This window comes from Centroberyx gerrardi, chromosome 20 (genome assembly GCF_048128805.1).
Source record: "Centroberyx gerrardi isolate f3 chromosome 20, fCenGer3.hap1.cur.20231027, whole genome shotgun sequence".
NCBI classification, from domain to species: domain Eukaryota; kingdom Metazoa; phylum Chordata; class Actinopteri; order Beryciformes; family Berycidae; genus Centroberyx; species Centroberyx gerrardi.
In genome coordinates, this window is record NC_136016.1 from 15,824,468 (window position 1) to 15,896,556 (window position 72,089).

The window sequence follows — 72,089 nt, forward strand, 5'->3', positions numbered from 1 at the left end:
GCAGTCTTTGTTGCTACAACTCAATCTCTCTGTGTTTTGTCAGCATGGAAGCTGATCCTGGTGATCCTCGGCTCCGTACTCGGGGGACTGCTGCTCATCACACTCATCCTTCTGGCTGTAGTGGCATTCAAGTGAGTTCACGCACTCATCCAGTTGCCCAATCATTCCCCATGTTCTCTGCCGCTCTCAGCCTCTTTGTCTTTCTCTCACACTCATGCTACACCTTTAATTTCACCTTTATGTAACCAGGCAGGTTACTCATGAACACATTTAGATTTACAAAGACAGCCTGGCATTTCAATCAAGCCTTTTTTTTTACTCTAGACCGTGACACACAAAAACACGGTTACATATTCTTTGAATCAAAGAAAAGACATTTACATTCTGTTCAACCTCCTGTTACTCGTTCAGCTGTATTCGTTGTGCTTCACTAGAATCGAATGTTACATAAACATATTTCCCTCTCATTAGACCCTCAAAGAGCTCAAAGAAGAGATCCAAGAAGAGCCCAGACGCCAACATTGCAACGCCCTACGTCAGCCACTCTCCTGCCAAGGCACCGTTGGTCAGCAACGGGTCAGCCAATGGCCAAGCAGCCCATGTCAATGCTGGGGTGCCTAGGATCCCACGGGCCAGTGCCGGCAACAGCTGGGACCGCAGCAGCAACCTGGAGATGACCCCAAGCGGCAGCCGGCAAAACCTGGTCCCCATGGGCAAGAACTCGGTAAGCATGTCTCTGTGTGTGTGTCTGTGTCTGTGTGAGACTGATGGGAGGGTAGTACAGTTACGGTGTAATCAAAAAGTTTGAAAAACATTAACAAGAATAATAAAGCAGAGAAGGTCATGAAAATACTGATTAGAAGAAGAGAAAGATCAGGCATATGTTTCTATTCACCATGCTTTGTGTCCCTCTAAGCTTTCTGTAAATCTGTAAGTATTCCTCACACAAAGTGTCAGTGGTGAAGAAACACTTCTTTTTTTTTTTTTTGCATTGTAGCGGATATACGACGATCCAGATGACATGAGGAATGGGGGCCCATATGCTCAGAATCGTGCCCAGAACAACCCGTATGCCCAGAATCGTGCTCAGACCAACCCATACGGTCAGAATCGGGCTGACACCAACCCATACGGTCAGAATCGGGCCGACACCAACCCATACAGTCAGAATCGGGCCCAGACCAACCCATATGCTCAGAATCGGGCCCAGACCAGTCCATACCCTCCGGGCCGAGGCCAGACCAACCCTTACTACACACACGACGATGGAAGAAGGCTCAATTAAGGCACCACAAAAGTTTACCCTAGAATGACATTTACCCCAATCAAAAATCAATTTTCATGAGGTGCACCACTGAATTTTGTTTTTGTTTGATGCACCGCTGAATATTCCTTTTATTTGATATAACTGTGCACTGTTTATATCCCATTATGGTAAGAGTTGTAAAGAAGGAAAGACAATGGACATTAGTCAAATTCTGTGCACTGGCCAAAGTATTTTCATTGTCACGTCTGTCTTGAATATCTCTAATTTCTTTCACATTTATTGTTTGATTGTATTGCTGCACAAAAATCTTGTAATTAATGTTATTTTAGTGTAGTGCAGGTATGTCATTTCACCACACAGAGCCATGTTGTGTCAAATCCTTTCTGAACACATATAAGCTGTCATAAATCATTCATGTCTTTCCGTGACTGATCTTTGCGAAGGTTTAGGATATGAGGTATACTGCTTATTTCAGGTTTTTGTCTCACTCCATCTCACTGTTTTTGATGTCAGTCATTTTAAATATTACTTATTTATGAATGTATATTTGTCTAATGAGATTTAGCCAAAAATGTATATTTTCAGAATGGGCTGGAACCCAAAAAAGAAGAATTCTCTAGCCCAGCTAACATCTTGCTCATCTATGAATTTGCTGGTAATAATTTTACATGTAATGCAAAGGGTTATAGGTTTTTTTATGTGCTAAAATCCTACTATAAAATGAGGAAAACTCTGTCTGTCTGCATCCAATTTGCTCCTCAATGGGTTGGCCAGTCAATCTCAAACTGCACATGGGCATTGAGCATTGGCATAGGCAGGGACCGACGAAGCAGATTTTTCCATTTTCCCAAATTTACGCTGTTTATGCGCATTTTTGACAAGTCTGCGCGGAGTTGTGGCGCGCGCATCCCCGGGTATGGACTAGTGCATATGTAATTCAAGGTTAAGTGCAAATAAGTAAACACTTTTTGTAAATGAGATGAGTTTCTTTTTTTTTTTTTATAAAGTTGTGATGAAAATAAATATATTTTGATTGCCACAAAAGTCTAGTTTATAAATCATTGAATTTTGTTCGAAGTTTGGTATTGTTCTTTTGTAAATTGTTTTTTGTGAGTTACTTTTTTTCTCTCATGGACAAAAATATTAGTTTTTTGAAGAAACTGCATCACAATTACAAAGGCAGCTATACAGGTGAGTCATATTACTTGAATGTCAGCAGTTTGTGGCATCTTTGTACGAGTTCTGACAATAATCGCTTTTATATTGAGTTTTCAAAGCAACATGAGGCAACTAAGGGGAAATAGTTGGTGCCTGATGCCGATGCCTGCAGGTGTATCGGTCACAAAAATGTAACTACAGATGTGTGAGACTGAACAATACCCCAAAAAATATTCCAAAAACAACTCCAAAAAAGTAATGCTTATGACCCCTGGGTGTGGGACTTAACTAACTATAGATACTTTAGGTAGGTCAAGGTCTCTGTCACCTCTTGCCTAGAAATCCTCAACTCTTTCCAGGTGACAAGGAGCAGTGATGATCATCATTCAGCCTCACTGACCCATAGTTATGTACATAACTGTAACCGTAGGTCTCATTTCAACTTTAGGGGGTAGGACACACACAACCCTGGGCAGCAGATCACACTGACATACTATGGGTATAATAGTATCCTAAATGCAGCTCTGTTTTCCCTCACGTCATCAGCAAGATTGAAATAAAAGATACAAATTTACATGAGAAAAGTAAGTGTATATATGAAAAGTAAGTAAGACACTGCTAAACGGAACCTATGATCTGAAGGACAAAAAAATCAAAATATGAAACATGGCAGTCTAATTTGTTGTCAAAATGACTTTGAAGGCTTACAAGCAGCTTCAAACAATTACACACATCTCTATTGTCTCTATTGTTGTATATTATGTTCACTACCTTTATTCTATGTTAGTAGCTATTTCCTTTATTTCTTTATTACCTGAACTTGACATACTTAAATCAATAAAGTGCTATCTTATCTTAGATGGGCTCAATTTTCCAAGGGTGTTTGTGCTTGTGACCAAAGCCAATCACAAAATGTGTTTCAGTCAAAACCAACTATGCTTCTAAAACTGCAGAGTGAGTAAAAATACAGTACAGTACAGGTGCTTGAGGCAGACAACTGGGGGAGGACAATTCATCCTTATATTGAAGAGGACATATTTCCCCATGTCTCCCCCCAAATCTACACCGATGAGTCTGTCAACATCGTCGCAAGAAGGAACACATTGGATTTGTTGCTGTGGATTTGTCTATCTCCTGAGGTTTTGTTGGTTGAAATGTAAATAATAAAACGTTGTGGAATTTCTGTTTTTCTAAGGATTAATAGTGACAAGTACATTAGATAAAAGATATCACATTGTGTGTCCATTCAGTGAATGTACTGGCTATGATCATTGTGTCAGCCCATGTCCTCACTGTATAATATGCCTGTGTGCCATTCTCCTGCGTATTGAAAGCAGTTTTAATTCCCTGTTAAGCACTGGCTATTGTTACATTGCAAACTAATTGATAGGATGAGAAATAGAGAAAAATGGAGACAACTAGCTCTCTCTGTTGTTGTCTGTAGGCAATACAGTCCCTGCGTCACTGACAGTGTATTTCTGTGAGTGATCTTTCCACAGTGGTTGCTGCTGCTGGTAAGTCAGTGTTTTAGACCTTTAAATTCAACAGCCTCCTCCTCTGATTTGCTTGGATAGACAGTAACTTTTGAAATATGGACTTTGCCACACTGGCAGTCTATTAAAAGCGCTATAAGCCTTATAGGACAGAATGTGCTGCAGGAGCCAGATAAAGAATAGCCTTATACAGAGAACCATATACATTTAAAGTGGTACGGTCTACATTTAATTTAATTTTATTCCTACCGTGCAGGATAGTCTAATTATTTGTGAACATGAACAAGTCTCCTTCCTAAGCAAGAAAACAGAACTTGAACATATGAATTGGGCTTCTCCAAAGTGGATTTTTCCTAATTAATTCTCTCTAGATTTGCTCCAGATATTTTATCTTGACAACACATGTTCAAGTCTTAGTTCTGTGGTGAAGGTGTCAGAGCGCTAAAGGGGACTGTCTGGGGATAAGGGGACATTTTCTGGGTCAGAGCTGATAACACTAGTGTACAATAAAGTTTATTTGGATAAAAAAGCCTTAGTTCTCTGGTTTCTGTTGGCCATGAGTTAGCCATGTTCACATGTAAAATTGACTGTTCTAGACAATAAGAAAAATATCAATTCTTACATTCGGTGCTTTCCACTTTAAACAAACTGTAAGTTGATCACCTGGACATACTGTATAGATGGGTTTATCTATGGAGAGAGCCACAGGATGCCTTCAACCAACAATGTCTGTTGCCAGCTGTTAAACATGGTGGTGGATCTGTAATGGTATGGGAGGACATCAAGGTCTGATGATTGCTCTGCATGGTCATGTAACAGCCGAGAATTACAATTGTGTGACAGCCATCCAAAGACTGAAGCTGTTCTGAGTGCAAAGAGTGGCCCTGCTCCACCATAGGGACATTATTCATATACTGTAAGGTATTTCAGTTCATTTGTCCACCCCCTGTACATAATATACAGTACTATGCTGCTGCACTGATATATTTATGCGGGTGTGTTTGTCTAGTCATGGTGGGCAATTACAGTTATCCTCCGTCAGTTTCATCACACCGGTTACAGTATATGCTATATTATGTGGTCCTGTGTAGCTCAATGGATACATGGCACTAACACTGCAAGGGTTAAGGGCTTGATTTTCAAATGGGTGCATTTGATCAGTTGAATTCTGTCTTGAGGTTTTTGACAGTTTACGATTTTTTTTTTACATAGCCTAATTAATTTCTTGTGTTTTACACTGCATGCTGATAACATTAGTTTGTCTGACGCTATCAGCCTGCTGGAATCCAAGGCATAGTTGGTGAAAGGCAGTGTAATATCATTTTACTTAATTAAAAACACTGTATAAAATATGAGGACCACCTGCCTAATATTAAGTTTATATCCTTTTGCATAAGCAGTTCTCTCGATAAGGGATCACAGCTTTCACTTGAATTCACCCAGTCAGTGTATTTCCATGTCCAAACATGGAATTTTAAATTGCCTATATCTACATTTCATATTACCAGCCATTAATTTGACTGAGGCTTCGTAAAGTATCAATCTGGAACATTACCTATAGTTGCAAATTCCTTTAGCAGTAGCAAAGTCATGACAGAATCATATTGGCAGTGTAGGGGCCTCAAAAATTTGGGTATAGCACAGGCTAGCCAATGACATTTCTACATGTTAATACTTTAGGATCAATGATGCAATTGTTCATAATATAAAAACATGCTCTGAACATTAAGTTTATTATCTGGGGAATCACTAAAACACTCCAGTGATGGGGTGAATTTCTCACCAGATGAAGTGAGTCTGCCCTCTTGTGGTTGAATGCAGGATGGTCTTTGGGAAATTATTGGCTTCCATTATTTATTCATCTCTTGTGCATCTTCATTTCCTCGACATCTTGTCCTCAGCGTCCCATTTTATCCACATTATCCACAAAAAGTAGACTACAGGGAAACACCACTGCCTGAACACTTTTCCTCCCCTAAAGTAATAATTTGATTATTTTTTTCAGCAGCCACTTGTCACATTATATAAGATACGACATTGCTCAAAGCCCATATGTACTGCTAGTTAACAAGACGGTGATATACATTCCACTGAGGAAGGCTAACAATGATATAAGACATCCTGTATCTGTTGCTGCTTGGATAAACCATCTTCTGTCTGCCTCCCTCTCACTCACTGCTGATGACAATATGACAATGCCAGACAGGCATTCAAACCTGCAAGGCCAATGTGTATTTCTCTCTCTCTCTCTCTCTCTCTCTCTCTCTCTCTCTCTCTCTCTCTCTCTCTCTCTGTGTGTGTGTGTGTAGCGAGTGTGTGTGTGTGTGTGTGGAGAAGGGGCACTGCTGAAAGCACCCAGGGAAAACTGTGATATTTTCATAATCATCAATTTCATATGACCTTATGCACAAGACATTGGTCCAACTTCAATAGGCCTATTAAGGTTTTTTTTTTTTGGCAACCTGTATTTTCCTGTTTTAAAATGCTCTCACTTTGCAATGCATACATATAAAGCCAATAAATACATATCTAATTCAAATAAACTCCCTGTTGCAAAGAGGATGTCTGCGTGTTTTGTTTTGAAGAGATTTTCTTTCGCTTTACTGAAGAGGATGAACATGTTGGGAGTGATTTTTCCAAAGGTCTTTCACTCCTTCCACCATCTGCCATTATGAGAAACTCTGAAAGTTTTAGCTCTGTTTGTGCTGGAAGAACAGCGGCCCTCTTCCCGTTTTTGCCATAAAGCAAAACAGCAGATGAAATCCTGAGATCCTGTGAAATCAAACCTGATGGCACACAGTGTAAAATGCAGTATAGAGGCTGCCAATCTTCCTTCTGATTGTCTTGTTTGTTTACTGTAATTATACTAATGTCTCAATAATAATAATATAATAATAATAATAATAATAATGTCTCTGTAATGATTTATTGATGTTAAAATGCCTCCCCTAGCACCTTTAAGTTATTGATTAACCTTTTATTGTTTTACTCAACAGAGTAGACTTTACATGCGCATACAAAAGAATCAAATATCCATGGGATCTGTACAAACTATATACATTGATACACTACACTTAGTTTATAATACATATACGTGTGTGTGTGCGTGCGCATGTGTGTGTGTGTGTGTGTGTCCGTACGTGCAAGTGTACATATGTGTGTGTGTGCATGTGTGTGTGTGTGTGTGTGGGTGGGTGGGTGGGTGGGTGTGTTCTCATAGATTTATAATCCTATTTAAGTATCAGATATACACATATGTATACATATATAAATACACATACGCACATGCATGCACATACATACATCATACCATATATACACAAAGTATTATACTGTATATACTGTATATACATGCATACACACCACACATACAACTATAACATTCAGATTGAAGTTGTGTTCCTCTAAATCCTTTGAGAAACCTGGTTCATAACCTTTTGAATTAGACCTGCAAAGAAACTCAATGACAGCCTTTATGGCAGCTTTTCTGAGGTTATCAAGTAAATAATGCAAGTTATTTGTGATGTAGTGTTTTATTTTCATGTGTCAGGATGTTAAAATCAAAAAAATAAAAAAGCAGGTCTTATTCAGCTGTTGAGAATCTATTATAAAGTTTTTTTATTATAAGGATTCAGATAGAGTGTTACCTTCCTGCACCACTGTTACACAGAAATGAGTAGTTACTTTTTCTTGCTGATGTAGACAACATCCTGACAGGTAAAAGTTAATCTTAGATGAAGTTTATGTAAAACAGAGAGCCATAAAAAGCTGTATTACTGCGTTTCACGTTATTGGACCCCTGGTTGTTTAGGGTTTGACTCTCAATCCTAAAGACATATTTTGCCCAGGCTCATTTGGGAGTAAGAGCAGGCAGGGTGCAGATTTACCATGAGAGTAAACACTTTGTCTTACTAACACCTGAACATTGAGACTTTAAGTGTTGAAGAGGAAGACTGAGCGTTCAGTTATGGACCTTAAAGGTCTTCATCTTCTATCTCTTCTACTACTCTCCCAAGGAATTCAACTTGTTCAAGGTATGCAGTCTGTTTCATTTTTTAGTACTGTGGACTGGTCTTTATCAGTAGGGTTTTGGATACACACTCCATGTGTTAAGCATGTACTGTTAGCTGATTTATTTTCCCCTGAATGAAACTGAGTTGGGGATTTATTTGTTCTTCATTAATAAAATGCTTTTCCTTATAAATGAAGAAACTCATTTTAAATTTAAATACTACGACACATACTCTGACAAAATAATTGCATGAATTTTGGCATATTACTGACAGTATTTGCTGTTTTGAGTTCCTTAATCATAAACTATTGACATTTGAAAGGATGCAATCATCTGTGATTTTACAATGTCAACATCAGAATTTACTTCCAAAGTGGGTATACAAATTGAATTAAATCCTTCAAAAGTTAATGCCTAAAGCTGTCACTTAACACTGCTTAGTGTAACCATGCAAGGTTCTTCACAGTAACATTAAAAAGGTATTTTATGGACACCTTACAAATCACAATGACAATATTTAAATTTTGTTCAGTCATTGTTTGCATTGTTCTCCTCAATTTTACAAAATATTGATATAAATGCACAGTAGATGCACAGTAAATAGTGAGTTTTCTCTGACTTTCTCTGACTTCGCTGATTCAGACATCACTTATCTCTTTCAAACGATTGGCACTCATACTGTACTCCAAGGTCATAGGATGAGCTGCTCCTTCATGGTGAAGAATTAACTATAGTTTAAAGGCTCAATCACATGTGATCAGGCTCAAATGTTGCACACAGAAGGAAAAGCAACTGTCATAAACATGGTAACTCATTTGTCACAGAAACAATAAAATGGTGGATGACAGACATTGAACGTGCTAAATTACTATCGCCAAATTAAAATGTACTTAACATAATCCTGAATTTGCAAGTCAGCTTGCCACCCACCCCCACCCCCTAACACACACACACACACACACACAAAAGATAAATGATGATAGATGTTTAAAATGCATTTTCTAAAATGGGCGACATGCTTATTATTATCTGACACAATTTAAAGGTAAGTAGATCTTGAGGTGGTTAATGAGATTGACCTTGTTGCTGGTGCTCATCTATCTATCTATCTATCTATCTATCTATCTATCTATCTATCTATCTCTCTGGCTGTCTGTCTGTCTGTCTGTGTGTTTTCTCTGCAGGAGCTTGTGGTGGTGGGGAGTTTCAGTGCTCCAGCGGACAGTGCATTGACATAGACTGGAGGTGTGATGGGACTAAAGACTGTGCAGACGACTCTGATGAGCTCAACTGTCGTGAGTATCACAACCACCACCTGACTACACAGACAGTACCAAGCAAAATCATTTTACAGTGAGATGAAATAGACAGCCAATTTTTCACCACAAAGTGATATGAACGTCACATGTTAGTGTAATAATCTGCTAGCTGGGGAAAATCAGAAAATGAAATGTCTCCCTTAATTGTGTCAAAATGACCTTAGAGTGATTTATTTAGTAGTAGTGATTTATTTAGTAGAAGCAAAATACAGTAAAAGGCAACACACCAAATTGACCAAAAACTCATAAAGGAGCAGAATGGTAGGCCTACAGAAACCACAAAATAAATAACTGACAAGAAAGGGAAATAAAATAAAAATTGTCGTGATGTAGTTTATGAAATACAGAGATAAAACCTTAACCTTAATCTTGGGAAGTAGTGCATGAAGCTTTGGTATTATTAATGTGAAAAGAAACCCTTCAACTGTTCCTCATGTGTTCTCTGTGGCAGCGCCTCCATCTTGCAGCTCACAGCAATTTAAGTGTGTGACCAGCGGCGAGTGTATCTCCTTGGGATTTGTCTGTGATGGCGAGGAAGACTGCACCGACGGCTCAGATGAGCAGAGAACCTGCGGTATGTAGAGCGCTTCTTTCATTTTTGGTTTTAAAATTAGAAAGAGAAGCTGAAATTAAGATAAAAGTGATTTTCTGCGAGTTTTGGACTTCAAGAAGTCAGTGCACAGTAGCAATTTTTGACTACATACTAAAAATTCCCACTTTACTGGAGATAAATTTAATCTGTCCAAACACGTACACACCCTGAAATGAGAGTGTAATTTTTAAACCATTCACTCAATATGTTTGAAAATTGCCTTAAAGGGGAACACTAGCCATTTCCATTTTATATTTTTTATATTTTTAATGTAATTCAGAAGGTCATAGAACATAACAGAAGAGACAGTGCCGCGTGCTCATGCTTGCACGTTCATCGAGAACATGCAGTAAAACCACCAAGTGGCTGCATCATCACACTATACAGCCATAGACTTCCAATGGGAGAATGAATGGAGTATATAATTGCAATAGAATTTGCAATCTAATTCAATCTGAATCTCTTTTATGTGAACAATAAACACTTATAACACAGGGAAACAATGTAATAGCTTTGAGAGTTATTTCATTTCCCAATATTCATAGTTTATGTGAGTGCTGCCAGGTTTTACTGCAGTTTTACTCCAGTTTTATTGCGCATTATCGATCAATGTGCAAGGATGGGCAGACAGCAGTGTTTCTTCTATTATATTCTATTACCTTCTGAATAATTAAAAGTTTTAAAATGGCTGATGTCCCTTACAGCAATTTTCAGACATATTGGATGAATGGCTGAAAAATTACATCCTTTTTTGTTCACGGTCCACCATTTCAGGGTGGCAAAATTATTTGGACAGATTAAAATTATCTTCAATAAAATTTGATTAAAATTTTTCAAATCTCTGGTGTTCCGCTTTAAAATGAGGCTGGCAATCTGCCCTTTAGTCGTTTCACATGCCACAGTTAAAGTCTGTGAAGCCAAAACAAAAAGAAAGTGTGTTGCTGTCCAAATAGTTCTGGTGCGCAGCATTTTGAATTGAAAGTCCTCATATGCTCCTGGTTCAGGAGGACGGACATGCAGCCCAGACCAGTTCACCTGCCAGGAGGGCCAGTGTGTCCCCAGCAAATACAGATGTGACCGTGTGAAGGACTGCCTGGACAACTCAGACGAGAACAGCTGCAGTAAGAAGTTTACATATACATTTAGATCTGGATTTAACAAACTAGTGATAATACCTTACAATCACGGTTTATGACGCTGTGTAGGTGTATTAACCTACGTTGGTGTTGGTAATAAATTGCATTTACGCTGTGTTGTTACAGAATGTAAGAATATTAGATTTTCATTCATTCACTAAAGTACATACAGTATTTGTATGTATTTGTTTTACTTTAATTATTTTACTTAATATGTTGTACATTCAGTGTATATATGCAGCTCATTATACTGAATGAATAGCTAACATACAAACTGAGATTGTTTTACAACCTCTTTTGCTCATATGAAAAAAATAAATGAGCATTCCTGCTGTCTTTACACAAGAATTGAGGAACTAGTCTTAAAAATGTTGGGTTGTGCTTGGTACTGTAGTGTCAGGTTGTAAATTCAATAAATGTTTGCGTTTTTGTTAACACAGCAGTAGACTTTCCTCCCTAATCCTTCTCCTCTTCATAGTTTACCAGATTGATATAGTGTCAGATAGTTGTGTCCACACTTGTATGGATTTCTATTAATTAAGGGGTTCTGTTTTATAGGCATCATTTTAAACTTTATGAACTGACATCATATTAAAATAAATGCCATGCTCCTTCTACTTGATAGTAAGTTGTGCATGTTTTTCCCCAGACTATCCACCTTGCACTGAGAAGACTTGTGCCAATGGAGCGTGCTACAACAACTCTCAGCACTGCAACGGGCTCCAGGACTGCAGAGACGGCTCCGATGAGTCCAACTGCAGTGAGTGGAAATGACTCAAATCAGACATGTGTCTATGGCTGGGCGATGCAGTGACATGTATTATTTCATTAACTTGTACTTACAAGTATCTAAAATAGTGTTGCCATCCTTTATATCGACTGAAGTCTTTCTATGAGGTTGTTTCATTTGAAGTGGGGCTCAATCAGTTATTGACAGATTACCTGGCTGCAAGTAATTGAAATACTGTGTTTTCTTTCAGCGACTCAGCACTGCCCCCTGCACCAGTACCAGTGTGCAAACGGCTACTGTATCCCACTGTCCTTTGTGTGCGACCACTGGGACGACTGTGGGGACAACAGTGATGAGCAAGGCTGTGGTAAGGATGACACTGACTGAAGACAACAGACGGATTAGACTTTCATGCCACTGGAACAATCATGTAGCTGCATTATTATATTATATCACTTAACTGTCAGCATACAGTTAAGTTTTAACTGTTCATTTGTTTCTGTTCATTACAAACTGTTCATTAGTCTATATAAATTTGCACAAAATGTACATGGTCAGGTGACTTTTACGTTTTATCTAATTGTAGACCTACTGTTACTTCACATACTGTATTTGTTTGAAATTAAGATCTGGAAAAGGTATGGAATTTCAAAATGGAAAAGTTGGAGGAACCCTGAACATAAGAGAGAGGTTATTGTTACCCATCTCTTCCTCAGAGTACCAGAGTTGTAGCGGAAGTGAGTTCACCTGCTCCAGCGGCCGATGTATTCCTCAGTCCTGGGTGTGTGACCAGTTCAACGACTGTGGGGACTACAGTGATGAGAGAGGATGTGGTGAGAGGCTTTTTTCATTTAGCAAAAATGAAGAAGAATGAAGAAGCAAGTTCCTTACGATATGGCCAACCTGTCTTTTAATAGCAAATCAGTAAAATGTCTGTTTTGCTCCAATGTTATAGTTGAAGAGTTTCATTCCAAAATGAGATATCCATTGTAAAATAGTGACTTTGACTAAATGATTATTGACATGGAAGAGAAAACACATTTTGGGAAAAAAAAACATTTGAATTCCTAGCAATGTAAGACTTTAGAAATAACAAACATTTTGGGGATAGCATGAATATTTTTGAACTACTGAATGATGAATTTCAAGTGGCAACTGTTTGTCACAACAGAGACAGAGTTTTTGAATGAAACTCCTCAGAAGTTAAAGTTCAAAGTAGAAAACTGCCTTGGACAACACTTTATCCATTGTATTAGCCTGTGTATCAACTTATGGAAAAAGTATTGAAAGCACACAATAACACCTGATGAAATAATAGTACATAATGAAAATCTTCCTTATACATAATATACTTACAAGGGTATAACAACACTTTTATCTATACGCTGTGATAAAGTGTTTCCCTGGTTTGTGATTGAACCTGTTCAGACAGTAACTCCAGAGACTGTTACCCTGGTGAGTGGGGATGCCCGGGCTCACCAGTCTGTATACCAGTGGGAAAAGTGTGTGACGGCAAACCTGACTGTCCGGGAGGAACGGACGAGACGAACTCCACTGCACAACAAACCTGCAGTAAGTCACGCATAGGTTTGAGAAATCTAGGCACATGAGACCCACACCAAGGCACAGAAAACTTGCAGTAAGTTCCACATACATAAAGTAGATTAATTTATTGTTTGTCGAGATTACTGCCATCTGTTTATATATGCAGGGTGTGTGTTTTTCATGTCTTTATGCCTACCGTGAATACAGCCTGACAGGGAAAAGTGAACTGAATTGAAATTAACTGAATTAAATGTCACATAGGTTTGAGAAATCTGGGGAAACGTAGCAGGCGACACATTTGTAGCATTTTCATAGGGCAGTAAAGTTAAGTGTCAAGGTTGAAAGAATTATATTGCGCTCTTTAAATGTTTCACAAAAATCACCTGTCGTCTGACACACACATGATCACGGCTCTTCCTTATCGCTGCATTCACGCACACCTGGTTTAAGATTAACTTTTGGATAAAGCAATGACTTTCTAAGGAGAACCACTAATGGCTTTCAGACTGGGTGATGATGATGATGATGATTATGATAGTGATGATGATGATTATGGGCAGACAAGGCAGCATCTTTGTGATATTGTGACATTTGAACCTAGATTTGACTGGTATTTTTATTTCTAATGATTCCGTCTCTACTCCCAGGTCTGGACCGGTGCTCTGCCCTGAGCTGTGAGTTCCTCTGCCACTTGTCCCCTCAGGGAGGAGCCTGCTACTGTCCTGATGGTTACATCGTAGCCAATGACAGCCGGTCCTGTGTGGGTGAGTGCCAACTGTGATATTTGTTGTTATGAAGAACAATCCTCAGCTACAGAGTGATATGGCCTCGTTGACAGCCACTATCGCCGTAGACAGTTTAGGGGAAGCTTCTTTTAAAGTGTAGTTTTCCAAGCTACCAGTTACTTCACAGTGGAAGAAGTTGATCTATCCAGAAACGTTGTAAATTATTATTATTATGTAAATTATTCAAAACATTTTATTTTATTTAATAGATTTTTCTTGATCTTCTGATTTTAATTAACATTTTCATTGGAATGTAAATTAAGAATGATTTGCCATGTTGGTCATTCAGTGACTGCTCTTTACTGTTACAGGGATGTCGCTATGCTATTTTTGCACACTACACCATCTGTTATAATTACATTTAATAATACAATCAACAATCAACACTGCCAACAAAAATACCCTATTTATGTTTTCTTCCTGGTGCTTTTTTCTTTACATAGCACTTCTCTATCATATTAGGGACACAGGAATGTGTTACATATATTGTCTAGGTGCTGTGATGTTGACCTTTGCATTCCTTACTATTGGTTGTTTGTAATATTGGGGATCTTGGACTTCAAGCCTACAGTACTCTACTGTTACACTCATTGTGCTGTAAGTCACACTGGATAATAGCATCACATAAATGTAAAAAAAAAAATGTAAATGCATTTCTCTGCTTTATTGCAGACTATAATGACTGTCAGATCTGGGGGATCTGTGACCAGCTGTGTGAAGACCGTCCCGGGACACACCGCTGCAGCTGTGCTGACGGATACTTCTTGGAGCAGGGTCACATGTGCAGAGCCAACGTGTCAGGTACAGGGAGAGGCAGGCAGCTGTCTAGTGGGATATTTCATGAAGCAGTTAAAGACACAAGACTTAAAAATGATCATGATATAACCTGAGTGTGTGTTGATCATAAGGAGAGGTTATCAGTTTGTATGGCTTCAGGACTTCTTTAAGAACCAATACCATTGTTTAATTTGGGAAATTATTCAAAACCTCAATAACATAGAATTATTCTTAACAGGCAAACTGGAGAATCTGCTTCTTGAAATATTTTTGTTTCTTTATATGATACAATATTTACTTTAAGTGTCATACACTTGAATAAAACATGGGTTTACAAGATAGGCTATACTGTTGTGTATAACATGCATATTCCTGAACAAGCTCAGCTATCATAGAAAGTTGATGTTTTTCTCAGGCTTTACAAATAGTCTGCCACATAGACTGTTTATTGAAATGTTGAAGTGTTTCAGAATTATCCAACAAAAGAAATTAACAGAAATCAATAAACTATTGAGGTTTGCAATTTGTGTGTTCCAGCTGGAATGCCACAGCTCATCTTCACCAACGGGGGTGATGTGATGATGTCCGACATACACGGGCGCTATGTCCGCACTCTGGTGCCGTCCCAGGGCAGAGGATACTCTGTGGGCGTGGCGTACCACTGGCACAGCCAGATGGTCTTCTGGACCGACACCAACACTCAAAAGGTCAGTCCAAATAATTGTCTGGTGATATTTTTATGTCCCTGGAACCAGATCCAGCATCCTTTATGTACTTCATAGCTGCTTCATATGGTTACAAACTTATATACACAAGGTATTTGTGTATCCAAATTTGTGAATCTGTCCAAATTTGGTGTAACTAGTGTCACCTTGCAAGTTGACAAGTAACAAACACTACCTTAATTTGTTGCACCACTAAAATTGAGCAGTTTGATTGAATAAGTGGTTTGTGCAGAGAGGGCTTGATAAATATTGTTTCTACTTTTCAGCTTTTATTTATTCAAGGAAAGCGTTTTTCTTTATTTTTTCTGTGGATTTAACCCACAGCTGTTGCCTTGCTCAAGGGCAGCAGGACAGTAGCTGTCGAGGGAGGGAAAGCCCATTCACTTCCCCTACATGCCCAGACTGAAATCCCTCCATTGCTCTGTCAAGCCCTGTCATTCTGTCTCCAGGTTTACTCTGCCAACTACAACGGAGGCGACATTAAGGAGGTCCTGACTGCTGCGGTCCACAGCGCCCAGAACATCGCTGTGGACTGGATCAACTTCAAACTCTATGTGTTGGAGGCCCGGGTGGAGCGCATCGACATGTGCGACTTCGATGGGGGGAATCGGGTCACGCTGGTGGCTGAGAACCTGCAGACTCCTCATGGACTGGCCCTGGACCCTACAGAGGGGTGGGTGCTTGGGTTTCAGTCCTTTTACTCTTTAATGGAGAAAAGCAGCTGAGCATGCCAGAACAGGGCCAACAGTATCAGTCGTCACTGCGTGGGTTGGCTATTATCAGATAGCTGAAATCTGACAGGTCTTTGCAACTTTGTAATGTGATGTTGTTATTGTAGTATTAGAATGAGTATTATTATTAGTAGTAGTATTGTATTAGCATTATTGTCCCCTACATAATGAAATTGGGGGAGAGGCTGAGTTTGAGCATTCATTTAAAGATCTCATAACTCCAAGAGAGTTTTAAAACCCTCACATGAGCTAGCATAAAATAGCTGCTAGTAAGTAATTTTTTTTTTTGCTTTTCTGCAGCTACATGTTCTTCACAGACATGGGCTACGCCAGTGAGCAGATGAAGCTGGAACGCGCATACATGGATGGGAGCAACCGCGTCGAACTGGTGAAGAGCCGGCTTGGCATCCCAACAGGCATTACCCTGGACATCGTCACCCAGAGGGTCTACTGGTCCGACAGCCACTTTGACACGGTGGAGACAGTCACCTACAGTGGTTTAGACAGGTAAGCAGACTGTGCTGAAAATGTTGCTGCTTGTGCTGGTAGTTTGGCAAGAATTAAGGCTGACGTCCTGGAGAGTAACCCGGGACTAAACCTTGTTGGTCATGCTCTGAGGTGTTTTTGTCGTTCCTCAGGAAAACGGTGCTCTACGGTGGGACCCAGGCTCCGCATCCGTTCGGAATAGCCGTGTTTGAGAACCATGTGTTCTTCACCGACTGGACCAAGATGGGCGTGGTGCGATCCAACCGGTTCAACGGCAGCAACCCAACACTCCTCTACCGCACAGCAAAGCGACCGGGCCATGTGGTCATCTCACACCCTGTCCTGCAGCCTGTTGGTAAGGAGGGGGACGTCCAGCCCAAAGCCAGTCAGATAGATCTTTTTATTAAAGTAAAACTCAGTGCTCAGAGATGGTGCAGTGGTTCAAACACCTGATCAGGCTGCAGTTTAGTATGGCTTCCCTCCTCTGTTTCTCTCTCAGTCTGAATATTGGCTCAATAAAGAAAAAAGTACTTGGCACTCTTCAGTTTTAAAAAGTTAGATGTCTTATTGTTTAACACCACAAGCACACTGAGTCTCATCCATAGAGCTTATATAGCAAATACTACACCAACCTGTGCTGTGTTACAGTGATGAACCCATGTGGCAGACACAACGGAGGCTGTCAGCACATCTGTGTCCTGAGTCATCGCTCCGACAACGAAGGTCTGGGCTTCCGCTGCAAGTGTCGCCTTGGTTACGACCTGCAGCCTGACCGCCACACCTGCTTTAGTGAGTTCTCCTGATGAAGTGACAAATGACCTGAATTTTAGAGCTGGTTTACTACTCAGTTCACGATACTTCTCATGGCCTGGTGTTAATTGCTGGCACTCCACTAGAAAAAGAAAATCTAAACCCTAACCCAAAATTGTAATATTGACTACTATAATTTCCAAATTGCAAGAGGCTGCAATTTTTTTTTCATTATCATATGTAAAGCTGTGTCACACAGCCTCCTAATCAATGTGATGTTATGTTGACTTCTGGTGTTGTCTAGAAACTTTGGCCTTCAAATAAAGTTGTCCATCTTGCATTACAATCAAGCAGTCAAGTGGATTATCATATAATTTTTCCCTTTCAAATTGTTTTTTTCCAATTACTGATCAACAAAATTATATAAAAAGAGCTATCTGCACATATAAAGCAATTCATCCCGCAATCCCAATATTGAGCAAAAGAATAAGCTACAGTATTGCTACAGTGTTTTTTTGTCAATATTGTGCAGTCCTCATAGTTAGAAGAAGAACTGGGGATTTGATTGTTTTTGACGAGAGTACGCCTGCTAGTCACCACTCTCACGCACTCTTTGAACAGAGCTGAAGGACTACTTGCTGCTGGCCACCTCCCTGGCGGTGCGGGGAATCCCTCTGAACATTTCCCTGCAGGAGGACGTCACGCTGCCGCTCACGGGGCTCAGCTCCACGCTCTCCTGCTCCGCTGTGGAGTTTGACGCCAACGAGGAAGCCATCTTCTACAACGACAGGGGCAGAGGCCTCGTCTATAAGTCAAACCTCAACGGCACCAGTGAGTCTGTCCGAGAGTTGTGTGATGAACCACTATTACGACTAGAGATGACCTGCAAAAAAACAATACAGAGGTTTTGTTTATATTGTGTCAAATGTAGAACTAAGTAAGTAAGTTGATTTGTTATCTATAGGTTGCAGGTTATAGGTTAAATTCTATTTTCACAGCTCTATTCCAAAACCTGTGGTTCAGTTGTCACTCTATTGATGGATTCCCTTTTTGCTCCCCAGGTCAGCAGATTTTGACAGGGTACAGATTGGGAACGGTGGATGCCATGGCCTACGACTGGACCTCCAAAGTTTTGTTCTGGACCACGAGCTCCTACAAGACGGTGGTGGCCTTCAGAGTAGCAGACAAGTCCAGACGAGACGTTGTGAACGGACTGAGGAACCCAAAGGGAATCGCAGTGCATCCCAGTGCCGGGTGAGTGCGCTACTTCATCACTAGAGATTCCCTTAATCATGTCTGTACAAGATGCCACTGCTTGTTCTGAAGGGAGTTCAGTTTGCAAGGAAATCACAGAAAACAGCTTACACATTACAACACATTCACTAGTTAACATTTGCAGTTAAATATCACATTACTAATGCCAACTCAGCAGTACAGTCACTTTCATCATCATGCTGTATACCCAAGGTTTTAAAATGTACTTTCAAAACATAATGTTGATTGCTTCAAATTTTAATACTTTTACTTCAGTTCAGTTGTCCAATCAGGTTGCACCACTTATGTCTTCAAAATGTATCGAATATGAAGTAAAATGGATAATCCAGACAGAATATAGTTATTATGTCTGCTACAGCCATGACTGAGTATTATTTCAGGCTGCAAAAAATTAGGTTTGTGTCTAAAAGTAACCTGTTTTTTCAGACTATAGTTATATTTTGTAATCAGATTACCTTGATGCATTACATGTAATCCACAACCTGACACCTATCATTTGAAAGACACATTCATCCTCTTGCCTATCCAATCCAACGTTGGCCCACAGCTACTTGTTCTGGTCTGACTGGTACCGTCCAGCGGTCATAATGCGAGGCTTCACTGATGGCAGCAACGCCATTCCTCTCGTCAACACGACTCTGGGATGGCCGTACGGACTCGCTGTTGACTACGCGTAAGCCCATTTATGTGCTGTCAGTGAATTACTCTGAGGATAAAATATTAGAATGTATTTTGGTTGGACTATCCCTTTACACTGACTGGTTGATTCCTTGGCAGGATGGACCGGCTGTACTGGGTGGACGCCCTCCTGGACCAGATAGGTTACATTGGCATCGATGGATATGACAGACAGACGTTCAGCAATATCGGCCAGATCACTCAACCATACTCCCTCACAGTTCACGCAGGTGGGCAGCTTGGTCTCACCTCATCACTCCCACCCATTCAAATACACCTATGTTACCTATGCACAATGTTATTTAGTCTCTATTCAGATGTTATTTAGGGTTTTCTGCAGTGCTTTGCAATCAAGGTAAGTCAAATTGACAAAAGAACGCCCCACCTTGACTTTACAGCCCTAAAAATCCCCAACTCCATTGTTTATAAGTTTATTTTCATTGGGACCAAGGTAATGATGAACAAAGGGTCCGAGCGCGCCCTCTGCTGGACAAAAGCGACATAGCGACGAACGAGAAACAGATTTTGGGAGCACATCATGTGACTAAAGTAAATCGATACAACCAACTTAAGCTAACGTTAAAGCAATAATATTAGTATATCCTGTCTTAAACATTGGGATTTTGCTCTGTTTGTAAGTAATACCTCAAATTATTTCCATGATGCCATTGGGAACGACGTTTGCTCTGCTTTCCTTAGCCTACAAGTAAGCTAATACAATTTGACTTTTCAATCACTATTCCATTTCTACCTGCATTTCTTGTGGGAAACCCTGTTTTTATAATAGGCCTAACATTACATAACATACAGTTACATATTTCAAAGCTACTGACTCAGCGTTTTTACTTTTAAAATGTGTTTACCGTGTTTAATGTACATTGTTGTGTACACATTTGCAAATGACACACTTAACAATTTAATAAGCCACGTGTGTCATGCCTCTTAGCTGCTCTAAAATCACTGTAAAGCACAGCTTGTCGTGGCTCACTGATTAAATTTGTTAAACTTGGATGTGATTTTTTTTTTTTTTTGCACCTTCGTCTTCCTCACTATGTTGTGCCATCCATCTGTTCTCTTGTAGACTACCTTTTTGTGTCTGACACAAGGACCATGGCCATATTCCGGATGAGGAAGAGGGATGGAGGAGAAAACATTATGATCAGACAAGGAATCAATGGCATCATGAATGTGAAGACCTACTCCGCTGACCTCCACAGCAGTAAGTCCACCATGCAGGGAGACACTGGGGTCTTTATTTATTATGAAGATGAAGCTTATTGAACACTCCAGTGCTTCCAAAGTGATATGTTTGATGCTGGCAGTGGAGGATTTCAGAGCCAGGAGATAGAGAGAGCAGCACAAAGATGGAGCAGGTCAGGATAAATGACAAATAGAGAGCGAGAGAGAGGCAGGACATGGCAACCCGGGACACCGCTGACTGCTTTCCTCACCCTTCTCCCCAACAGTGTACAACAGCCGGTGCAACATGGTGCCCAACGGCCGCTGCAGCCACTTCTGCTTCCCGACCCCCTCCTCCAGTCGAGTGTGCGGCTGTCCGTACGGCATGAAGCTTCAGGTCAATCAGAGGGACTGCATCAAGGATGATTCGGTTACTCCGCCCGATACCAGCTGTGGGGACTACAGCTTCGAGTGCGATGAGGGACGCTGTAGGCCCAACGCCTACCGCTGTGACGGGATCGCTGACTGCATAGACAAGACCGATGAGGTCAACTGCACTGATACAGGTGGGGGAGTTTGGTTGTAGGGCGTTACTAAGTATGTCAGTGTATACACTACCAGTCAAAAGTCTTGACATGCATTTTTCTTTATTTTTACTATTTTCCACATTTTAGAATAATAGTAAAGACATGAAAACTATGAAATAACACAAATGGAATTAAGCAGTGACCAAAAAGGTGTTAAACAAATCAAAACGTTCTCATATTTTAGATTCTTTAAAGTAGCCGCCCTTTGCCTTGATGGAAAGGCATACGTAGGCATCAACTTCACTATTTATATTTGTCTAAAAAACAAATTTAAGCATAAGCCTTTAGATCAAAATGGCTTTTAAGATAATAAATAAAGATAAAACATAATACATTCAATCAGGTGTGTCCAAACTTTTGACTGGTAGTGTATCAAACTGTCAAACATCCACCGAGTGTGTACTTTGTGTATAATTATTTTGTTGACAACACAACTGTATAAAGTGTAAATCAGCATATTAATCCAAAAGTCCACCTCACACATCTTCACCACTACCCATCCTCCAGGTATGACCTGCTCTCCACGGGCGTTCACCTGCAACAACAAGCACTGCATCCTGTCCAGCTGGCGCTGTGACGGCCACGACGACTGCGGCGACGGTTCGGACGAAATCAACTGCCCCACCCGCATCCCCACCACCTGCGCCACCGACTACTTCACCTGTGATAACAACAGGTGCATCTCCAAGATCTGGGTGTGCGACGGAGACAATGACTGCGGCGACGGCTCTGATGAACACAACTGCAGTAAGTGATGAGGGGGCTGCAGAAACACACCAAAAGATGTTTTTCTTTTTACATTGGTTTCAGTCCATTTTCACTTCAGGTATTTTACTGAGTTTGACATACAATGAGTGAGCAGATAGGGGTTCAGTGTCTTGCTCACGCTAGGTGAATGTAAAGATCCACCTAGTAGGATACCAAACCAGCAGCACTCTGGTTAGGAAGGACCAGGATTGAAGACCACTAGTCTAAGGTTTTCATATGATCTTCACATGCTATTATCAAGATCAACTCTATATAGAAATTCAGCTTTTTTAAAAACAAATCTTCCATCTGTTTGTTTGCTATTTTGTTTCTTGTCAAGTAGAAATATCGCACATGCAGATACAAAGGGTTCTTACCTTTTTGTAAGCTTTTTGAAACAAATCTGTTTTATATATGAGTTTTATCTGTGACTGGCAGATTCAACCATCTCTACGTGCGCTCCTGGCTACTTTCTGTGTCCGGACCACCGCTGTATCCACGGCAACTACGTGTGTGACGGAGACCAGGACTGCCTGGACGCCTCTGATGAGAAGGACTGTGGTAGGGATCAGTACAAGTTTACGTACTTTGTTGCCTTCTATTTTAGCATGGCAATACATTTCGTATTCATACTTTTCTCCTTTCTCCTTTCCCTCCGCTCCAATTTTAAGAGTTTGCCTGTGAGTCCTATGAGTTCGCCTGTGCCAGTGGGGACCAGTGTGTCAACTCCAGATATCAGTGTGATGGAGTCTTCGACTGCAGGGACCATTCTGACGAGAGAGACTGTCGTAAGTCAACTGCACTGACTGATTTGTATATTGATGCTGTGTAAAACAAAAGAAATTATGTCAGAAATATATCTGAAAGTAGTATTTTTGAAAAGGGTAGTTTTGAAAGTATCTAATGGGGACTGTCAGAGAAATAAATTGTCTTTGACATGACTCAATGAAAACGCAAATAAAAAACAGAGCAACTCTACATGAAATGCTTTATAAATAAACATGAATTCTTGAGTTTCAGACAAAGTTTCAGGTTTCTGGATGGTTTACTGAAAGATCTCAGAAGAAACCCACTCAGATTTTAACCATTTGGAAATGTCTGTGCTCCCCAGCCACTCGAGGTCCAGGTCTCTGCCACAAAGACGAGTTCCAGTGCCAGACCGACGGCTTCTGCATACCAGACGAGTGGGAGTGCGACGGCCACCCGGACTGCGAGGACGGGTCTGACGAACACAACTCCTGCGCGCCGATCACCTGCCGGCCAAACTACTTCCAGTGTGCCAACAAGATATGCATCTCGCAGAGCTGGTTGTGTGACGGCGACAACGACTGCCGGGACATGAGCGACGAGCAGAACTGCCCCACCCCTCCATTTAGGTGTCCCTCCGGACAGTGGCAGTGCCCCACCGACCAGGTGTGCATTGACCTGGACAAGGTCTGCAATGGCCAGAGGGACTGCCCCAACGGAGCAGACGAGTCTCCGATCTGCAGTGAGTTTCAAAAGTATCACATTATATATATGATTAGTGAAGAATACTGTTGAAAGAATATTGTTTCCTTGCAATTAAGTTGTTTTTAATGATTTGAAGAGTGACCAGGGCTTTATATGAATCCAAATCAAAACAAACCATTACAACACAATATCTAATAAAACTAATTAAAATCTCAATGGGGAAACTAATTACAGCCCAGTTAAGGACAAAAAATCTTTAAACTTTTTAGGACATCTGAACAAATGCAGGACGCTTGAACAGATTCTTAGAACTTTATTGTAGAGCACAATTTTGAATATGGCATGCTTACTTACGTTTAGTTTTTGTTTAATTGCACATACAAATGATAAAACACTGAAAAAGCGAGAAGAAGAAAGTGACTTATAAGATCTCACCCAAAAAGAAAAAAAGAAAAGGGAAAACCATAAAGACAAAGACGCCAGTGAAATGGACAATAAACCAAATCAAAACTCGGCACAATGCGCGTAACATTTAACTCCCTCACTTCCATGTCGTTCCCTATAGACCAGGAGGACTGTGCGCTGAACAACGGCGGCTGCAGTGACGGCTGTATCCAAGGGCCATTCGGGGCCCAGTGCACCTGTCCGCCGGGATACCAGCTCCTCAACGACTCCAAGACCTGTGACGACATCAACGAGTGTCTGATCCCGGGTTTCTGTAGCCAGCAGTGCTACAACGAGAGAGGGACCTTCAGATGCTACTGCTCAGACGGCTACCTCCTCGAGCCTGATGGACGCACCTGCAAAGCTGTTGGTGAGCAGCCAACCTAACATTACAAATAAAGCTGCACTGATACTGACTCTGGTGTTGGATTGATTAATACCAGACTAGAATAGGGTAATCAGCAGCAGAGATTTTCTGGCGTTTTAATTCATAGATTGTTATATCTCTCTAATAGAGAAAATTGGAGTACGTCTAAGTCTATATTGTTAAGTCAGTGTGCATGTGTTTGTATCAACAGTGAAAAATCTCTAATTACATCACAAGCTTTACACTTTTTGTTTTGCATGATGAGTGTATCATATGACCTCTTTGATACTGACAGTTAACAGTATGACATAGTAACAAAACATAGTATTTATAATACCATGAAATTCCCGAAGATGTAATGTTGTCCACAAAGATCTGCTTCAAGTGTAAAAGTCGGCAGGAATCATGATATTTCTCTCCCATCAGACCCTGCGGCAGCCGTGCTTCTGGTTACCAAGCGTAGCCAGATCATCGCCAACCGGATCAACATGAAACCTCCCCAGGTGCGTCCGGTGATCAGCGGCTCGGCCATCGTGACGGTGGACTTTGACCGCGAGACCTCCAGGATCTACTGGGCCGACGCCTCGCAGAAGAAGATATGGAGCGCCTACCAGAACGGCACCGACAGACGGGAGGTAGGAGAGTGAAGTGCTAATTTTACATTTTTTGTCTGCTTTAGTCACATGATCTTCATACTTGCAAGCTAATTGCTATATTTCTGTAATATGTAGCATCTCAACATCAGTGCTGTACAAGAAAACAAAAAACAATGTAAACTAAATTGAACCTTTACTCCTGTCTCTGCTGTTCCAGGTGTTCTCCACTGGTCTGATGGTACCAGAGAGTATAGCTGTGGACTGGGTGGGTCGGAACCTCTACTGGACCGACTCTGTCATGGAGAACATCGAGGTGTCCACTCTGGATGGCCGCTTCAGGAAGGTCCTCCTCACCAAGAATGTAACCAGCCCCCGTGGACTGGCTCTGGACCCCCGTGACCAGTAAGAGGAGGCTCTTCCTTTGGGGCAAAGTGATGAAAGCATTTAGTCTTAGATTAACTTTGTGTTATGTTTGGTCCTTATCAAACTGTGTCATTCCTCCCAGTACCAACCTGATGTTCTGGTCAGACTGGGGTCAGAACCCCAGGATCGAGCGGGCTGACATGGATGGAGTCATGAGACGGGTCATCGTCAGCACAAAGCTCTACTGGCCCAACGGCCTGGCCCTCGACTACACCACGCGCAGGGTCTACTTTGCAGACGCCTACCTCAAGTACATCGACTACTGTGACTATGACGGCAACAACCGTCAGCAGGTCATGGCTAGTGACATAGTAAGTTTAGTTTGGTTTAGGGGGGAGTGCATGGTGAGAAAAACAGTGCAAAAAACAGAAAAAAGAGAAAACGATTACACATTTTTGCAGGTGAAATGAGAAAAGAACACAAGCACAGATTATTATAGCTGTCTTGGTGTCAAAGCATCATTTTGTCACTATGATAGGAAAGGGGAGAGGAATATATTTACAGTGTTCCTGGTGTCATTTATGTATTCACTGACTCATGACGGATTATTTTCTCCCTTGAATGGGTGTGGGTCCTTTGTAGCAGTAGCAGTATCATATTTCACTGTCTGAGACAAAAGTATTCTGACCTCTCTTCCATTTTCAAAAAGGTTCAAACTCTGAGAAATGTCATGTAGTGTTTCATACAAAGTTAGAGAAATGGGATAAATCTGGGCAGGGGCAAGCTCAGCGCTCAGCAAAACCTTTCCCTAGATAAATGAATGTTAAAAATGCTTAACCCAGTGACCCACAAGTTTCTTTGCATGCCGTCTTTCCTGCAGGTTCTCCAACACCCACATGGTATGACCATCTTCGAGGACCACATCTACTGGTCGGAGCGCTACACCAGCCAGGTGATGAGGACCAACAAGTTCCACGGTGGCAACATCACCACTCTGCTGAACAACGTCTACCAGCCCATGGGCATCGTCATGGACCATCCCATCAAACAGCCTGCAGGTAGCTTCTGATAAAACAACAATAACTCCTAAATATTATATCAAGGTATACATTTTCTGAAATGTGTTGGACAGTCGTATGTCAGTGCAGCGTAAGTCTAGTGTGGGTGAGTGTATGTCTTACCCGTGCTTAAAGCGTGTATAGGGTTAGGGTTAAAATTATATGTTGAGCCTTCTAGAGAGAGAGACATCCATGCCAGTACAGGTTTCTATGTCGCTGCTTACCCAAGTAAATGAAAATGAAAGTAGGTTGAGAGTTGTACAGCAAGATGGGGAGAGTATCTTCTTGGAAGTTTGAAATTTATATTAAGAGCATTATATGAACGTTAAAAAATAATCTGTGACATTTTAATATTAATACATTTCTGTTTTGGCACTCTATATCTGTGTGATATAGCACAATAGTGATTCAACCTATACCTGGTTCATGAAAGCTTTTACATTTGCTACATTTGCTATTCTAAACACCCGGTGTTGTGTCAAAATTAGTTTCCCCAATGCGTTTCCCCTGGTGGTGTATCTTCGCTTTGATTTCACATAATATCTCACATAATTAATATCACAAACATAACACTCCCATTGATTCTACGAAGAAGTTGTCAGTCTACTTGTCATTTATTAAGCACATTTCCTCCATTATAATTTCTTAGGGGATACAAATTTTGCCACGTTGGGAATAATCCTCTGGCGCACAGGAAGTGATGTGTTTTACCTTACCAGAAGCAGCAACAGGGGTTTGTTTGGAAATAGAAGAAGAACTCAGTAGTTAACATGAGCAGCGATAACTACCATAGACCAATACCCACAGAAACTCAAACTTCATCAACAGGAGATCCAAGGACAAAGACATCATACACTGTTTGATTGCCAAATGATCACCACAGCAATGACCAAAGATGTCACCAGAAAAAAAAAAAAAAAAAATCTCAGGAGTCTCTTTGATCATCACTTTAATGTCTCAAAGTCACATGAAGGCCTTCTGAACGTGACACTGTGGTTGTGTGTGCAGCTGTCAACCCATGCAGGGACCACCTGTGCACGCAGCTGTGCCTGCTGTCCGGCCTGAGGCCCAGGTACTACACCTGCCACTGTCAGTCTGGGTGGAAGCTGGACGCTGACAAACGGACCTGCATCAAAGGTGCTTCTTACAGAATCTTTTACCTTTGACAGGTCACTTGTGTTCAGGTGATGTCACCATGTCAGAATCTTAGTACATGTAAATGTACTAAGATTCTGACTTAGATACTGACTTTATTTAATTTGTGTTTCTACTAATTTATATTCTCTACCATCATTTGCTTTTTCTTTGTGTGGTGTATTCCATTCCGATCCATCATGTTTTCTGTGTTCTATTCTATTCTATTCTGCTCTGTGTTGTTCTATTCTGTTCTGTTCTGTTCTGTTCTATTCTATATTGTTCTGTTCTATTCTATTCTATTATATGTTTTTCTATATTGTTCTGTTCTGTTCTATTCTATATTGTTCTATTATATTCTATTCTATAAGATGAAACTCCATTCCTGATGGTGGTGAGAGAGTCGGCGATCTTTGGGATTCCTCTGGACCCCGCTGACCCCTCCAACAACGCGATGGCCCCCGTGTCCGGCATCACCCAGGGGCGCGACATCGACTTTGACGACCAGGAGCAGTACGTCTATTGGGTGCAGAGCACTGTGAGTGACAGGTTATGTTGAACCTTGAGACAATGTTTTTATTGTATATCATCAATTTACTGTGGTATCTGATTAAAAATATGTTATAATAGACAATTGTGTATATTTTTGTCATGCTTCACTAAATGTCCTATATTCTTGTAGAGGTGTTTTGGGCGTAGTAAATTTGTTTTGTCCTTTTAAAGGGGGATTCTATTCAAGGGTTACATTTAGCTTAAAGCCAATTTTTAGTTTGAGTAATGTCATTAATTTAGTTTAAGTAATGTAATTGAAATGTGCAGTAAAGTATTGCCGTGTATGTTGTTTATTTAAATGTCTCTTGACATTAATTTTCATGCCTTTGTTGAGTATTTGCAGTTTGCAAAATGCTGCATTTTGATGTATTTTTGCCCATCTCTGATTTCGCTCCCCTGATCAGGGATCAATATGGAGAGTGAAAACCAGCGGTACCAACAGGACTCAGTTTGCTCCGGCTGCTTTCAGTGGCTCACCTTCTGGTCTGGCTTTTGATTGGATAAGCCGCATGATGTATTATACCAATCCCACCATGAAATCCATAGAGGTAAAGATCAATGAATTTCTTATCTGAGAAAAAAATGCTGTTGAGTGTACATGATAACTGAGAATACAAAATGAAATAGATTCTGACTAGGCCAAAACTAGGCTTGCATGCTTCCAACAAGTCAGTTAAAAAGACTAGGAAGAGGATCACTCTGAGAGGATAAGTGACACCAGGAACACTAAATATATTCCTCTCCCCTTTCCTATCATAACACATTTTATTCTCATTTAGTTCCACTACTAGCTTGTCATCTTGATCTGATTTCATTTGTTTGTTTTTTATTTCTTTAAATGTGAGATATTTTTCACAAGCACCTTGACTATTTTTCATCTTGCTTTCATCTTGTTTTTTCATTGTGATTTGCCACCATTTTTTGCCACTTCACTTCCTGGTTTTCTCACTGTGCAAGTAAATAAACTGAACTCTCTACACAGGTTATCCGGGTGGATGGAGACCAGCTGTACAGGAAGACCCTCATCACCTCCACGGGCAAACCAGAGGGAACAGGAGAGCCCACTGGAATAGTCCTGGACCCCGCCCGAGGGTGAAGCATCTCCTCATTTCGAAAAAATAAAACATAGGCAGCATTTGCTGTCTTATTTGAATTCAATAATATAGACAAAAGTATGTTTTGTTTTTTTCCAGAGAGCATTTACACATGCAGCTAGATTTTAAAACTTTTGGCATTCTTAAACAAAGATACTGTGTCCATACTGCATGGGGATGCTCATAATCAGAAATCACACATTATTTCTGCCAAATTAGTGATATCTGAAAAGTCTCATATCTCTTTGATTGTTTCTCACGTTGACCCTTGTCCTCCACAGAAAGCTGTTTTGGACAGATAAGGGGTCAGACAGCGGGGTTCCTCCTAAGGTTGCCAGTTCTGACATGGACGGAGGAAACCTCAGGAACCTCTACACAGGCAACCTGGCTAACATTGGATTTATCACCGCCGACATCTCTGCCAGCAAACTGTACTGGGGTGTGGCGAACACTGGGGTGGTAGGTATACATGCTTCTGCCATGTGCACATACTGTATATACTCACAGATACAGTACATGCTTGCATACACACTTGCACTCAGATGCATATTGTAGACACAGCATGGACGAAGAACAAAAACATATTCACTTACATTTCATTGCACACTGCCTTTTGGGGATGGAGTGGAAAGTAAACTCATCTCCACTTAGTTTACCCACCTTTTTATTTGTGAAATAGTTTACCCACCTTTTTATGCAGATATAATTTGTATGATATATATTTATAGCATACATCCTACTAAGTAGTTTCAGATTATTCAAAGTTACATTATACAACAGGTATTTTCCGCTCAAGCAATCTGATGTGATCCAACCATGCTGATAATTGCTAGTCATACTCTATTGGTTGTTATGCCAGCTCCAGTGGTAACCAGGGAGCTAGCTAGCAATCTTTCGCTTGTAGTTTTATTTTCATGTATGTACACACAGTTTGGGGAAAACTTTTCAGACAGTACACATGCGTTGGTAACAGTTGCATAAAAGCTATGATAGCCTTTAGGATGTTCTACCTTGGTGCTGCCACTGGTATCTGGCTGCGCATTGTGCCTATCCGTATCACCGATGTGCCCATAATCACAGTAAAGAACGCTCTCTCGGGTGCTATATGAGGATAGGGTCTTAACAAGAGGAGAAATCATTGCTACCAACCAACCATTTCATTGTTGTCAACCGACCAACTTTTATTGTCCTATTTCATCTACCTTTAACCACCTCTCCCTCTCTGCTCTCCTTCCCCGTGTGCCCAGATCGAGTGCGGCACTATGGACGGTGTGAGCCGGGTGACGGTGGTCAGCGGCCTGTCTCACCCCTGGGGCCTGACGGTCTACCAGAACCACCTCTACTACACCGACCTGGACTACGAGGTCATTGAGAGGGTGGACAAGGACACCGGCGCCAATATGGTGGTGATGAGGAGTGGCATGTCCGGCCTGCGAGCGCTCAAGGTGCACGCCAGAGACAGTAAGTGGACTCACTGGACATGGCTGTTAATGAACTCATTGGTTGTTGCGGGAATCGTAATTATTTTTAAGCATGAGAGTTTAGGTTTGGTGATGAGGCATTTTAGCATTAAGGTCAGTGTTCATATTTCTTTATCAAATATATCAAATTTCTTCTTCTTACCCCTGTGTGTCATTCATTAAATACAAGAAAAAACAAGATAATGATCATATTTTTCCCATTTATTTCAGTGGAATTAATGAATTTGAATCCTCTTTGAATAGCAGCTGCGCACAATAGTAATAAAAGCCCACATACTTTGACTTTTTGCTGAATTCTGATTGCAATATGAATTTTCCTACATGGGGATTCATGTAGATGCGTAGAAGTGCTAAATAAATAAATGAATAGAAAATTCTGGTGTTGGAGCCAAAGGAAGATGCTAATTTGGAAAGAATAGGAAAGAATTGCAGCCTCTTGCAAAACTGGAAAATGTAGTCGTCAACACTGCAATTGTATTTTTTAATGGTGCAGCTGTACTGAAAACACCTCAGCTGATCCGCTAATCTTCCCCTCCACCACCTCTTCTTTCTGTCCATCCCCAGACTCAGCAGGCACCAGCAACGGCTGCAGCTCCAACAACGGGGGCTGTCCCCACCTCTGTCTGCCCAAGCCAGGAAACCAAAAGGCCTGCGCCTGCACCACGGGCTTTAACCCCTCTCAGGACGGCTCCCGCTGCGAACAGTATGAATCCTTCGCCATCATCTCCACCCCGAAGCACATCCGCGGCTTCCACATTAACAGCTCCGACCACTCCGAGGCGATGGTGCCTGTCGGTGGATGTATGTTGGCTCTTGTATATTTTTTGTTTTGGACTTTGTTTGTATGAAAATTTTCCCTTTGCAGAATAGACATTCTTCTTTAGTGTCCTAGTGTTTTATTTTGCTCATACTTTTGACCGCTCCCAGGTTAGTATAAGCCCATGTCTTCACTGCATGCAAAATCTACCCATTCCCAGCTAAAGCGCCTATTTTAAATTATCTTTCAACATTTTTCTATGAAACGTTGCATGCAACTGTTGACTGTAAATACCAAATTAACCACAAGTCAGGATCTGATGAACAAAACTTTACCCTTTGCAGCTTCCTACTCCATTAAGCAAAAGTTGGACCTGCATATCGAATCTGGCTTTATATACTGGACTGACAACAGCACCTCCAGCTCCTACAAGGGAATCTTCAGGACCAAGACAGACGGAGGGCTCTACAGCAGTGTCGTCACCTCAGGCATCGGAAGCAGAGGCGTCCAGGGCATCGCTGTAGATTGGATTGCAGGTATGGAGCCACTTATTCATCACAATCATCATCCATCCAACTATCCATTACGTCTAAAGAAAATGAACTAGACCATAGATAATAAAAGCGTAAAGAAAATAAAGCACTAAAGTATATTGATTTTAATGTGGAATATATCATTTTACCCTTATTAATATTGTGGCAGTGTATCTCTCTACAGACAGCACCAGCATGAAGTCTCCTTGAAAATCTCTATGTGGATTTAGCATAGAAATATACTTAGAAGAATGGTCATGCTATAGCTCTACAATCTTGGCTGTTTTATATTGTGGTCCAGCCAGCAAAGGGTTTAAATAGAGCATTTGATTAATAGTTGGTATACTAATCTTGTCTTCCTCTTTTTTTCCCTCCTCTCTCCTTCCCTTCCTTAGGCAACCTGTACTTCACCAATGCTTTTGCGAGCCAAACCTACCTGGAGGTGCTCGCCATCAACACCACCTACCGAATGGTTCTCCTCAAGTCCTCCCAGGACCAGCCCGCCGGCCTGGCTGTCAGCCCCAAGCTCCGCTACCTCTTCTGGGCTGATGGAGGCCAGATGCCCAAGATTGAGCGGGCGCTGCTGGATGGCACCAACCGCACCGTCCTGGCATCAGAGAGCCTGTCGTCGCCCCGCGGCCTAACCATCGATTACACCAACGACTTCCTCTACTGGACGGATGACGCGCTTGACATGATCTCCCGCATGGCTGCGGACGGCACGCAGAGGCAGATCGTCCGCTATGGGAGCCGGTATCCGTCTCCAACAGGGATGGCTATATTTGGGAACTACATGCTGTGGGTGGATAAGAAGCTTGGGAAGCTCTTCCAGGCCAGTAAGGACCCAGCCAACACTGACCAGCCAGAGGTGAGAGTTAATTCAATACACAGTTCAGGCTTCAAAATTATAATTTTTTTGTGATCTTTCATTGAAATAACAACTGATTTGTATCAGATAGGGCCGTAGCTCCCTGAAAATATTCTCCTGTCCCGAGAATGATCATGTAAGAAAAAATTGCTTGGAAAAGTAATAAAGTAAGAGCTAAGGAGAGAGACAGGATTGGACTGGATTTTTCTATTTTTGATAGCAATTAGATTCAGTAGAGGAGATTCAATGCTGCTGCTAGTCCACTTCACTTTAGTCCACTTCAGTGACTAAATGACTTTCTGTTAATGTTACCAGGTAATCCGTGATTCTATCGACAGCCTGATGGATGTCACCGTCTTTGACTCGCATGTCCAGCCGACGTCTGCCAACCAGGTGGGCTTTAACCCGTGCCAGGAAGACAACGGGCGCTGCCAGCAGTTCTGCTTCGCCATCCCGGGCCAAGAGAGACCCAAATGCGGTTGCGCCCATGGCTCCCTCCTTTCTAATGGGGTAACATGTGGTTACGGCCAGGAGGAGTTTCTGGTTTTCACCACCGACTACACGCTGAATACCATGAGGTTAGACCCCGAGGATCACAGTGTCCCTTATCCAGTGTTAAACCTGGGCTACAACGTGGTGGCACTGGATTATGACTTCAAGGACAAGCTGATTTTCTTCATCCAATATTCGGGGATAGGCCGGAGCAAGATTGGCTATGTCAGCACTACATCCATCACCAGCCCACCTGTCATTATAGCTTCAAGTAAGTTTAGCATAAGGTGTCACTCACTATGTTGTCATTGTGTTCTGTATCTTTATTTATCTTTTTTTTTCCTTTTTCCTCTTTTTCTACTCTTATTGTCGGTTCCCCTCACTCTCCTGCTCCATCTATCCCTGTCCTTTTCCTCTCTTCATTTCCTTTTCTATTTTCTCATTGTTTTTTTTTTTCTTTCTTTTTCCCTGTCCTCTCCCTCTCTCTGTCACACTGCTCAGCTCTGGATGACCCAGAGGGCCTGGCGTATGATTGGATCCACAAGCGTCTCTACTTCACTGATTACTATAGCCGCAATGTCCAGGCCATTGGTGTGGATGGGAAGAACCGCTCAGTTGTCGCCCACGCCAACCGGCCCAGGGGCATCATCGTCGACCCCTGCTACGGGTAAAAGCAACACACCATTATTTCAGTGTCAAATTTCTGTAGATTGGGCATAGATGTAATGACTTCCATTTTGGACAGATAGTGTTCACTTTGGTGTGAAGATTATCAACGTTGACCATTGAGCAGTGTAAGTTCACTGCTAAACAAAATGCTAAACAAAATGAAATCAGTGGATCATTTGTTTCTTTTACACCACACTCTCCTTGTCCTTCCTTATGCTATCCACGCTCTCTACTCTTTCTCCTTTGCTCTTTCTGTCTCTGTTTCTTCTTCCATCCTTACATTTTCTCCCACCCTCTCCCTGTCCAGCTACCTGTACTGGACTGACTGGGGCAGTCCGGCTAAGATTGAGAGGGCCACACTGGGTGGAAACTACCGGACCCCCATCATCAACAGCAGCCTGACAACGCCCAACGGCCTGTCTCTGGACTACGAGGAGAGGATGCTGTACTGGGCTGACGCTTCACTGTATGTCCCAGACTTTTCTATCTCCACTGGAATCATTTCTGTAGAAATATATGCTGTTTCATTGTCTATGTAGTGAAATTTCCTGAAATGAAATATGGTACTTGGACAGTCCACCAGCTTTTCACATATGGAGAAATTGCAAAGCAGCCAAGGGACTAATTATGTGACAGAATATTTTGCCCCCATGTCATTTCTCCATCTTCTCCCCTCCCTCCCTGCTTCCCTCAGAGACAGGATTGAGCGTTCCTCACTAACGGGTGCGAACCGGCAAGTGATCATTCGGGGGATCCAGTACCCCTTCGCCCTCACTGTCTTCCAGCAGGACATCTTCTGGACCGACTGGACGACCCGAGCCGTCTACAGGGCTGGGAAGGATGACGGCTCTGGCTTCGCGGTGCTGGCCCAGCAGATGCAGTACCGGCCAAACGACATCCACGTCTATGCCGAATCCAAGCAGGAGAGCTGCTCCAGCCCCTGTCAACAGTTTAATGGAGGCTGCAGTCATGTCTGTGTTCCTGGTAAGGAACTAAATGAAGGCTTTAAAGGTTTTGTCCTAAGTTTTAGGTTGCCCCTCTCCTTTACATTATTTGTGGTGGTGTCAGTCTGCACAGTCAGAATAGTTAGACATATCAGGGCTCATTTCCCTACCTTCAGATTTGCTGCCATTCATTCTTGTACAGTATAATCCTTCACAATTTAATATGAAGCCTTACTTCGATTCTGTCTGTGGGTTTCATTGCAAAATGTCAATCTATATTTTATCTGATAACCATTGCTTATATTAAAATACAACTGATCACACCGTGTAAAATGTTTGGTAAGCAAAGGCCTTTACTTAGCCAGCAACTGTGTAATAAGTTGTTGTTGTTGTTTACTTTAATATAAACAATCATTTTCTCAGAGTAGGTGTCACATTTTGGAATTTTTCCACACTAGCAAACCGGTGTAGTACTGTGCCTTAAATGCTTGAGAAACAAAAAAAAGTGTTTGAAATCAAGTAGCCATGTTCCCATAGCTGTTAACACCTCTGCTCTCCTGTATAACAAGGGAAATTCAGTTTACAAGGCCAGTACAGAAAACACAGCACATTCACTAATTAACAACACTGTTAATATCTCTTTATTCCCTTCAGTTCTTCTTTGTTCTTACTGTTCTCTGGCCTCCTGCAGGTCCGTCGGGTGCAGAGTGCCAGTGTCCTCAGCAGGGGAGCTGGTACCTGGCCAACAATGGCAGGGACTGCATCCGAGACACTGGGAACCGCTGCCAGCCGGACCAGTTCACCTGTCTCAATGGCAACTGCATCTTGGCGCGCTGGAAATGTGACGGCTACAGCGACTGCCAGGATGGCTCAGATGAGCTGGAGAGAGTGTGCGGTGAGAGAGGATGTTTCTTCTGATTTGTGTAAATGCATTTTGGGTTAACTGACCAACAGAAAAAAAAAGAAAAAATAGACAATTCTTTTTATCCATGTTCTAAAAACCTTACAAAATGCCTCCATCTTTTCTTCCCCCCTCCCAGCCTTCCACACCTGCACAGCCATGGACTTCACCTGCGACAACGGGCGCTGCGTGCCGCTCAGCTACGCCTGCGACTACACAGACGACTGTGGCGACAACAGTGACGAGCGCGGCTGCCCCTTCCCCACCTGCAACCCCACCGGCGAGTTCACCTGCGCCAGCGGCCGCTGCATCAGCGCAGCCTTCGTCTGTGACGGCCACAACGACTGCCGAGACAACGCCTCCGACGAGATCAACTGCCGTGAGTGATGATTGGCTGATTGATGGATGGATTGATTGGTTGCCTGGTTGATGATGATGGATTGACTATTTTGGATAATTCTAGAGAAATGTATGCAAGTTTGCTTATCATCATAATATGTGTATTATGTCTATACAGTATATATGGTTGCACCAGTCTGAAGGTTAGGAAAGTGGACTTCTGAGCTGAAAAAAAAAAGAGCGTGCCTGTGGGTTAGGGTTATGACCCCTGTGGCTGATCTGTTGACTTTTTCCCTCCTCAACCTTCTCCAGCCGACAGGACGTGTCCTACAGGCCAGGTGAAGTGTGACAACACCAACATCTGTATCTTCTCTGACAACCTGTGCGATGGCTACAACAACTGCGGCGACAACAGCGATGAGAATCCTCTCTTCTGTGGTAAGTTGAACGCTCAGTGTTTGCCTTGTAGCTGTTTTCAGTGTTCAGAGAGAGAGAGAGAGAGAGAGACCTCCACTGGGAAACCTAAGTAGGAATCCTTCCTCAACCCCAAAGTTCATGAATTACATTTACCTGCTGAGTGGATTCAGCAGAAGCGTGTATTGATATAGACTGTACATATGTGTGTGATTGTATGTGTGTGTGTGTGTGTGTGTGTGTGTGTGTGTGACTGTATTACAGCGGGACGTACATGCTCCCCGAACCAGTTCCGTTGTGATGGAGGGACGTGTATTCCTAAGTCCTGGGTGTGTGACTCCTTCAAAGACTGTGCTGATGGGACTGATGAGCCTCCCTCCTGCGGTGAGCTCTCTATATTTACATTTTATATTTTAGGCATCTAGCTGACTGCTCAAGGATACTTTGACAGGACACTTGATAGTTGATGGAAGGGGATCAAACTTATGACTTTTTGGTCACTAGTGGTTACTTTCAAGTTTTTACTGTTCCGTAGCGCAAAATGACCACACTATAGAGGTTGAGAAACATCATACATTACTTCATGCCCCTTTTTAAATGATGTCTCTGTCTATCCAGAGGAGGAGATCAAGACCTGCAGCCCCAGCCAGTTCACCTGTACCAATGGGAACTGCATCCCCCAGTCGCTGATCTGTGACGGCAACAACGACTGCTGGGACAACAGTGATGAGGCTCCTGAACTGCAGTGTGGTGAGATAGCACTTTAATATTTATGTCATTACACTGCAGGGAGGTAATAAACTCATAAAATCATTTTGTGTGATGAGTTAGAAAATGCCATTTAATTACTATATACTGTATGTATGTATATACAGTATATACATACTGTATATATATATATATATATAGTATATGTATATTATGACATTCAGTATATTTTAGCTAATCTCTGCTCAAGAAAACCCAAACATCCATCCATATAGCAAAACGTAAGCAATATTTTACAACTAAACATTGTAAGGTTTTAGGAAACAATTTTCACACAAACAATCCCCTTGCACCCCAAGCCATTCCATTAGTGTGTGTGTGTGTGTGTGTGTGTGTGTGTGAGAGAGAAAGAGAGAGAGAGAGAGAGAGAGAGAGAGATTCCTCTAGTCCTCCAGTAGGTGGCATTTTTAACCAGTGGCTAATAATGTGCACTCACTTGAGCTCCAGCCAATACAGTTGTCTTGTGTCCTTACTCACTATACAAGACAGCAGATTAAGAGTGACAACGACAAACATGATAGGGATTCAGTTTCTGTTCAACAATTATATTTTTTTTAATGTAACTTCTCTCCATCTGCCAAGGCGAAATTGAGTTTTTACACCAATGAACTTCATTGTGTATTATAGTTTATAACTATCAATTCAAATGACTTTTGTGGTTAAGTTAATGCATTTAATTGTGTATGAGAGAGTGTTTTGTATTTATGAATGGGAAAATCTCAGGAATGGATAGAACCAGCACTGGTTGGTTTTCCTCCACATTTTCAAGTGATGTTTTGAGAACACAAGCCAAAATTTTCTCCAAATTATTAAAAATATATTTCCTATACCACCATACAGGTATGCAGACATCAATCTAGCAATATTTATTTAAATTCAGATGTTTTCCTATCCATGTTTTACAGGAATGCTAATATTTGACTTCTCTTGTACACAAAGTAGATTTTTCATCATTTTGTGTTGTTGAGGGTGAATCATAGACAGATGTGTGTGCATGCGTGTGATTGTGCATGTGAGCATGTATACATGTGTTCATGCTCAGCCCTCCCTTCCTTCCCCCATCCATTGCAGGCCAACGTACCTGCAGTTCCAACCAGTTCACCTGTCCCACCTGGCACCCCGGCCACCCGCGCTGTGTGCCCCTAAGCTTTGTGTGTGATGGGGAGAGAGACTGCGCCAACGCCGCTGATGAGCTCCAGAACTGCCCCAACCGCACCTGCCATATGAACGAGTTTGCCTGTTCCAACGGCCTTTGCATCTTCCTCTCTTACCAGTAAGTAGGGAACTGTGTGTGTGGAGGAGACAAACAACTAATAACAAAATAACTAACTGTAGTCCAAAGTGCAAAGTAGTCATTTCCAGTGTAAACATACCTTACAATATCGCACATGCAGCACATCATCATAGCACCCTACTTGTAACTAGCTGCCTGTTGACTGATCCTAATTGCTAAGTACCTCATTATGATCGCCAGCTGCTGAGAGGCATCCACCAGATTGCAGCAGTTCTTGTCATGGGTAATCAGAGGCACAATATGATGAAGGAGGTTGTCAAATTTTAATGCTGACGTCCAAATATATTGGAAATGCCTCTCTTCATTTAAGTTCAGGCAGCATGAGAGAACAATATTCCCTGTTTTGCATTCTTAACCAATTCAAAAGACACACTTACTATCCTCTTTTTGTCTTTTTCTGTTGGTGGCGATTGAAAAAGTAGACATTCCTCTACAGCAGCCATTTTTAAATACTCCTCCATACTAGAGACTTTACCTCCCCCTTGTGGATAAGTGGTTTATAACCTCGGACAAGGTGCATGTTCTATGTCAGCAGAGAGCTTGGGTGTGCCATGAACTTGCGTTAGCGTATGCATGCCTTGGATTAACTTTGTACCAGGCCTTACTGCGCCTGCATCAACTACTCCTTATTATTTATTTCGCTAATGAAAGAACTAAAAATAAGCCCAGAAAATAATGTTAACTTTCTCCTGGTATTGAATAGAATGTAAAGCTGTAAATTGCTCCTCCCCCTTCCCAGCTGTGACCGTGTCAATGACTGCGGGGACGGTAGCGATGAGCTGGGCTGCACCTACGACACGTGTAGCAGCAACCAGTTCACCTGTGGCAACGGAGCCTGCATCCCCATCTACTTCACCTGTGACGGGGAGAGCGACTGCATGGACGGGACGGATGAGTTGGAGAGGCTGTGCACCACGCCGCAGCCCACCTGCAGCCCCCAGGAGTACATGTGCAAGTCGGGCCAGTGCATCGACGTCAGCAAGGTGTGCAACGGACAAAAGGACTGCCAGGACAACAGTGACGAAAAGGGCTGCGGTAAGAGACACACAGAGACATAATGAAATAATTTGAAAGCCATTCCAAACATAACAATTGATGCTTTTAATGTACTGGAAACAAACAAAGGATTAAATTACGAAACTGATTATTATTGTTATTACATGTGGAGTTTTTTGCTCTAGCTTTGATGATCTTCTTGCAGTCTCCAGCTCCTCCTGACCTGGAGTATACACTGTGCACAAAGGCTTATCTTTTTTAATAAAATGATTACCTTAAATTCATCATTCACTATCCCTAAAATGTTGAGAATGCAGTTGGTAGGCAAACATTAAAAAGATTGCCTGCTATCCTTGAAAAATTGCCATAATTTAATCATTTTCTAGGTAAGTGTCACTCCTTTCAAATGGTGGATATCTCATTTTTGAATGAATCTTTTGAGCATGAGGTGCCCATCTTCCACCAAGGACTGCACCTCTGCTACTGTTGTTAAAGTTGAATACTTCTTCTACATAGCATAATAATAATATAACAGATGTACATGTGTAAATCTGGGGGAAAATCTCTCTAAAATACCATGAGAATATAAATGTATTACTTCACATAATCTGGGTATAATATTTTGACATCATGAGACAGTGGTCGTTGGAACTTTTTAGGTTCATTCTATTGTGTGAGATCCTTGTTCAATCATGCAAACTTACCTTGATGTCTCAGATACACAAGTCATCATATATATCTCTCTCTCTCTTCTTTGTATCCAGGTGTCAACGAGTGCCGCAACCCGTCGGTCCACAAATGTGCCCAGCTCTGCACCGACACCCTCACCAGCTACTACTGCTCCTGCAACCCCGGTTACCAGCTCATGCCAGATGGCAAAGCCTGCGAGGACATCAACGAGTGCCGCGACACACCCTCAGTCTGCAGCCAGATCTGCGAGAACGCTGTCGGCTCGTACCACTGCAAATGCGCCCCGGGCTACATCCGCGAACCGGACGGACGCACCTGCCGCCAGAACAGCGGCATCGCCCCGTACCTGTTGTACAGTAATCGCTACTACATCCGGAATCTGACCACCGACGGGTCACAGCTGAGCATAGTGCTGCAGGGGCTGTCCAACGTGGTGGCGTTAGATTTCGACCACTATGAAAAGAGGCTGTATTGGCTGGACACAGGTAGGATTGAGAGGATGCGTTTGGACGGGAGCGACAGGGAGACGTTGGCGGATAACAACATAGGAGGTGCAGAGGGCCTGGCGTTGGACTGGGTGGGCAGGTGAGTGAAGAGAGAAGATTTGTGTGAATACAAGTGACTACTGATTTGGGAATATCTGATGAACTGATTTTGGAGTGCTTTGCTCCTTTAAGTTGAATCTCATTGATTGGAAACACTGTAGGTAATTAAGCAAACTGGCTGCCCTGAATCTAGCTGCAGAGATGTCAAGTGGCTTTCTTTGTGTCTGCTGCAGGAAGCTGTACTGGGTGGACAGTTACTATGGCTCTGTTCACGTGATGGAGCTGGACGGGCGCTACCAGAAGAAGCTGCTGTCTGGAGCAATCCCTGGTGCTAATGCCACTTACATCATCACCCAACCCCGAGCCGTGGCTGTCAACCCTAAATATGGGTACTGATACACACACACACACACACACACACACACACACACATATCTCACAGAGAAATTAAAGGAAAAATCCACCCTCGGTTATATATCAATTCATATCGTATAGCAATCAATATATCAATTTGTGTACCCACTTTGCCTCAACCTGCCTTGTCTATTTCTACCTCAGTTATTTCCCAGAATGACTTGTTGCTTCCAATCAAAGGTGGCTAGCCACTAGTTTGTGAACAGCCCCTTACTCAAAATGCAACATGTCTTTCGGCTGCATTGCATTCTGGTCTATTGAGGCTACTGTCGGTGGAGAAACTGGTATATTGGTATCGGTGCAAAATGGTGAGCCTATAAAGAAGCCCTTGCTCTTTGATTCCAAGGGACTGACACCAAAACCTGATGTTTACCAAGTTTTAGATCGCTGAATGTTTTTTTCTGCTATCAAACTCCATTGTAGCTGCTCTGGAAATAACTCAATGTGATGTCACGTTATCTAGGTTTGGCCAGTTGTCCAAGCTTTAAAACAAACAACAAGATGGGCCCAGAAATGCAAAATGCATCACCAATAGCTGTTTTTTTAACAGTGTTAAAGTGTTTTAGAGTGCATTTTTCCTTCAAATGTACGGTACAGTTTGCCAATTAATCCTTTGTTTGGACCTTTTCCCGTTCCTCCTTGTTCTTTCTCCTTTTTCCAGGTGGCTGTATTGGACAGACTGGGGTGACACAGCCTACATTGGCAGGGTTGGCATGGATGGAAGCAATGCCAGCGCCATCATCACAGCCAAGCTGGAGTGGCCCAATGCACTGACCATAGACTACACCACCAACAAGATCTTCTTTGCCGACTCCCACCTCAACTTCCTGGAGTGAGTTGGAGAAATTCAGTGATGAGTCCATTTTTATTCAGTTGGCATGGACAGTGTATAATTGCAGAGACAACAACATACGTGTTGTATTACTTGTTCATATAAGATACAGTTAAAGTCGAAATGCAGTGTGTTCATTCACATAGATACGACCTTTACCTGGAAGAGTTCAGGCATGGCCGGGCACATGGGATGTTGAGGTCTGCGGGTGTAGTAGTTAGTCTGTCCTGTAATTGAGAGTTTACAGGATCTATCCTCATAAAAGCCATGTCCTGTGTCTGTCAACAGCGGTGTGTCTTGTCAATGTGTACTTGAGCATGGCACTGAATTCTTATCGCCTAAGCGTAATGCCTAAAATGTAAATCTTATACTCTTAATTTTGCATCACCCTCCAGCTTTGCAGACATGGATGGCCAGAACCGGCACAGAGCCATCGCTGGTTCTCTCCCCCATGTCTACGCCGTCTCCCTGTTTGAGGACTTGGTCTACTGGACTGACTGGAACACACACACTGTGGAGAAGGCCCACAAGTACACCGGTGCACAGCGCATGGTCATGGGCAACAACACACACCGGCCCCACGACATCCACGTCTACCACCCCTACAGGCAGCCTCGCAGTACGTCACTTTGAGCTGTAGACGCTTGTATCCTCGTTGTCTCGTGGTATTTCTGCACATGTAATGAAGTGACAATGGAGTCGGCTTGTTCTGCTGGTTTACTGTAGAGCTTATTAGGTGGACTGTGCAGCAGGGATTATATTTAAGTCAAATCAAATTTATTTATGCACTGCCTTTAAGAAACAGTCTATAACAACGTTCTTGATAGAGGGAAAAATATGTAAATGCGGATGAAAACAAGAGGTAAAAACAAAACAAAAAGAAAACAATCACATTGCAATTTGAATATATTGTATGGGGCAAGAGCTTGATTGCATGCATGCCTGTGAATGGCTCCAAATGAAATTCAGTCATAGTGCTCGTTATACACAACAGTGAGCAACACATTCTTAAATTTTGAAAATGTTGCAAGGAAGAAGTCCTTTTTTATCTGCAATCTCTTGCTTATCAGTCAGAACTTACACCTGTAGTTCGATGCTTCAGATCTTTTTGTTTTAGAATTGTGTACGAATTTCAGTTTGCAAGTCTGCACAGAAAATATAATGCACACCATATATAAAAGTGAGCATGACACAGTTTATCACAATCACAATTATGTCAGTCTGCTTAATTGACTTGTCTGTCTTTTTATCAATTTATTTCCTAGGTGATAACCCCTGCTCCTCCCATCACCTGACCTGCAGTCACCTGTGTCTGATCGCTCCTGGTGGCAGCAGGGCTACCTGCCAGTGTCCAGATCACTTCATTGGCCTCTCTGTGGGCTTCAAGATCCAGTGTGTGGCCGACTGCTCCAGCACCCAGTTCCGCTGTGGGGACAATGAGAAGTTAGTCTGATATAAAATCCCTTTTGTTCACAATTCATAATTGTTCACAAGTCCTTCCATCAAGTCAGTCTTATTGTTCATGGTTCATATGCAAGTGTTGAAGGTTTTGGGAAATTGCACATAAAAACATTGTTGTTCATATAAATATAAATGATTTACATATAAATACACACTGTAAATGCATACTACACCCACTGTCATTTCACATAAAAGCTGGCAATGTATCAAACCCCTCCCTAGATGTGTTCCTATATGGTGGAAGTGTGACGGCCAATCAGATTGCGGCGATGGCTCAGATGAACCTCAGACCTGCCCGCCCCGCTACTGCCCCATTGGCCAGTTCCAGTGTCAAGACGGCAACTGCACCTATCCCGGCTTCGTCTGCGAGGGCCACTCAGACTGCCCCGATGGCTCAGATGAGGATGCTGCTCTCTGCAGTATGACACACACTCAGTTCAACATAAAGTAGCTCATGTCAAATAATGTTTGCATAAAAAAATTTGTAGACAATTTTATTCTGCAGTTAACTGCATGAGTGCAGAAATACAAAAAAAATCCTTGAAAATCAGATATGAGGCTGGAATTAAAATAACTCACTGGGGCTTGCTGTGGTTAGCTGACAGAGTTGACAGTGTCATTTAACTGTAACAGTATAACATGGAGATCACAATTTATTGAAAACTATAGTATTTTGTTTTTTAAGAGATTTTTTAAGAAAATCGAAGAAAAGTTTGAGAGGAACTTGAAGAGTAACTAAACCTCAAACCCAAATCTGTGGTGAGGCCTGACATCTAATGGCGAAAAGTAGGGTACTGAAGGTGGTGACATCACCTGGCACCAAAGATCAGCCAATAGCAGATGAACAGTTTAGTACCTTACTTTTTACCATTAGATGTCAGGCTTCACACAGATTTGGGTTTGGCCACTCTTTAATAACATAAAGAGTAATACCAGACTCATCCTATTTGGCCATTATAGGTGTAACTGGTGTATTCAGAAGCCACAGTCTGTCCTAGATGCCCAAACCTGATGGGACATGACTGGACTCAGTGAATTTGTGTCTGGCCAGTTTTCTCACTGGTTTGGATTCAGGCTCAAAACATACCGATAGTTAATAAACCCCAAGTCAAGCTGTAGTCTGCCCCTCTAGGTGACCACCGGTGCCAGGAGAACCAGTTCCAGTGCAAGAACAAGAAGTGCATCCCCGTGTCCTGGCACTGCGACGGGGTGAACGACTGTTCAGATGCCAGCGACGAAGACCCGGAGGGCTGCGCCCAGAAGACCTGCCGGCCGGGACAGTTCCAGTGTGCCAATGGTCGCTGTCTGCCTTCCAACTATGTGTGTGACGCCCAGGACGACTGTGGCGACGGATCTGATGAGGTCCTTGAAATCTGCAGTAAGTGGGAAACAAAGGGATGTGTTTAGTGTATTATGCTAGGAAAAAATAAGAAATGTGTATATGGGGATGATGGTAAAAGTTAGACATTTACATTACATTTTAGGAGTTTAGCTGACAATCTTATGAGCAGGTAGAGGTTCAGTGTCTTGTTCAAACACTTTTCAACAAGACAGATGGCTGTGGCAGCAATTGAACCTGTGAAACATGTGAGTGAAAGAGTCATTACAGAAATTGATGAGACTGCCAATACCAGTGCAGAGTGGCAGAGCGGAGCTGATGGCTTCATCGAGCATGGATTTATCTGGTTTTGTACTGATATATAATCAATACACAATCAGCCACGTCCCATGAGGAATCTGTATGAATTAATGATGTTGTATTGCACATACTATGGGTTTATTTGTGTTTGTTATTGTAAAATTAAGAGGTACCGAGAAACTTTTTCTCTCTCCCTCCCTCGCTCTCAATCATTCTTCTGTTCTCTCCCACACTGTCTCTCCTCCTTTCTCTCACTTTATCTCTCTCACTCACTTTCTCTTCCTCTCTCGCTTCCTTACCGTCTTGCTCACCCCAATGTCTCTCTCTCTCCTAGGCGGTCCAGACTATAGGTGCGACGAGGACACTGAGTTCTCCTGTAAGACCAACTACCGCTGTATTCCCCAGTGGGCCCGCTGTGACGGCACCAACGACTGCATCGACAACAGCGACGAGCAGAACTGCGGTCAGTGCTCGTGTGTGTGTGTGTGTGTGAGCAGATGTATTGCATGAGGGCAGGGCAGGTAGTCAAGACCACTTTAGTATGTCGCAATGCTATTTTAAAGAGCATCGCATTCTGAACACAGGTGAAATCCCTTAAATAGTTTGTAGTGCTGGGGAGAAAATAAATGAAGCCCATACTGAAGCCAGAGTCAAAATAATTACGATACCAAGTCCCAGACCGGACTCAAGTACTACAGCTATCTACAGCTCTGTGTGAGAATGAGCAAGAGAGAGAAGACACTGAATCTGCATAACAATGAATCTTTTTTTTTTTTTTTCTTGTTCAGTGACCAAACATTGATCATTTGTTCAGTTGACTCAGAGGACAGACAAAGCCTCTTCGACAAAACAATTTTATACTGGTACGGTCGATGGCAACAAGCCATGTGATTAGTGTGTGTGTGTGTGTGTGTGTGTGAGTGTGTGTTTTGAAGGCAGATCTTTTGTGTGGGTGAGAGAGAAGAGACACAACCACCCCATTTTTTAAATTGAGATTAAAAAAATGTTTCAGATTTTTTTTTATTTATAATTGAGGAGTAAGTTTGCATTTGTTATTATCGCTTTTGAGATCTGAAATTTACCATTTTGTTACAATGTGTATACAATGTGACAGCGCAAAAGTTCTGCAAAGTTCCACTCTGCACAACATATAGAGCAATGCAAAGCGATATATTAGGGGTTCAAACACACGGTCATTTATTTATTTTTCTCACTGACCACATGTATGAACCCCTAATATATCTTTTCGCTCCCTCTCTGACTTTGTCCTCCCCCCACAGAGGAGGTCACCTGTGACCCTCTGGGAGATTTCCGTTGTGACAACCACCGCTGTGTCCCCATCCGCTGGCAGTGTGACGGCAACAACGACTGCGGCGACGGCTCCGACGAGAGGGACTGCCGTGAGTAACATAGTAATTCATATTCAGCTTCATACTCACCTCCATATCCATCCATTTTATGACCATTACTTTGACCTTAAAGTTCCAATCCTACGCCACAAGCAATGCACCTGCCAGAACATGGGATTTCTTTTATTCTAAAATGAATCGACTCTGAATCCAAGAACTGACAGTATTTGGAAGTTAAAGACTTTTAAATGTATTTTGAATCTTAATAATTAACTTTATACTATTTTGAGCTATTACGGGATCTGGGAGTTGCAAAAAAGCTTTTTCACTATCATCCACTAACAATCACCTAACCCTAACCTAACCCATATAACCTTTATGCAGTTTCACCCATGCTTGATGTGCTGAAAACGTGTGTGTGTGTGTGTGTGTCCACAGAACCAAGGCCTTGCTCGGAGAGCGAGCATCGCTGTGACAACGAGCAGTGCATCCCTGGGAACTGGGTGTGTGACCATGACAACGACTGCGGGGACAACTCAGACGAACGAGACTGTGGTGAGCGTTTGCCACGCACACACTGTACACTTAAAGGATAATTCTGGGTTTCAGTGTGGGCCTTATTTTCTTCGTTTTTGGCATCATGCCGATTGATTCTGATCAGAAGTTCATCAATTACTGTAGAGCTAAGTCTCAGTTTGAAGGCCGTACTGCCAGGGGAAACTCAAACAGTCAAACCCAAAGAAAACTATTAAAATATGCCCTTTCCTGCCTTACTTACTCACACTGACACACACACACACACTCACAGTTTAATGCCTCAGAATAAACTTTTTCTCTCTGTTACACACACACACACACACACATTAACCTCCTGGCTCTCCTCCAGAGTTACAGACGTGTCGCCCCGGCTCGTTCCAGTGTCAGTCGGGTCACTGTATCCCTGCCGCTCTGCAGTGTGACGGCCGGCCTGACTGCCAGGATCTGTCAGACGAGACCAGCTGTCGTAAGTAAACCCCATGAAAACAGCACAACATGAAAACCACTGGCAAAGTGCCAGGCCCCTGTGATGTTTTGGTACTCTCATGGTGGGGCAGGGGTAAAATCTGGGCAGGGGAAGAGAATGAGACACACATATCAACAACAGTGGAGCTTGTACGAACGGTTGTAATTGAAAGTGTGTGAACGTAAACAGTGCTGGAAAGTGATTAAAAAGAGAATGTATGCTGGCCACTGCACAATGACATTGAGCCTTTTTTTTCCTCCTGCTCCCCCAGCCACTCGTTACCCAGGGGGCCGTTGGTGCCGTCAGAACCAGTTTGAGTGTGCGAACCGTCTGTGTGTGAGCCAGGGTTGGGTGTGTGACGGCATCGACGACTGCGGGGACCGATCCGACGAGAAGCTCAGTTTGTGCCGTGAGCGTCATTTTGTATATTGTATCTCTCTCTCTCTCTCTCTCTCTCTCTCTCTCTTTCTCTCTCTCTCTCTCTCTCTCTCAAACCCTCACACACCTAGGAGGGTTTTCTACTTATTCATTTATCTCTCATGTATAGACATGCACACACATACACACTTACATCGAGCATACAAAACACTAGGACCACTTGATTTTTCCATGAAATAGTCCAGATGAAAGCTTTAGTCCTTAATTGATTCACATTATTAATTCCACTTCAGTCATGAAGGGAATGTAGATGAAGGGGAGAAGATGGGTTAAATACTGATTATATTAACACAATTGAGAGAAAAAGAGGTGGGAGACAGTATTAGCAATGTGTCGTTGATATTTTGTACACTCAGAGGTTTTGTCCCAACTCATATTTGTGTGTGTGTTTGCCCAGTGAACATCACCTGTGAGATGCCGTCCAGGTTTCGCTGTGCCAACGGCTACTGTATCTACTCCGGCCTGCTGTGCAATCAGAAGGACGACTGTGGAGACGGCAGCGATGAGAAGGAAGACCTCTGTATGACACACACACACACACACACACACCACATACAGTATACACAGACACATGTGCAGATATACATATATACCGTACATACACTGACTGACAAATCATCGAATTTGTCACAAAGAGAAATGAAACAAACACAAATAACAGAGGTTTATGCGAACACATGCACACACAGACAAGCAGATACTCAAACATGCACAGGCACACACACACACACACGCTCATCACAATACACTGTCAGGCAGCCATACAGTGAAGCCCAGATCAACACTCCACACACACTGAGAATACAGCTATTCATGCAGAAACATCCCCAGGTGTTTTTTTTTATATTAAATTATGTTACTGCTTCTTTTTTAAACGTAGCCTGTAACCTGATTTGTAACAAGTTTAGGCCCAGCGAATTCACCACTGATCATCAGTTTCCAGGATCACCGTGGGAACAGTCTGAACACTAATGCTTCCTGAACGTTGTTTTATATCAAAGGCCAGTGAAATGGGAAATCCCAAAATGACATCAGCGCTCGGCACAGGACAGAAAGCCCAAAAACTGTAACATTACGGGGATAAGAAAATAGTCTTTTTGTGGAATTGTTGCACAATCAGCTTAAAAAACAATCAGAGCAAATTATTTTGGGAGGAGATTAAATAGTTTTGTTCAGAGCAGAGGTAAACATTGGCCAGCTAGTCTAGATTCATTTGTGTTGTGGGGGGAAGGGACAGTAAAGACCAAGACACAGAGGGAAAGGAGGAAATTAGATCAGTGTTTTATTGGATAACTTATGTTGGCATGTTGGTGTACATGCAGTGGCTATAAAAAGTATTCAGATCACTTCACTTTTTGCATATTTTGTTGTGCTATCAAGTTATTTCAACATGCATTTATTCAAGATTTTCAGTTTGAGTTCTATGCAAAACACTCTATCCTATCAAAGTGAAAACACTGAAGAAATGTATGTGAAAGAATAAAATAAAAATAACAGAGAAATTGAGTTTGCATTCAAGTATTCAACCCCTTACTTATGCTATCTTACTTATACTAGCGAATAGTTTCTCTGTTATTTTAATTTTATCCTTTCACATAAATCCATTCAATTTTGTTTTCACTTTGATAGAATAGAGGGCTTTGCACAGAACTGAATAAATGCATTTTGAAATAACCTGAAAGCACAACAAAAACTCAAGTGGGGTGACTGCTTTTTATAGCCACTGTAAGTATGCATCCATTTTTGAGTGCTTGAGTGTGTGGGAGCATGAATGTGTGTGCCCACTTGTGTGTGTGTGTACGCATATGTCAATCCACACATGTGTTCTTGCCTGAATTTTCAGACTGTTGTTTGTGTGTTTGTGTGTGTGTGTGTGTGTGTGTGTGTGTGCTTATGTTTGTGGGTTTTTTTATCCAAAAAGGAGCGTGGGTAGTTCGCTCACCGTTTTAGTGTTTTGTTTTGTTTTTATCATTTAGACAGATGGAAGGTAAAGAGGAGACAGTAGATAAAGCTCTGGATTAAATCCTAGTCCAGATCAGACACATGTTTCCAGAGAAACTTGCCCACTCAACCTTCCCTCGGTCCTTGTGTTTTTGACTCATTCTGACTGTGTCCTTCCCAGGCCGGGAGCCCACGCTGCCCCCCTGCACGCTGCAGGAGTTTAAATGCACCAACGGACACTGTGTGGCCCTGCCCTACGTGTGTGACCACAACGACAACTGTGGGGACCGCACGGACGAGATCGGCTGCAGTGAGTTCCACTGTTTTCTCTGGCACAAAAACACTCATTTAACTACTGGCAACATCCACCCATACAGTTTAATGTCAGTTATTAAATGTTGTTGGACACAACACTATGAATAAATTTTGGGAATGCAGAATTGTTACCTTATAGTCCTTACTCATTATTTCAGTACAGATAAGTGCATCTTCAGAATTTGTAAGCAAAGGTCTCAGGAAGAAGACATGATCATTTCTAATTTAATTACAGTATCAAAAAACATAATTACAGAGGTTTTATTTTATGCCAGGAAGTATGTTGTTTCATATAAAACAGTGAAAGCAGCAAATGTCAGGATTACATGTTGGCTACATTTACATGCATGGAGAATTTACTCAAGTATCTCTCGGTTTTGGGCTGACGAATGTAAACATCATAACTCAGTTAGAAAAACCCAGTTAAACTCATACTCCGATTTTGAGAAATCCGGCTTACTCCAATATTAAACAGGTTACTGTTGCATGTAACCATCTTACTCCTTTCACTTTTGGTTTTCATTTCACCTTTTCATACATTTTTGCTGGCAGACTGTCCTATCTGTGGGCGGGTCACCACAGGCAGGCAGGAATATTGTGTAAATTGGTTTATTCATGGTAACAGGGAGACTCAATCGCAGGGTATAAAGGTGCTTGTAGCTTAACCAGATAATCAGAGTATGGCCAACAGCTGGGTCACTCCATGCATGTAAACAAAGTTCAAAAATAAATAGCTCTTAACCTCACCCAGTGCCAAACACTGTATTGGATGTGACAGAGGATGTGGTCTGTGTTGTCTGGCTCCAGATTTTGGCCATGACCGCAACTGTGAGGAGAAGCTGTGCCAGCATGAGTGCACCAACCTGAACGGCACCGGCTTCATCTGCTCCTGCAGGCCTGGATACAGGGTGGACCCAGACAGCACCTACAACTGCCTGGGTACACACACACACACACACACACACACACATACAAGTGCACATGGATAAACACATCAACAACCTTCCACCCATAGCACCAACCAACACATATAAACAAAGTTAATATTTCATATCATTTTTGACAGGATCGCTGCTCCTGTCCCATCTCTGTTATCATCCTTTCTTCCTTTCATCCTTTTTCAAAAACAACTCAAGACAACATAGGCTTTTACAGGCTTGACTGGGAAACCTGCAGAGCAAACATGAGCAAAAGTGTGTCATTTGTCTTGTAAAGTAGTATAGCTACTTGAGAGGGCCAAACATCCAAAGACACTATCTATCTAGTTGTAATAAAAAAATAAATAAAAGGTAAATAAAAGGCTCAGGATAGCTAATAATTAGTTAATCATTTGTGAGAGGAGGTGACACATTTTTCAAATGGCAGATGTGTCATTTTGGAATAAAACGTGCTTTGTCAGAAACATGTGATTATTTCATGCAAAGGGGCCTACATGATGACTCATAAGTCTGACTTTGATGTCATTTTTCATTTCTTTTCTTTTTTTTTCTTTTCTTTTTTTATTTATCGATAACCTCATGAAGGATTGTAAAAGGGATGGAACGTTTTCTGAGCAAGTTCTACATTTTGGAGAAAGAATGGATATTTTGGTAAAACTTTGGGTAAAGCAGTGATGTAAGCACAAATAATACCAAATCATTGTATTTGCAGAAACATTATAGGAACATAGCATTCCCCTCTTATTCTCAGCTACAGCTTACATACTACTTCTCTACATGATCATTCAAGACACATAGGATTATTTGTTTACTGTTGTTTGCTGGTAATGGTCTAGGAATCCAAGCTTGTTTTACTGCTGCATACATAAAAAAAACATCATCTAAATACAAAAAGTTAAAAATCTACCTAAATAATATGATAACACATTGTCTGTGAGTGTGCATATTTCCAGTAAGCCCACCTTCAACCTTCTCTCCTCGCTCTTCCAGACATCAATGAGTGTGAGGTGTTTGGCACCTGCCCTCAGGCCTGTAAGAACACCAAGGGGGGCTACGACTGTGAGTGTGCCCCCGGCTACCGCAGGGTGGGCAACGGCAACATGTGTGAGGCTGAAGGTGAGCGCACTCTTGATTAGCAGTCGTTAGACAAGCACAGATTACAGAACTGTGACTTTGGCTTCTGAAATCGAATTATAGATTGAATTGTCGTTAGCGGCCACTGAAGTGGAAATTTGCCTTTGGCTTCACACAAATAAAATACAAAGAGACAAAGAGGGCGCATGCATGATTTATTTTGTCTAACTCAATTATGCTAAATCTAGCCAGAAATTGTCTCCTCATTCTTGTACTTTTCTAGTAGTCTACAAAGTAGAAACGTGTCCCTGGAGCTGGTAGTCGTTCAGTGTTGCTCAAGGACACTTCAGCAGGACAGATGCTTGCTGGACGGTCTCCCTCTTCATGACACCACTCTGCAGCCCTCATGTATTTTCAAGTTTTACAAGGATCAGTTTTAATATTTTGCTTTTTCAGTAGAATGTTATAAAATGCAGAATGTGCAGTGCTTTTAATAAAACCTCTCAGAACAGCCCTGATCCACTGGTCAAGTCATATTGCCATATGCACCTTACTATAACTTTGGATTTAAACTGGCCACAGCTTTAATCCAACCTGTCAGTGTCAATGTCATCATATATCCTATTGTAGTGTCCTTGAGTAAGAGACTGAACCCCTACCTGCTCCCTACCTGCTCCCTGTCGGCTAAATGCCAGAACAGGTAAGTGTAAATGTCCTCTCCCTCAGGACCGGCTCCCCTGCTGCTGCTGCCAGAGAACATTCGCATCCGCAGGTTCAACCTGCAGACGGAGGCCTACCACGACTTCCTCCGAGAGGAGGAGCGCATCATGGCTCTAGACTACGACTGGGACCACAACAACACCGGACTCAGTAGGAAACACACACACGCACGCACACGGATACAGGCAGACACATTCAGCAAGACAGACATACTGTACAGGCTGTTGACTACTGGAATAATAGTTAGGCTTTAGTATAAAGAAAGAAGAATGATGAAGAAGGATGATACACCCATATCCACATATGCCTACAGACAGGGTGGTATTTAAACACACACACACACACACACACACACACACAGAAATACAGGGTATCTGCAAGACAGACAACTGGATCCCTTTGAAAAGACGTTATTGCAAAACCTAACCAGAGAAAGTTGTTTGATGATGTCCATGTGTTTTACCAGGCATGGTGTACTTCACTGTGGCCGGTAAGGACTCAGTAGCAGGTGCCATTAAGAGAGCCTACATAACCGCAGTGGACGATGGAAGTAACAACATCGGGGCTGCTGTCGACCTCGGCATCAAGTACATCACCAGGCCGGACGGCATCGCTGTGGACTGGGTGGGCAGGTGAGGCAGCAGGTGCCATTGGCGGCTTTCGCAGTAGCCTACTAGCTTTTTTTTTTTATTCCTGGCTTGTTTTCTGCTCTTTACTGTTTACATTCCTTCAATATTTTGGTGCCTAGGTAAACCGCTCATGAGCTTTATCATCAAAGAGTTTATTATGAATTAAAACCCCTTTTCATTTAAATAAACATGAATGTAATGCAATTCTGTTATGACCTATAATTATATACACAATTGAACAACTTTTGTCAAATGCTAATTAATTGTTATGACAGTAGTGCAACACTGTCATGGCATTTATCAGCAAGTAGAGAGTTTCTATTATAGAATGATATCCACCATTTGAGGAAAATGATACCTACAACTACAGTGTCTGATAGCACAAAAGTAGTAGTATTTTTAAAGGAGAGTAAGTTATCTCAGGTATCTGATGACACTTTTATAGACTGGACACAACGTTTAACAGATATTGAATGATGAGCTTTAGGTAAGGATTTTTTTCCAAAACAAATGTGTCAATGCATATTACGTGAATAGGTTTGCATCTCCTCTGCCTGTAGGAACCTGTACTGGGCAGACTCCAGGGTGAGGAGGTTAGAGGTGGCCATGTTGGACGGACGCTACAGGAAGCACCTGGTCAAGACTGAGCTGGGCCACCCGTCAGCCGTGGCCGTCAACCCGCGACTGGGGTGAGACACACAGGGCCGGAATACCTGGAATATCAGGAAACTTTGAGAGAGTTTATTCCAGGCAGGAGTGGGTTAGGGACTTGGATAAATTCTCTGAAGTTATGGAATGTCAGGCAATTTTAGTTTAGTTAATTTTGTTTAGTTTAATTTAGTTGCACAGTTAATATATTATATATTTTTTAATCATTCCTTGTTAAAAAATGATATCTTCTACAGAATGTTTTTACAGCCGGCTGAACGTACTTAATTCATTGGTGGTTATCATTTTTTCATAGAATTGAGTTTCCCTTGGAAGCTTTTTGGATATTTTCTGAACTGGAAAATGGTACCACATGCCAGACATTTTTCTATTTTTTTTTTCCAAGACCTGGAAGTACTCTGATATAGAAATGAAAAGTTAATGTCAATTTAAAGTCCTTGATTGGGAAGTCTGGAGACTTTAAAGTTCCAGTAATCTTTCCTTAACATAAAAATCCACTTGTTACATGGTGTGTTTTTGACTCCTGAACTCCTGAACTTTAACCCAACACATCCCACATCCCTTTTCTCCATCCCTCTTCACTCCCTCCCATATTCCCCCAGGATGTTGTACTGGGCGGACCGCGGAACGACGGCCAAGATCGAGTGTTCCTGGCTGGACGGTCAGCAGAGGAAAGTCCTGGTGGCGGAGGGCCTGGGTTGGCCCACCGGTCTGTCAATCGACTACACCAACGGTGATAGGCTTTACTGGTCCGACTCCAAGGAGAGCCGCATAGAGTCTGTTTTCCCATCAGGGGAAGACCGCAGAACTGCAGTATACATAGGTGAGGAGGAGGAGGAGGAGGGAGGACACAGTCATAATGATGCTGAATGTTTGATTGTGAATTGAATGATGTTCAGTACATAGATATTCTATATACTAATGAAATAGAATAGAATATGTTCATATATAATCTCAAATATGTATGGAATATAGATGATGTAGACTCTTGAGGCTTGAAGGAAAACCTAGAAGCAATAATTTTTAAAAGTGTATTTTTATTATTTTTGTCTAAAGTGAACTTCTATGAAAGCTCTAATGTGAAAACTATTGCCATTATTGGGTCTGCATCTTTCTCCATCCGATGTTTTCAATTGTATACTTAGAACTTCTATATCATACATGACAATTTAGAGACACAGGAACATTTATTACATTGGTTGCTTGTAATGTTGTTGATCTAGGAATTTAAGCTTATTTTACTGTTGCACTTAATGTAAATTTGTACAGTTAACGCCCCCAAAAATCTAAAATGTAATTATCAATCCATACAGTATCTTGTAAAGCCTTATTCCTGTATGTCCAGTTAAATTTTTCAGTTGTTAACCCTGTCAACCCTAGATGTGCGAAACCCCTTCAGTGTGAGTGTGTTCGAGGATCACGTTTACTGGAGCACCCAGGAGAAAGGAGAGGTGTTCCGGCAGGACAAGTTTGGCCGCGGCACCAAGACCAAGCTGCTGACCGCCGGGCCGTGGCTCACCCAGATCTCTGTCTACCAGCAGCAGAGATACAACTCCATAGCCAGTGAGTTACACACTACTCACACCACATGTACACACATACACACTATAACACACATCACCACATAGCTTGGTGTGCATATAAGAATACAAAATAACATGCATACTGGTGTGCAACATTGATGGTTTTTGTTTACATATCACCTTTGTAAGATACATTTTTGCATTGCATATATGTGATATTGTCATATAAATAAATGTCAATTTTTCTACTTTCTATTGGCAATTGATATAACACAATAGGGATCCAGCCTATACACAGTTCAGAGCTTTTGCATTTGCTGCTCTGAACACCCGGTGTCTGGAAAAATCCTCTGCCAGACAATAACTGATGCTTTTTTATGTTCTGGCAGCAGCAGAACATTGTTCAGAATAAATACAAGAGGCTTTTGGTCATTAGCATGAGCAGTGATAGCCACCGTGTTTGAACAGACAAAGAAAAGAGCGCCACCTACAGAAACTCAAACTTCATCAACAGAAAATCCATGGAAAAGTATGTCAAAGTACTGGCCACACTGTTCGATTGTGAATTGCAGTGGGAAAACACCACAGCAATGACCGCTTAGCGCCAAAGATGCCGCCAAAATAAACATTTTAAAAACACACAGATCTCACGGATGACCAGTTTAAGCGAATGTACTGTGAGTCATGCACTTCCACTTCAAATGACCTAAAACATCATCCCTCCCCTCTGCAGTGAAGAGTCCATGTAAAGGCGTCTGCAGCCACCTGTGCCTGCTCCGCCCCGGAGGCTACACCTGCGCCTGTCCCGAGGGAACCAGCTTCATCCCCGGCAGCAACACTGAATGTGACGCCGGTAAGAAAATCTCTATTTATTTATCTCTATATAAAAACAAGTTAATGTAATGCATTATGAAATTGGGTATTGTATCATGAATTAAAGGGGCAGTATACAGGAATATCGATATACCTTGTCTCCTCTTACTCCTCCTGTCCCCTTGAGGCCTGTAATTGACACAAACAATAAAGTCACATTTTCACAATAGAGACGAGTAACCTAGCTAATTAGAGCAGAGATCCAACGAGGCTTTGGGGAAGGCAGTGTAATGGTTGAGTCATTGGTATTGATCTACAGCCTCTGTGGGATATTAAGGTCATTTTGTGCTATGTGGCAGTAAAAATATTACTTATTGCCCCTTTAATGTTAGAATGCCATAACTTTCTTGTTTCTTTATTCATATAACTTTTCAGGGTTTGACCCACCGCCCACCATGCCTCCACCATGCCAGTGTCAAAATGGAGGCACCTGCTACTTTGATGACAACAAGGCTCTCTGCAAGTGAGTATTTTGCTTCAGTCTTTTAAACCTGGTAGTTAAATAAATGAAAAAGAGTGTCTCAAAATGCTATAATTCTAGCTAATATTTGTCTTGAATTGTTTCACAGGTGCCCTCCAGAGTGGAAGGGAGACTACTGCGAGACAAATATATATCAAGTGGTCGCAACATCAAGTATAATTATTAATTTCATACTACAATAACAACAAAACTCAATGCAATCTATAACTGGTAAACCTTTGTGAACCTTAGTGGTAGGAGACTGACCTTTTGTCTCTCTCCACTCCTCCCTCCACCCTCTTTCCCTCCGTCTCAGTTGGGATAGCCATCGGAGTGACGATTCTGATTGTGGCTCTGCTGACTTGTCTGGTCTGCGCTGCCAAGAGGAAGTCCAACCTGGTGGAGAGGCTACGGAACAGCATGCCCAGTATGCCCAGTATGCCCAATATGCCCAGCATGCCAACTATGCCATCCATGCCCAACCTGCCAAGCTTCAGGTGAGACAGAGCGAGAAGAGAGAGATACAATAAATGGTTGTTGCTAAGTGTTTGATTCCAAAATATCCATAACCATTTGAGAAAAGTGACACCTATTCCTACAAAATGACGGCAAAACAAATGATCACACTTTTTTATGCATTGATGGTAATATAAGTCCTTGGTTCACAAAATGCTAACATTTTTACAGACTGGATGCTCTATATTGTAGAAATATTGATGAACTTCAGGTAATGATTATTTTCCGAAATGGACATTTTGTTTAGTTTCATGAGATTTTAGGTGGAAATCCTCTTTTTCTAATGAGATTTGGCCAATTTACTAACCATTTCATCCTCCAGCCTCTTTCAAAAGTCATGATAGAGTTAGGAGAGGGTATTTTATTTGGCTTTCAGGGCCCAGCATGTTAGGTATCATGTTCCAGCTGTGTCATATACAGTATGTGTGTCTTGATTTTCAGAGCTGCTTCATCTCAGAATACATCTAAAACACTGGGGAGTGAAAGGCAGAATTCAGAAACGGTCAGTGGCATTGCTTCAAACCAAATCATTAATAAACAGCCAATCATTAACGTTTCTATAAATATACTTAGAGCTATTTCACACTAATATAATTTTCTAGCCTGTTCTTCTAGTCCATTTAGACTAACTTCCATTAAATGCTGTTATTTTACTGTACGTCCTCATGCCTGCTGCCTGATGTCAGGTTCCCTGTACGTCTGTGTCCATGCTGGAGGCAGAGGATAAGAGTTTTGAGAACCCAGCGTACGAGGCAGAACGACCTGCTGCCAACGGCGCCGCGACTGTCGTCTCTGCTGCTAATGGAACAAACAAGGTCAATAGACTGCAATCACTGCTCTTCAATAGAGCGCATCAATTTAGCACACACATCCTCTTGCTTGTCGCCTGCATCATATATGACATGATGCAGGAGGAACAGTTTTGAGGCCAGTGGGCAATATATCCAACAACTTATGGCCAAGAGTATTTTTCCATTATACATTTATTCCCTGTTGCCTGCTATGTTGTCCACATTGATTTTTGTTAGAAAATTAATCTCCATACCTACTGTGTTTTCTTTATCACTTAAACTGCATTCACTAAGATTGGTATGTGAACCATGAATCGACCACGATGCAGTTATGTCAAATATGGACGTAATTTAGAGGCGAGTCTGCATGGTTCTCATTTCACGAGTCTGCCGGACCGGCAAATTACGTCCGTACTCGATGTAATTGTATCATGGCTGATTCTACACGGCCCGCATTCCAACATTGCTCATCACCATTGCCAGGTGTTGTCTATGCACCATCATCCAATACCTTTAGAAAACTACAGTATGCTAAGATTAAGAGCTGCTATTGGAATGAGTTGTAGTTCGAGTCTAAGTGTGAGTTTTAGGGAATGATTTTTGCATTGCACTATACCTATAGTATAGTCATCATACAATAGTTACAGTACACCATAAACACTGATAATACACCATGTGCACCCTTTGGTTGTCCACTGCAGTACTGAGCAGGCATGGTCCGGAATACCTATCCAGAATACCTATCTACCTATTTAAAGATAAAATTTAAAAAAAAACATTTTGAATAGGTGCTATGCTAAAAGAGATTTGTTCAATGTAGTGGTCCTGTGTTTTCTTTCTGGTTCCCAGGAGAACATTGATAATCCCCTGTTTGCGGATGAGGTCCGAGGTGTGGCCGAGCCCAGCAGAAGTGTGGCAGCGCCGGCCACTGCCATCACCGCCAAGGTTAGCTTCACAGTTATCAAAGGGTTCATCCCCAATTTAACGTCTCACCTTTCTTTTTTTTTCTTTTTTACAACTGAAGGGTTTCATTCCAAAGTGCTATATCCATTTCAGGAAAATGCTGAGGATGATATTCTCTCAAATGTCTCTATTTTGTAAAAAAAAAAAAAAAAGAAAAAAAGAAGCTCTTCATATAGCTAAGGTATTGCATATTGAATTTTATTGTCTTGCCAGCAATCATCTTCTAAAAGTAGGCGACAATTTTTTCAAATGGTGAATATCTGGACTTGTTATGCAGCTCTTCAGTTGTTAACCTTGGGGGATTTACTTAATTTATTATGTATTGTATCAACTCGTTTGATATTCTTTTAAGCCATTTTGGATTTTCCTGCATGGTGTCTGTTTCAGGAGGCCTTTGAGAACCCAGCATATGGCTCAGACTCAGACGATGTTGAAGTCAGTCCTGAACAACCAGCTGCTCAGAGCGCACAGGTAGCCATGGAGACAACATGTCAAATGTTACCTGATGTTCATAGCTCTATATTTAAAAACACAAATAAGTACATCTTCTAAATGGTAATATTTTGTACGTAAAGGTCTCAAATTATCTAATAATGTCAATAATATGCAATAGTGAACATTGATAAACATTGATTTCATGCCAGCAATCATTTTGTCAGAATAGGTGCCACATTTTTGAAGCCTTACTTTAAAATGAAAGTCCTCATGTTGTGTAATATTTGCTTATATTCATTCAGCAGCATTGAACCATCACAGCTAGAATTTTGCCAGTCATGCCAAAAAAAACATGAAAGGCAGTTTAATAATATACCATCCACCAAATTGCCCAATTCAGTCCCCATCTCCCCAAAACAGAACAGGGTCAGTGTTTACAATTAACACTTGAAATGAGAACAGTTTGAACAATACATCAGGCCAAACTATTCTGGAAACAAAACATGGACAGTTATCAAACCAAAACTAAAATGACTCCCACCACTCACCAACATGTAGTGGTTTTACAAGGAAAAGGCAGTGGATCCCCTCAAAAATGTGTGTGTGTGTGTGTGTGTGTGTGCATGCTCTTTATGTGCTCAAATAAAAACTGTCAGAATTTTTTTGGAAGCATTTCATTCAATCTTTTTCCCCACAGTTTGAACCCATTGGGGATGACAGTCTCGTTGACACGTTCACAAACCCCGCATACACGGTGAGTACAGAACAACGTCAAGCCGAGAGTGAATCTGTCACGGAAAAAAGGATAAATAAACTGCATGGGATAGCTCATCGAACTGTGACTGGATGAATTTCACTGTTCCCGCAGAGCTGGAAAGGTTTTGTACAGCATGCTGGCCGTGAAACTTCAATAATTTATATGTCATTGTGAAGGGAATCTGTATATCATGTTTCTGTCACGTGAAAACTTTGTAACTACAATTTTAGTGGCAATTCAATGCTTACGCTATTGTTTATCTATTGAGTAAGTTTCGTGAAAGCCAATCAAAACCCTATGTGGGTCAATCTCTCATAAGACTTTTTTTGTTTGCAAAAATTTGACTTTACTTCTGACATATTCCAGCTTGGTAACAATATATGCTTTTGCTGCCATTGTCATTCTTCCAACAGGCTAATACACATCCAGCCGCTGCAGATTCTGATGTATGATCTGACTTCATCACCACAGATCAGTCCCACACGTCAGGACTAAAACTGGACTAAACCTCATTCACTCTCATTGGAGGATGCAGCAGTGCTAACATTAACATGCAGCTCAACAAGTGGAGCATTAGATTAACTCTATGAGGGCCGGTTGGACGCAGAACTAAAAATATATGCATTCACAGTATTGTAAGTCGTCATCTGAATGGCATAAATTAACCAGGATGGCCTCAGTTTCTTTGTAAACTATTTTAACCTTTTCTCCCTTTGTTGTAAATGTAATGAATTATTGTGAAATATATTTGAAATAAATAACTTTGTCAGGGTCTATCCCACCAAAAACACAGTTTGTATGCCAGACATTCATTTTTTAAGGAATAATTTTGTCAATTTTATATAGACATGATTTTGTATAATTATTACACTAATTATATAATGTACAGATGATGATGATGCAGTTGCCTGATTAATTGCATTGATCAAAATACTTGTAAATGGTATGTATATGATTAGTTATGACGTTATCTCGTGCATTTTGTGCATTATCCCTTCAATAAAAAGTGTTGTTATTTGACTGAATTATTTGGGATTTAAGTCGCAACTAATAATATTCCCCATATTCATTCAACAGCACCAGTATTACAAGATTAAGCCCCTGATACTGAACGCTTCATTTGATTAACAAAGAGAATTTCTCGCTTCGCTTTTTCCCAATTACAATTGCGCTCTCTCTCTCTCTCTCTCTCTCTCTCAATCACACACACACACACTCATTCCCTCCTTTCATCTTGATTTACACCCCTCCTATAGCCTACCTTATTTTGTGGGAAGGTGCACATATCAAGGACAAGACTGAAGCTCCCGCTGGTATTATCCACTGGCATATCTGCCATCATTACAGATAGGACTGTGATTCCTATCTAGTGCTGGTGACCCACTGAACTGAGCTCAAATGCATTCAGTCACACACAACTTTACCACTGTGATCACAGGGCAAACAGCAATGACTCTGCTTTTATCTTCTCCTCTCCTCCTATTTCTTTTCCCATCTCTCCCCTCCTCTCCTCTCTTCTTCTTGTTTCCTCTCCTACTCCCCTCTCCTCTCCTCTCCTCTCCTCCTCTACTCTCCCACCATCATAAATGTCTCAACACATCAAGGTCTCCTCTCGCTGAGCTTACAGCAACTAGGCCACAGGGAATAGCAAGGGGACAAAAGAGACAAGCGAGAAAGAAAGGAAGGAGAGAGGAAGAGAGAGCGGACGGAGGGGAGAGGGACTGAAGAAGAGTGGAAACATAATGGGGAGGATGAGGAGGAGGGGAGCTGTGACCAGTCTGTTTCTGTGTGTGTGGTCCATGATGATTCATGGCCCAGGTTTTGGTACCGCTGGTCCCCCCCAAGGCATTTCTGGTTATCGGCCAAACCATGTACCACTCACTGAGGGAGGGAGGGGAAGGAAGAAAGGAGAGAGTGCTGAACAGCAAGGGATAGATTGGAAAGGGGCGGGTCAAACGTATGCAGTGTGTGTGTAATGATGCATTCAAGTGCTGTCAGAAATGTTGCAATTCCAAGCGGTTCGCACATGAACCCAACAAAGTGGTCAATTGGGAAAGTGGACGTTTTCTATGATACCCGAGTGGCCAAAATGAGATGTTTAGGGTTTCATATCACGTTTACATCATATTGAAAGAAGTGGAAGAACAGGATTGCATCATGTTTGTACAATTTGGAAGCGTTGACGTGTTTAACATGTTGGAACAACCGCATCCAAAATCATTTCTATTTAAAAAAATTAAAATCACCTAGAAATTAACAGCAGCAGATATTGCTCGATTTTCATGAGTGTGAATACAACCGATAATTTGGATTTTTATTACATTGGAGCCTACAAAAAAGATTCCCACATATCCTACTTGTAATTGCCACACCTGTATCACATTGCATAGGCTTACTTGTTGGTAAAAGTGATGGATTTTCTGTTATAATTGACATTTTATGTAAATAATTGGTATGCTGTGGGCCTATGTCTCTATTTTCACTCTTTTTTTTTTTTTTACTTTTAGTTGTTAAACAATTCACCATGATGCTGCAGGACGAAACAGTTCTGTGCCGCTTGACTTACAAAATAAAACATGGCTGTAGTTTTATTTTAGAAGACCTACTTCTGTTACAGAAGTCCATTCTCTTATTTTTTCCGACCAAAAGCACGTGAACGCGCGACAAATCGTGTTTACCGACACTTGGAAACTCGGAGGTTGGAGCTTACGAGGAGCACGTGAAGGCAGCAGAGAGGGAGCGTGAATGAGAGAGCGACAGAATGACTGACAGAGGGGGAAGGGGAGACTGAGTGAAGGAACAGGGATATACAGTATGTGTGTGTATGTCTGCCAGTTTCTACCAGAGACAGAGTGAACGGAAAGGAAAGCGAGGGAGAGAGAAAAGAAAACAGAGAGAGAGAGAGAGAGAGAGAGAGAGGGAGGGAGAGAGAGGGAGGAGGCAGCAGGCTGGTATCAATACAACAGAAGCCGGTGGCGGGTCCAGAGAGAGGCAGGACACAGAAACGGAGGGACTGTCAACACACAACAAGCGGCGGAGAGGGAGGGCGAGCCTGAACAAGGTGAGGATGCTGAAGCGCTCTGATGGTTTCTAATGTACACTGACTTACACAATTACTGAGGGTGCAGCTCTTTATCTCTTTGTGTGTGTGTGTGTGTGTGTGTGTGTGTGTGTGTCTGATCTCCTGGGACACTGTCTGTCTGTCAGTCTAATGCCAGATTGTCCCAAAACAAGGACAAAGCAAATGCAAAAGCCTCATTCGGTGTTGTAATGGCATATTGCTTTTTTATGTTGTTTTTTTTGTGTGTTTTTTTTTTTTTTTTTTTTACAAAGCACTATAATTTCCAAGCACATGTCTCTGTAGAGCCATGTGGATGGCTGACTGTGCTGCGTGTTTGTGGGTGTGTGCATTGTGATTCATTGCCAACTCAAATATTGGGTAATACTAGTATATACACACATGAAAAAATGCACTGTAATCACAGGCTGCACAAGCTAACTCAGTGACTTAAGAGGAATATCACCATAATGAAATGAAATAGGAATGATGATCTGTATTATACGCTCCAGTCCTTGGTGCGAGGTGTGTTGACAGGACAGGTCGTTAGGCTTGACTGCTGCAGGCAGGACAGCGGGGCCTTGTGTTGGCGGTGGCAGCATGAGGCACGAGAGGGTGAAGGTCTTTTATGGCGTCTCTGCTTTATTGGATTGCAGGAAAGATAGGGGAGCCGAAGAGATTGGTATTCAACAAATGTCAGGGCCGTGCGCAGAGATTTTGGGGAAGCAAGGACTCCTGCCAAAAAAAAGTGCACTACTGCAGCTCAGTTAGGGGACAAATGGGATGTCCTGTGTCTAGACGCTTACCTTTTTATGATTGTCTTGCATTGTTTTAGGTGAAAATGGTGGTGCTTTTTTTTTTTATAAAACGTAAATAGATTGCTGAGAGGGCACTTTGCAGGAGTGCACTTGGGGCAGGAACCTGACGCCCCTTTGGCCCAAGGGCGGATATTTCATTTCACTGTTGGGGGGGACAATAAACAGAAAAATTTCTCAAGAGCAATTCCTGAAGGGGACACCAAAGGTGCCGCCAAAAGTACTGTTGTATTAAATGTATATAGAGGTCCATTATGAAACATTTCCATAAACACACACACACCCCACACACACACACAGCATGCAGGTTATTTACAGTAGTAGGTGAGATGCAACACCCATTAACTGAACTAAAGCTAATATATGCCTAATTAGATTTAGTTTTCCCGAAAAAGCAGATCTCTAATGTTTTGCTGTCAATGTGTAAAAGTCCAGAACGCTATGAAGCCTGCCAGAAACTTACTTATATTTTAACATAATGTTTGTTGTAATTATGTCTTTTTTATTAATTAAGTCTTCATTTATTTCCAAAATTATGAACAAAATTACATAGTGGCAGCCATTTTACATGCAGTAAGAAAAAAATAATATACTTAGAACCTAATTACATAGGGTAAGTTCATCTTAAATATTATATTATAGAAATATTACTGTTACCATCTACAAAAGATAAAGTATTTTGGTATGAAAACCCGCATTTTAATTTAACAAAGTATCCTGTATCATAAATACATGTCTGGCATTTGTAACAAACCAAACCGCTTGAAAATCGGTCGAAAATTCAGCGACTTATGATGATTTTAATTGTGGACAGACCTCCTGCCGCCATACACACACATGCATTAGGAGACGCGGCTGCTCCGTACCAACACGTTGACGCACAAGATTCAACCGCGAGGTAATGGAGCGAACAAAATGTAGTCTGGTTACAATTGTGAATGTGTTTTATTCTATTGAGTGGTAGAAGTAAAGAAAAAAGTCTGACACATCCTTTGTTTTAAGTTAACCTTTGCAAAGTAGCTTCTTACTGGAGGTCAGCCACCACTGACACACTTCCAGAGATCCTCCACACACACTCGTACCGAGGGCTAATGTGTGTGTGTGGGGGTTCGGGGAGGCAGGTAGGCAGTGGACCAAACCACTGTGAGGCGTATGAGGGGGGGACGCAATCTTTCGAAACTTAAAAACGCATTGTTTTGCGTCTATAATTAGCACAAGTGCTTTCAATGCATATTATTATATTATTTAAAATTATATAGTTATGTTTACAATGATATATTGAGGGGGACAACTCTCTGTTAGTCCCAGGAAGGGGGGGTCCGGACCCCCCCCCCCCGTAATTTCCGCCCCTGCTTTGGCCCTCATCCTATCTGTCTTATACATTTCATCATGAGCACAATGGGAAATTAACATCAGCCACCAGTCAAATACTCCTCAAGTTTGGCTGCTCTACCAGCCTCGTTGGCAGTTAATCAGCCATCATTTCAAAGTCCTCCTCTACTCCAGAAACCTATTTGGCTGGTGAAATTCAGAAAGAGCCTGGTGGAAGAGCGCTGGCCGTCAGTCAAAAGGTTGGTTTCCCTGCCTGTTCAGGAGCCAAAATCAATCCCACAGCATTACAAGTGCAGGGTGGCTGCTTCTTTACCCTGCCGTGTCTCGGAGTGGGCGAAGGTGTTTTGAAGTGATGTTCCTCTTTAAGCCTCTTAAGAGCCGTCTGGATCTGACCTCCCCTGCACTACATTTTCTTTTCTTTTATTTCCAGCGCTGTGTTTTTTTATTTTTTATCTAGGCCTATGTGCAATTAAAAAATACAAATAAATCTCAAGGTAGCTGCATGGAAGGATTAGGTTTGAACATTTGGACTGTATTCAGCACTATCTCTTCAAGAATGTATTTTGGTTTGTTGAGATCAAATGGATTTTGAAGTGAACTGCACAGAATAATGAAATCCTTACTGCTACATGCTGTAGATCCAAGAAAATATCTTGGCCTTTGACTGAGTTTGGGATGCAGACCGAAGATATTTCTGTTTTCCACTTTGGAACGAAATATGAAGAATTTCATTCTAAAATGAGAAACTCACTATGAATCATTTGTGGAGTGACTGTAGATTATTTTAATACCTTTGAGGATGCGATCATCTGATTTATATAGAAGTACAGAGAAATGTGGATCAGAGAACTTTTTTTTTTTTTTTTCAAAGCACATATTGGAATGAAATCTCTCATATCCAAATATCTGGACATTGTAATATAAGTCAGACCAGGCGTGTGGGTGGTATCATAGGTGGTGGATGGTATTACAGATAGTATCACGCTCCAACACACACACGCACACACACACACGCTGGTGGGCAGATGGCATTGGCTGTGTGTGTGCGACCTCGCCCCTCTCTGTCTCTCTCTCGGGATCCGTCCAACAGCAAATGAGTCTGGCAAACAGGCGGTGTGTGTGTGTGTGTGTGTGTGTATATGTGTGTGTGTGTGTGAATGTGCATGTCAGTCTCTCTATGTACGCCTGTGTGTGTGTGTGTGTGTGTGTGTGTGTGTGTATTTGGAAGTTGAGAGGACAATGACATAAGGTTAAGCTCTTTGGACAGAATGTCAGTATGATAAAATGCCACATTGGCTTGACTTGTGCCATTGCTCAGTTTGCCTGCATGATGAATAAGTTTGTCAGAATCACCACGCTTTATAAAGATAACGGAGCAGAAATAACAAGGAGGCAGACACAGAGTGGTACCAGTGAGTAAGTCTATGAGTGGATATATGACTAAAACAATAGACCCAAGCATAAAAGGTGCAATGAGTGAGGATTTAACAGTCAGTCATAAACCTCGATGCTCCATGATGCACAGTGTCTACGGCATAAAAATGAGGCATGTGAATATAAAACGTCACCATGGTCAAGTACTGCCATAAAAGGGGCAGCAGCCAGTCTCTTTTTAGCCGCAAAAGAAAATCATGCCTGGAAACAAGGCTTGATGTTATAAAACAGTAAAAAGGCAATGAAAAGACGATCGTATGAAAAGCAAGAAGGAACACAAAACTGTCACCAGCTCAGGACTCATCGCTATATTAGTCAGCCATTTGGGCATGTAGTGGTAAATGAGAGGGTGGATGAACAATGCTAGGTGATTATCATATGGCCAGCAACCACCACCACAAATAGTTTTCAGCATCGGTATTAAATTCTGCTTTCTCATGTGTTTTGCGGTTGCTGATTTGTTAGATCTAGGTAGGCTCGTTCTCTGTAAAGTCCTTTGAGGCATGAATAAATAAACAGGAAAGAATGGAGATTTGAAAACGAGTACAAATAAAAAAGTATGTAGCGCAAGTGCAGATTGTCTGTGTCTGTGCAGATGAGGAGTTTCATGCCATTTTTCCTTGATATTATATTGTATTGTATATGTAGATTGTCTTGCTAAAATCTGCTCTTTCGCTATACTTGTCCTATATCATTTTGTTCACCACTGATTTTGGTTTAGTTAGATCTAGCTAGGCTCATTCTCTGTAAAGTCCTCTGAGACATGCTTGTGATAAAGGGCTACATAAATAAACAAACTTGAACGTGATTGTTAACTTATAGCAGTGACTAGATTGATGTGGCTGCAAGTAGGGCTTGGTGATATGGACAAAATTAATTATTAATAACACTATTTCGATATTGATATATAAAGCTATCTGCTAACATATGCAAACCCATATGCACCCAACTGCATAGTAATATGAAGTATGATAAAACTCTTTTTATCATTGTCATTGATTGACAACAGAATTGTGTATCACGATGATAAATGATAATATTGACTCATTGCCCAGCTCTAGTTGGAATAAATTGTGAAGACATTGTAGGTTCCAGTATGGTGAGTTTGGCCTTCATTTTCACAGGTTGTAGAGTTCTTATACTGTCCGTCTGATAATACTGAATGCAAAGTATTCAGTGAATTTCATAGACATTTATATTAGCTTGCAAAGGTGGCAAAACTCTGTTTCAGTTTACCCTTGGCTCCATCCCTGGTGCTATTCTATTTCTCTACTAATCTACCAGTCTAAAGTCTAATCCACTGCATTGTATTCATTGAAATCCTCAGTGATGCATAACAGCCACAAGCCAGTGTAGTCTTAAATCAAGGAGACTAGATAACACCACCATATGGCCGGTGGGAACCCTGAGTCTTTAGATGATAGACTCACTGAGTGAAAAGAGAGAGAGAGAGAGGGACAGAGAGAGAGAGATAGAGAGAGAGAGAGAGAGAGAGAGAGAGAGAGAGATGTCCACTCTAAGCCCTTCTCAGCCTCTTGTAATTAGAGAGAGAGGAGGATGAAGGGAGCGAGAGAGCTGGACGGAAAGGGGGTCGGGAACGTGGGCCAAGTGTGGAGAGAGAGAGAGAGAGAGACAGAGAGAGAGAGACAGAGAGAGAGAGAGAGAGAGAACAAGACTTCTTCACCCTGCTAAGCCTCAACATTATTGTCTGAGCCAAATTTTCTAGATAGAGTGGAGACGTGTGAAGTTCGCAGTGACCACAAAGATGGGAGAGATCTAGTTGAAATTCAACAAGAGATGCAGCTCTTTTTCAATTTTGACTACATCCGTCACCACACGCTGCATCAGGCTGACAGACAGCAAGCTGGATGTCTTTCATTTTCAATGCGAGGTGAGGTGACTGAGACAACGGAGAGAGATTGATTGCAGCGACAGAAGATGCAGCAGCAGAAATTGTAATTTTTCAACTTTTTGTTGTCCTGTATCATGGATTTCCTAACTGGATGTTGAGCCTGTCAAAATTCATCTCTTCTTTATAGGACAAACAAACGAGCCATATCTCTGAATCTGGAACACAGTACAAACTAGAAGACAACTTGAAGAGCACAATTCTCCAACTTGCTATTACGTCCAAAGACATCATTCCTATCACTTACATTTTAAGTGAAATTGATATCTTGAACCTACAAAAAAAAACCCGATAATCATCTAATGGCAGTAATACCAGATCCAGATCACCACTAAAATCTAATCAATTGTTCCTTGGCCCAAAGCCTGTCTGTCCACCACATTTCTTGGAAATCTGTCCATGTGTTTTTCAGGTATCCTGCTGACGGTCAGACAAACAACCAAACTAACGGGTGAAAACATAACCTCATTGGCCGAGGTAATTAGTTAAAACTGTAGCGCTGGGCAGGCTTGACAGATTGTACGCTATTCCTTGCCTGATTATGTCCAGATAGGCATTTTGCCTTAATGACACCATATAAACGCCCTGCTGGGGAGAGGGAGTGAAGGGATGGACATGATGGTAGCGGTGCTGCAACTGGACTGAAGCAATCTGGGGGAATTATTCTTGATGCCTCAGTGAGGGTTGTTTACTGCGGGAAGGTCAAGGGTCAGGTCATGATCCAACGATGATCCTGCCTGGACACCAACAGCATACTGATGACGCCAGTCTGCCTCTCTATCTATCTGGTCATATGTGTGTATTTACGTACATATGTACAGTACGTCTTAGTGTAGTTGTTTAGGGTACACAGTGATAAAACATAGAAGCCAAGTTATATAAAATACAGATAAAGTACAAAGTTAAAAAAAAACAGAAAGAAGAGGTGCAAATTCTGAATTTATGATAAAAAAAACAAGAGGCTCAAAAACATGTAACCTCAAAACAAAAAACAAAAACAAAGCAAAAACAAAATTGAGATGATTTATGGTATGTCCATCTTCCAGTTGGCTGAATGGAAGGTCATTGAATTCTCATGTATTTGTAATGATGCCATCAGCATTCATGTGTGGCTGGTGGACTACAGCTGCACACACAGCAACATGGGACTGTCAATAACAGTGTGTGATACAGCACAGTTCAGCACATTGCAGGGCAGGTTGAGAGGTTGTTTTAGCATCAGCAGTCAGCAGTCTGAGGCAGGGAAATGCATCACACCCTTAGGCATTCTACATGGTTTGAACCTGGGCTTTAAATTAACACTAGCCAGGTCAGTCTGCCTGTTCTAATTGCCACTTTGGCAGGATGCTAACCTGTCCTCAGTCAGTTTTTCCTTTTCCAAAAATGTCCTTGGCAGCTGGGAAATCAGGGTTCATCATTAAGAATTTATGCCCGGCTGGGCCAATAGTTCAGATAGATAGATTTATTGCCAGTATGTTTTCACTGGCCCACCAGGCAAAACCAAATAACCAAATAACCATGTTGTCATAAACTTAAAAATTATTACGATAAAATGCCACAATAAGAGCAAAATTACTGAAAAATGAAACAAAAAGTAAATAATTGATTGCAAAATAAATTTGAAATGTATGATTGTAACAACCCTTTCCAAAATATAAATTAGCCTTTGTGTCACTTGTTTTCATAGATGAACCCTCATGAATAACTGAGCAACATTTCTGTAAATATAACCAGCAGTAACATGGAAAAACAAGCCAAACAAAAAAGCAGAGTGGAAAATCATGAGGCTGCTACGTGTCTCCATTCATCCGTCTGGCCAATACATTAATCAGACCTAAAGAGGGGTTGTCAGCTACCTGCTTTGCCAACATACTGATCAGGTGCTGCTGGCTGTTGTTGTGGGAGTCAAGTGTGTGTTTGTGGTAATTGTCGGTGTCAAAAAATGAGCCAACTCAAGCTTCCTCACTCGGAAATTGCAGACAAACGGTACGGGATTGTTTCATAATGTTGCTTCGACAAAGAAAGAAACAGCCTTTTACTTTTCAGTTTGTATTTCAAAGTGAACACCACCATGTCTATTCCAAAAAAAGATGAAAAAGTAAATTTCGTGCCCTAGCTGGATCTATACCTCCTTTGTATTGTAAGCATTTAGCTTCTCCAGAGTGACTTTGTGAGCAGGTAGGGCTTCAGTGTCTCACGTAAAGACACTTTCTGTTGATAGACCCACATAAGCTCTTATTTGGATCAAACTTGTCATCTTTCAGCTATGGGACAGTCTCTTAAACCAGTAGGCCATCCTGTCCTACTGACACACAAAAAAATATCATCTGCCCTAGAGACTGAAGGAAAAATCCACACTTGGGTACTCATACACTGTTAGATATCAATCTGTGATGTTCAGAGCATTCCAGCAGTTATTTGATGATGTCTACCCACTTTCCCTCAACCTGCATTGTCTACTTCAATTTCATACGTAGTAGTAATATGTTTTCCAGTAGTGAAAAAGTGCGTGTTCAAATTACAAAAATGCCATCAAAGAGGGCGTTATATTTCAACAACGACAGATCCTCAAAAATGAAAGCGGTGGCTGCATTGCATTATAGTCTATTAAGACTTCTGTTGGTGGAGAATTTAGTTTCTCAGATTGTTGAATGTTGGTGCAAACTGGTGAGTCTAGAAAGAAGCCCTTGCTCTTTGATTCTGAAGGAAAAACCTGATGTTTATTGTTGATGATTTAGATAGCTGGAATATTTTCTTCTATCAAACTCCATTGTCGCTACACTGGAAATATCTTAACATGATTGCACGGTGTCTATGTTTGGCCAGTTATCCACAGGAATACGAAACATACATGTTTTAGGGTGGATTTGTCCTTAATCGGTTTTATGGTTTGCGTGTCTATAGGTACGGTTGATGTTAATCTGCTGGTATGGATGAATGTGATTGGATAACAACTCTGATTTCTCTGTCACCACATACACAAAGAGTAGATGTGGTGGTTGTGACCCCTCGCTGCCAGCTGCTAAGCCCTTTAGTCTGTTGATATTAGATAATGTGGGAATATTCCATGTAGGAACA

At 41.7% G+C, this 72,089-nt stretch overlaps 2 protein-coding genes across 2 annotated transcripts in view; both read left to right on the forward strand.

The window, feature by feature from the left end:
• The window catches only part of LOC139913210 (uncharacterized), a 7,376-nt gene extending 6,091 nt beyond the window's left edge, over positions 1 to 1,285 (forward strand). The window contains exons 8-10 of the mRNA XM_071901181.2: positions 44 to 131; positions 472 to 724; positions 998 to 1,285. Of these exons, the coding sequence (XP_071757282.2) occupies positions 44 to 131; positions 472 to 724; positions 998 to 1,285 (629 nt within the window). The remainder of the gene's footprint in view (positions 1 to 43; positions 132 to 471; positions 725 to 997) is intronic.
• Positions 1,286 to 7,885: 6,600 nt separating this feature from the next.
• On the forward strand, positions 7,886 to 60,017 carry lrp2b (low density lipoprotein receptor-related protein 2b). Its single transcript, XM_078290928.1, has 80 exons — positions 7,886 to 7,952; positions 9,115 to 9,225; positions 9,701 to 9,823; positions 10,846 to 10,962; positions 11,627 to 11,737; positions 11,958 to 12,074; positions 12,424 to 12,540; positions 13,136 to 13,279; positions 13,900 to 14,016; positions 14,710 to 14,838; positions 15,352 to 15,521; positions 15,989 to 16,212; positions 16,571 to 16,777; positions 16,909 to 17,111; positions 17,405 to 17,545; positions 18,128 to 18,337; positions 18,568 to 18,760; positions 19,329 to 19,454; positions 19,559 to 19,689; positions 20,541 to 20,678; positions 20,926 to 21,204; positions 21,733 to 21,972; positions 22,411 to 22,533; positions 22,644 to 22,760; positions 23,084 to 23,461; positions 23,990 to 24,238; positions 24,662 to 24,870; positions 25,049 to 25,233; positions 25,337 to 25,565; positions 26,075 to 26,252; positions 27,261 to 27,389; positions 27,758 to 27,924; positions 28,343 to 28,486; positions 28,921 to 29,030; positions 29,314 to 29,491; positions 30,280 to 30,493; positions 31,078 to 31,314; positions 31,615 to 31,806; positions 32,199 to 32,671; positions 32,987 to 33,434; positions 33,665 to 33,830; positions 34,140 to 34,298; positions 34,527 to 34,816; positions 35,468 to 35,671; positions 35,817 to 36,056; positions 36,329 to 36,454; positions 36,695 to 36,814; positions 37,049 to 37,180; positions 38,270 to 38,471; positions 39,232 to 39,527; positions 40,253 to 40,763; positions 40,957 to 41,112; positions 41,799 to 41,969; positions 42,365 to 42,588; positions 43,235 to 43,412; positions 43,653 to 43,849; positions 44,563 to 44,808; positions 45,404 to 45,532; positions 46,350 to 46,469; positions 46,857 to 46,973; positions 47,305 to 47,421; positions 47,693 to 47,830; positions 48,257 to 48,379; positions 49,982 to 50,110; positions 50,923 to 51,054; positions 52,044 to 52,169; positions 52,854 to 52,997; positions 53,314 to 53,479; positions 54,037 to 54,165; positions 54,748 to 54,968; positions 55,526 to 55,708; positions 56,402 to 56,521; positions 56,917 to 57,004; positions 57,111 to 57,175; positions 57,318 to 57,458; positions 57,955 to 58,019; positions 58,204 to 58,332; positions 59,158 to 59,253; positions 59,659 to 59,742; positions 60,012 to 60,017. Exons 1-80 carry the CDS (start codon positions 7,886 to 7,888, stop codon positions 60,015 to 60,017), a joined length of 13,761 nt encoding a protein of 4,586 aa, XP_078147054.1.
• The last annotated feature ends 12,072 nt before the right edge of the window (positions 60,018 to 72,089 follow it).

Bases quoted from the DNA above. Each gene is read 5' to 3' on its own strand.
- lrp2b (XM_078290928.1), top strand. From the start codon at position 7,886: ATGGACCTTAAAGGTCTTCATCTTCTATCTCTTCTACTACTCTCCCAA. The intron at 29,031-29,313 runs GTGAAGCATCTC...TGTCCTCCACAG, and splicing joins GTCCTGGACCCCGCCCGAGG to AAAGCTGTTTTGGACAGATA. The intron at 40,764-40,956 runs GTGAGTGAAGAG...TGTCTGCTGCAG, and splicing joins GCGTTGGACTGGGTGGGCAG to GAAGCTGTACTGGGTGGACA.